The sequence below is a fragment of the Sciurus vulgaris genome (assembly GCF_902686455.1).
Source record: "Sciurus vulgaris genome assembly, contig: HiC_scaffold_308_arrow_ctg1, whole genome shotgun sequence".
Classification (NCBI taxonomy): Eukaryota; Metazoa; Chordata; class Mammalia; order Rodentia; family Sciuridae; genus Sciurus; species Sciurus vulgaris.
In genome coordinates, this window is record NW_027632742.1 from 11,388 (window position 1) to 83,476 (window position 72,089).

Below are 72,089 nucleotides of genomic sequence, written 5' to 3' on the forward strand. Positions count from 1 at the left end.
ATATTATGTGTCAGAGGATATAATGAGAAAATATCTTCAACATCAGGGGCATACTGTGGATATTTTATGACTGTAACAGGTTATGATGAGGGTATTTTGTTAGAGTCACAGGTCAAGTGAGGACATTGTAAATATCAGAGGCCACATGGAAGTTATTGTATAAATATCAGAGACCAAGTGAGAATAAAATGTGTGTCACAGGCAACAGTGAGGGTATTATATGAGTATCAGAGGAGAGGCCAAATTGAGAATAGTATTTGAGTGTCCATGGTCATATTCATATTATTAAATGAATGTAAGAGGACAAAATGGGATATTATGTCAGTGTCATAGGACACAGTGAAGATAGTAAATGAGTGTTCAGTGTCATAGTGAGTACATTATGTTAGTTTAAGTGGTCATGCTAAAATATTATGTCGTGTCAGAGTCCAGTGAGTTATTTTAGTAATGTTAGGGGCCACTGATATGCTATTATGTGAGTGTCAGAGACCAGAGTGAGGTATTTATGTGAGTGCCAGAAGTCACAGTGAGGGTTTTATTGCAGTGTCAGATGCCCCAGGTAGGATATTATATGTCAGGGGTACTGTTAGTGTATTATATCAGTGTCTGAGGTCACTCTGAGATAATTATTTGAGCATCAGAAGCCACAGTGATGATACGATATCAATTAGAGGACACATTGAGGGTATCAGGTTTGTGTCTCAGGTCACACTAAAGAAATAATATGAGTGAGACATGTCACTGTGATGGTATTATCAGTGTCAAAGGTCAGAATTAGGGTGTTATGTGAATGTCAGAGAACACAATAGGGTATTATGTGAGTTTCAGCTGACAAGTGAAGATATTATGTGAATGGCATAGGACAAAATGAGGGTATTATGTGAGTGTCAGTGGCCACAGGAGACTATGTCTGAGATCATACTGACAATTCTGTGTTCATGTCAGAGGCCACAGTGAGGATATTTTGTGGGTGACAGTGGCCATGTGACAATAATTTGTGAGTAACTGAGGACATATTGAGAATTTTTGTGTGTGTGCGATCATAGTCCACAGTAAGGGTATTATGTGAGTGACACAAGAACAGTAAAGATATTATGTCAGTATCAGAGGACAACTGAGGATATTATGCAAATGCCAGAGGCCACATGAAGGTATTATGGGAGTGTTTGAGTCACAGTGAGTAAATTATATAATGTCAGAAGTCTGGTGAAAATATTGTGAGGCTGCTAATTGAGGATATTTCATAATTGTCAGAGGGCAGAATGAAGGTATTCTGTAATGGACAATAGGCATAGTGAAGGTATTAGGTGAGTGTCAGAAACCCCAATGAGACTATTCTGAGTGTCAGAGGCCACATTTTTGGTATTATGTGTCAGAGAGCATATGCAGGTGTTATATTAGTATCTGAGGTTACACTGAGGGTATTATATGAGTGTGAGAAATCACAGTGAGTGCATTTTTGAGGATCAGAGATCACATTAGGGTATTTTATCAGTGAAAATGGTTAAATTTAGGGTATTATTTGAGTGCCTGAGTTCACACTGAGTTTATTATGAGAGTGCGATCATACTGAGATAATTATGTGTCAGAAGTCACAGAGAATAATATGTGAGGATCAGAGATCACAGTGAGAATATTATGTTAGTGTGACAGGCCAAGTTGTGAGTGGGTTCAGGAAGCAGGAGGAGAGAGGACATTTTGTGTTTTATAGGTCACATTGTTGGTTTTATATTAGAAGTTCCAGTATGGTAATATGTGAGTGTCAGAGATAACAGTGAGAAAATTGTATGAGAGTCAGAGACCACAGTGATTGTGTTATGTGAGTATAAAATTCATAATGATATGTCAGTGTCAGACACCAAGTGAGGGTTTTATATCAGTGTCATAGGTCATATTTAAGGTATTATGTAAGATTCAAAGACCTCACTGAGTATGTGTGTAGAAAGCCACAATTTTGCTATTATGTGTGTCTGAGGTCACTACACGGATATAATGTGTCAGTGGTAACAATAAAGGAATTATTTGTCAGAGATCGATTGAGGACATTCTGTGTTAGAGGTCACAGTATGGTATTATATCAGTGTTTTATGTCACACTGAGTGTATTATGTGAGGAACTCATGTGACATTGAGTGTAATATGTGAAAGACATTTTGTAAATGAGAAAATATTTTCTTAAATGTCAGAGGTCACAGTTAGGAAAAATTTTCAATCTCATGAACTACTATGAAAAAATATATGAATATATGTGAATATTGTAAGTATATTTGAGAGCATCAGATGCCATAGTGAGTATACTTTGTCAGTGGCAGGGGCCATAGTGATAATATATGACTGTCAAGATTACAGTGTTGATATTATGTGAATGTCAACATAAGAGTGAGGATATTTTGTGAGAATCAGAGGTCAAGTTAGGGTATTATGTGAATGTCAAAAGTCACAGTAGGATATTATGTGAAAGTCAGATGTCACATTGAGCATAATATGTAAGAGTGAGAGGCCCCAGTGATGGCATTAGTTGAGTGTCAGAAGTTAGTGAAAATACTATGTTTGATAGGCCATGGTTAGGGTGTTATGTGAGTGTCAGAGGTCAAGTAAAGTATTATATGAATGTCAGAGGCCAGAGTAATGTAGCATATCAGTATAAGAGGACACAGTGTGGGTATTATGTGAGTGTAAGAGATTATAATGAAGGCAATATGTGAGTAAACCAGGCCATGTCAGGATATTATGTGACTTTCATAGGCCACACTACTCCATTTTTGAAATTGGAAAAATGCTTATCTTGGAAGATTGACTAGGAAGTTTAAGGCACATACCCAGGATTTCATGGATGCCCAATATACAGCTGTCTTGCCCATGATGATGAGAAAAATGGATGTGGGTTAAGAAGAGGGAAGGGAGCCATGAGGTACAACAGAAAATGCAACATTTTGGGACCAGAAGCCCCACATTACCCCATGAAGTGAAAGCTAATGGTTGCCAGGCCTGCTCCTCAGGTATTGATATGAGGAATGGGCCACTTCCCTAACTAAGACCATTTTCTGAAAGACCATTTCCCTTGCTAAGCCAAACTTAGGCTGGAACAAATATGCCCAAAGTCCTCCCAGCCATGGCCTGCCATGTCCCTCTGGGCATCACAACTTGGCTAATTGAAGTTTAAATTTTCAGCCATTTCTTCTGGGCACATTGGGCTAGGTAGGTGCTGAGTTGAAGGCTGGTACAGACTCTTGGGCATGTCAGACCTGGCCCACAGTCTCCTAGTATTTTCTCACCAGTGCAAGTATAAGCCTTAACAAGAAGTAAAGACAGTAAGGAGACCAGGACTCTAGTTTCATCCTAGTGGTAACAAGCAGCATATCAATATATGACCTTCAACAGTGCTGATGAAGAAAATTCTTTGTGGAGTCCTGCTGAGGGGGTTCAGGCAGAGGGAGAGAGAAAAAAAGACTCAGAAAACTGCAGCAGTGGCTGGCAACATAGTCTGTCACCATTGATTTCCTTTACAATGCTAGAGGACCAGCCAGAAGCAAAAGATTCACTTGTGAATATTCTCCCTGGATGGTAAAATCCCTGAGGTCTGGGTCAGGGCTCAATTCCCAGACAACATTACACATTTAGTCCCATGGGAGTGTTCATTTCAATTCTGAAAATTTAGGGAAAAAAACCCTCAAGATGACTTGGATTCTGCAATATCCAGTGCCATTATTCTTAGCATGGCACCTTCCATGGGGCAGGACAGGTTAGACACACCTAGATGAGCTTCCAAACATTAGTTTCCAGTGGCAGCTGTGTAGGGTTTGCAGGAGATAGTTGAGTGTCTCAGGCCGCTCTGAGGCTCTAAGTGGGAACACTGAGTCATCAGGTCACATATCTCTATTTTTCTGCACACAACCCCACAAGTTTACTAGGAGCACTAAAGTTGAATGTGTTTGAGATCTTTTTCTCAGCAAGTACATCATCAGATGGCACAGCAGTAATCTCATCATATATGCAATTTTCTATTTTTTTACAATTGAGTACTTTCTGGGTTACTTAAACCACAATATTTTTAACTATAATTCTTAAGTCTGCATAAGAGTTATGGAACAATGTACCAATTGATTCAGTCATATTGCTCCTCTTGAATATTTAGATTCCTCTAGTTTTTCACTAGCATAAAAATAATCTGTAAAATTTAAAGATCTTTTCCAAATAGTAAAATCAGAGTGAGTGCAGAGGATTTTTGGTTGGGGAAGAAATTCTGTTGTTTTCCATTCCTTTCAAACAACACCAGTCTTCCTTGGAATCCTGTTCTCTTGGCACAAGCTCAGCCCTTGAATGATACAGACCTTTGATCTCTTAGACTGTTTGTGTCACTTGCCCCCATTCAGCTCTCTTCCTGGTGCAGTTGTGCTGAATCTTGGATGGTGGGAAGCAGCCTCCACTCTTAGTTATTCCCCACCAACACTGGGAGAGGACCCAGAGGTAGCCAGACAGAAGCTCAGTTGTAATATAGGGCTGAACAACAGGGAGTAGAGTGGCTGACTCTAAGAGAAAAGAGCACAGGCCACAGCCTAACTCCTGAAATACACAATTACTCCATAGTGCTTTCATTTACTTATTTATTTATTTTGCAGTACTGGGGATTGTACCCCAGGGCCTTGTGCTTGCAAGGCAAACACTCTACCAACTGAGCTATCTCCCCAGCCCTCCATAGTGCTTTCTAAGGAAGATAAAATTTAGTCCATGTGGAGCATCTGGTTTAAATGGTCACATAAAGCCTTTCCCATTCATAGGATGGATAATCTTGGAGATTTTAGGAGCAGGGTGGGGTGAGGTGGGACTTTTTAGATATTTTTAGGTAAACCAAGCCTGTGTTTTCTATTTTTATAGGATCATTAGAGTCTAGCAGATCATGTGGTTCATCTCCCAGGTAAGAGAATATCATTGTGACTGCATTGTCATATTACAGAAATTAGATTATTCTAGAGTGAAGGGTTAATCATCTGTCCTTAGAACTAGAAGCCCAATGTAATTTGTGGTGGAAATATTTTCAGTTGAATGAATGATAAACATGTGTCAGGAGTCAGGGGACATTGATTCAATGTAGCTGTGCCCCAGTAGGTTGTGCAAGATAGGGAGACAAAGGCCCTCAGGACTAGCTTGCTCCTCTGTACACTAAGGGCATTTTCCTGCATGCTCTCAAAGACCCCTTTTTCCTTTGGTGGCTCCTCTGTTCTTCCATGGAGATTTGTCTCTGGCAGACATTTGAGAAGCAAGTGGACAGTAGGACAGTGAGAAAAGATGTGACTGCTCAGCCTCGTACTGCCCAACTTCCTGGGGACACTATGCAAACCTGGTTTCTTCTTCCTAGAGCACTTAACAAGCAATAATCACAGAATAGTTAAATTGGGAGTCATGACATGACGCAATGGTCAGGAAAGAAGTTGCTGGAAAGAACCATGACCCCTGAATTAGATCACATCTAAAATGGTATTGTTGTGCCCTGCGGCTCCAGACCCCATGAAGACCACCAGAGACCATGATCAATGCAAGCAACAAAGAGTCATTTATTGACAAGCTCGAGCCTGGTCCTCTGTGCAATTGGTTACCCGGTGACGCTAAGAGGCCCCGAGGCTTTGTTCAACAGGCCTTTTATAATGAAAAGCAAACAGTTTTGCAGTGTTTTTTTTAATTGGTTAACATTTGAACAGCTAAACATTAGTCCTCCTCTGGTTGGGTCCTGCCAATCTATTTGATTCTCATTGGGTCCCACCAGAACTGAACGGTCCTAGAGGAAGAAGGGAGGAGGGAAGGGGTGAACTGTGCAAGAGATGAGTCGGAGTTAGGCCCCCCGTCCTTGATAGATAAGGTTTCTAGGCAATTGCACATTTCTCAGACAAATATTTCTTAACAATCTGGATAAGCACAGTGGCCCAGCAGTCCTGTTTGTGCTGTATTGGCTTTTGAAGGTGCAGTCGCAACTGCCTGCATACTGGTAAATAAGACAGTTAGCTGCACAGATAATCACCCTGTTCTCAACAGTATGTGGTTGGAAACTAAGGATGCAGTAACCAGAACCAGAAACCTGGTTTTGAAGTGTGTGAACTTGACTACCTTTTGGGTAGGACATCTTCCTGGCCTCCTGGCTGAGGGAAGTTCGGACTTCCCTCACCTTGCTCTCAGAGTGCAATGGAGATTGAAGAAGTGCTTGGATAATTGCATGTGGCAGAAGATCACAGGGATCATTTGGGTTCTGTTGTGACCCAGTAACTCCAATTCCCAAAGCTCAGTCTGAAGACTCTGCCTCAGATGAATGATTTGGAATGGTGCACATATGACTGGTAATCAAATTATTAGTTGCAGGGGTTTTGAAGTCAATTTTTTTTATTTGGGGAAAATGATACTCATTTTTATTGAAAATTTCCATAAACCACGGAGGATTTAAATACATTTTTGTAAGTATAACAGGTAAGGTGACTTAAGAAAATAAGTAAACAAAAAATAACAAGTGTAAAAATTACAAAGGCAATGTGGAAATAAATATGTGTGAAAACAACTAGAATATGTAAGCAGACAAGAATTCTTCCAAACTTGGCCACAAACTGAGTAGTGTGGGGTCTCTGGGAGGTGCTATCAGGGAGTCTTCATCCTTTCTGATTTCCCTCTTCCTTCTCAAGGTCTATGATAATCCTTTTGTACCCCAGGGAGACTATTACTGACCTGGTAGACCAAGAATGATTTAAAACACACCTTTGGAGACTGGACTGATCTTTATGCTCTGGTTCTACCACTTTCAAGACCAGTGGACTTGGGAAGGAAGTTTAAGACCCTCAGAGCCCTGATCTCCTCATCTCTGAAGTTGGGATGTCCTGATACCTAGGTTCTTCAACAGTGCCATGAGCTGAAATAGAGGCTTCCCACCTCTGTGGTGTAGTTAGCCATTCCCCTGCAGATCAGTGTGGAAAGCGGTGGCAGAGAATGGGATAGCAGTGACTAAGTTTGGGTTTCTGTGATGACTTCATTGTTATGGCATGCCTGGTGCCTGGAAATGTTTCTGTACAAGGGCACAGGATGCTGGACTGCTGCTTCAATGCCCTGTATGAAGAGGTCTGTGTAAGAGTCCTATCAGCTCTGATCTTGATCTCAGGTTTATAGTTTCTGGGAAGGAAGAAATTTTTATGCTAGACAACCACAATATTTCACCAGCTTCACTTCTTCTGTGTCTGCTCACTTTAGAATAACTTTTAATAATAGACTTTCTTGAGAGCTACACAAAGCTAATTAAACTTTGCAACTGTGGAAAAGCTACTTAGATGTACTATTTTCTGTGACATTCCTGAATACAAAGAATAATGTTTTCTTAATCATTAACCTGATAATGAGACATATATAAATAAGGATTGCTGGTATAACTCTACATCTACATCAGAGAGTAGAGCTCCACTTTATCCCAGTGCAATCTTCAAAATCTGTGTGAATCTTGATTTTCTAATCCCCTTTTGTCCCTCACTAGAACTGAAGGTTTGGCCACACTCGTCGCAGCAGGGGAATCTGCTCAGAATATTTTTATCTGTTTCCAGTGTGAAGAAGTTTTCTCTTCTTCAGAAGTAACTCCTGATTTTTCCTGGGATCCTTCCTCTGCATTTCACCCTATGTTGGGTGAGGTGGGAAGATGACCAAGTGTAAGAAATCAGAGCATGGAAACCCTCTGAACAAGAAAACACAGTCTGCCAAATTTGTTTGAACTGGTCCAGACAGATTCTTTTAGAGGCCCACAAATGACTAGTAGGAGGTAAGCATGAAATAATGGACATTTTTTTAAGCTGTCTGTTTTATCTCAACTCCCTAAGGTCTCCCTCCCAGTAATGGGAACAAAGCCCTTAAAGCTGTTCCAGTAAACAGCCCCAGAGAGTAAAAGAGTAAATTGAGCCTGATAGCCAGATAGTGCAAAAACAGTAGGATTACCAGAAACTATTGACCAGAATCTACACCCTGTTGTAAAACATTGTGAAACATGTTGTATGTTATCAGCAAACCCAGATCCCCTTTGAAAATTCCCGGCAGCTTTGTTCCCCATTTTTCCTTTTTTTTCTCCCTTTTCCCCCTTTCATGTGTGACCCCTCCCGATGTGTGGTTTCTGCCTTTATAAACCTACAAGATTTTCTGCTAGGGACTCGACTCCTGTACTCCTGTGTGAGTCATGAGTCGGGTCCCAGCGCGCTGGAATAAACACCTCTTGCGGTTTGCATCAAGTGACGCCTCCTGCGGTTGATTGGGGTTGCCATCGATCCATGGGACAGAGTTGGGGTTTTCTTTATGGGGGCCTTACATTTGGGGGCTTGCCCGGGATAAGACGCCCCCCCCTCATCCGCAGAGTCGACCTTGGACGTAAGAAGGGGTATCCCGAAGTTGTCTGTCTTTGTCTTGTGTTTTGTTAGTTGGTCTGGTTTATGAGTGCGCTTTTGGGAACTTTGGGGGAATTTCCCTCAACTGCTCTGTCTGTTTTAAAGGTTCCTCTCTGACAGCCATGGTTTGGGGATCCTCTCTGTTTCTAGGTCTTTTGTTTGCATTTGTTTCTGGCCCCTTAATACATGGGAAATACTGTGTTGATCCTATAGATTGTTTCATGTGAAATATCTTGGCTGAATGGACCACCTATAGATATAAACCTGTCTAAGATAAAGATGTTTTACTGTAACACTCTGGTCTTTGAATTGTTTTCTGAATTATTGTAAAATCTTACACATGGGAATTTTTGCATTTGCATTTTTTGCATTTTGCATTTGCTCACAGTGCCAGTCCTGCCCAAGAAAACCAGAGTGGGTGCCTGCTCTTTGGTCCCCAGCTAGGGGAACAAAGTTGTATCCAAGTGCTCTGTCCTTGTCCCCAGTGACAATTAAATAACAAGGATGTGATTTTGAGAAAAAGAATGAAATATTTATTTCTTTGCTAACAAAGGAGAAACACAGGAGACTCCTGTCACAAAGGATGTGATTCTCTCCATCAGGAGGAACAAGAGCATTTTAAAGAAATTCTTCAAAGGCTACATTACAGGTGCACACTGACAGGGGGTCCCAGGGCACCCTGATGGAGTGTTAACATTGACTTGTTAATTTGGAAGATATTCATTTCCCAGATTCTCTGGTAGATATGACCTTCCTGTGGAGCACAGAGAACTCAATGTAATCTTGGTCCCCACTCCCAGGTTAGGGAGGAGGAGAGGGAGAAGTGGAAAAGGAAAGCCTGCCCCTTTTAAAAATAAGCCTCAGATCTATACTCAAAAGGTGAAGTGGACCACTTTCACAGTTACACCCACCTCCTCTGCCTCAGGGCTGCTGTGATTGATCCTAAGACTGAGTGGGCAGAAAAATTGATGAAATTTTAGTTCATAGAAAAGCAACCCTCCTGCCCTGAGATGACTAAAACAAACCTGTAAGTCACTCATTGCCCTTGAAAATGAAATTGGCGCCACCCTTATCACCTGGAAGCTACGAGTGAACTTTCTATAAAATATATACCATCATAACTGTGGCTTTTCTGTCTTTGGTTCTATCTGCACTGTATTGGTACTTACTTCTGGTGCTCTCTGAACTATTCCTAGGGATTTTTATGCACAAAATAGCAGTATTGAGGAGGAATCTTTATGAAGATGTCCATGGAAGACAGGAAAGCTCAGTAGTTATGAGACATGTAAAGATGTAAAACAGTCCTCAATTTGTACCTACATGTCATCCCTTACTAGCTCTGTAACTTAAAGCAAGTATTCGATCTCATCTATCTTGGTTTTCTTCTTCTTCAAGCAGGATTGATAGGAATATTAAAGAGCCTAGTAAGAATTTAGTACTTTATAGCATTATGGTGAACACTCAGTAAATATAGCTATTATCATATTAAAATTATTTACAAATGTTATTGTTCTGGTCTAAACACAGCAAAAAGTGAGTCTAAATGTTGCAAAGACTGACTGAGTCTTGCAGAATCATGGGAGAACAAGAAAAAATGAAATTGAAGACATTATTTCAAACTTTAAAAAACTAAAACCAGCTGCAGAAATCTGGAGGAGTTTTCTCCAGGTTCTGGGATTGCCCATGATAGCATGACCATGGATGCCACTGCAACTGCTTGTGGGTCTTCTCTGGGGGGTGGGGTGCAGCTGCCACTGATGCATGGAGGTCTTTTCCCTGGGTGCCACTGCTGCAGGCATCTGTGCCACAATTGCCCCTGCTGCCCCTGCTGCAGGTGCCCAGAGGTCTTTCTCCATGACCTACTGCTGCTCTTGATGCTGTTGCAGTGTCACCTAGAGGTATGCTGGCCTTGATGGTGCCTCAGATGCTTGGCTTCCAACTACACTGCTGCTACTGCTGCTGTCACTGACTCAAAAGCTGTTGCTCCTCCTAGAAGGTCACTGAGAGTTCTCCTTTCTGGGTGCTGCTGCAGTTGCAGCCAGAACCACAGCTGCCACTCCTGCCACAGTCTCCCCATCTGCTGCCAACACCACTGATGACTGCAACTGCTACTGACCCCCTACATACTACCATTGGCTCATGCTACTACCACTTCCATCACTGCCCAGAGGTCCACTGCCAGGGTGACTACAGGTTTGGTTGCATGTGGTCACATCCATTTTAAGATGCTGACCAGATCCTGGGGTTAGTATGGGGTGCCAGTGTGTTTGGTGCCACTGCCACTTTGGAGCACAGCTTCACCTGTCTGGGGACACTGGCCAGGAACTGGAGGTTCAGTGTCAGGGTGCATATGGGTTTGGCTGCAAGTGGGGTCTTCCTCCTGGGAGTGTGGGTTGCTCCCACCTAGTTATGGCATTTCAGGATTGCTCATCCCTGGTTGTCTTTTTCCAAATTCCAGTGGCATTGTGAACCTGCGAGTGCAATGTGGCCAAACCCAGACCATCTGAGGCCCAGAGTGGAGAGACAGTGACTGGGTCTTCCAGGACTTGTCTGGGCCAGGCAGTCTTTTGGGAATTCAGAGACAGGGCTGAGACGCTTTCAGATGCTGGCAAAGAAAATTGTTCATTTTCCACTGAGATTCATTTTATTATTTTTTTCTTCTCTGATCTCTTTCTCCACCATATTTGCAGCAGAGAGTTTTTTGTGCATCAATTTGTGGGAGATGATAATATACACTTGGTGTTTTACAGTTCTGCTATTCTGTATATTCTTATTATTTTAATTTTTCTTCTCTCAATAAGTGTTCTTCCTCTGGTTTATCTGTCTTCTTAGATTCCCTTTCTACATCTTCTCCACATAACAACCAGTCTCTTTTTGATCCTCTCCCGTGCTTTGTGGACTTTTTGCTTCTGGCTTCTCTTTTTCTCCCTCATGAACACCACATCCTGCACTGTTTCTTTTCTGTCTTTGGCCAGTATTTGAGATTGCAAATCTGTATAGCAAATTTTCTGTTTTTATTGTGGACAGTGGTTGAACTCATCACTGCTTTTTTATAGCTAGAGGGAAGTGGACACCTTGCAGGAAGATATTAGATTTGAGGCTCTATATTGTTTGCACTGAGTATTGTTGATATTGGTCTCCTTCTTAAAGGTAGGATACTGAAAATATTTATGACAAAAAAGGCCCACAGGGTAGAATATGTATTGTCTCAGATCCATACAACTAGATGGAAAAACACACATGTAGCATGAGAAAACAAGGGAACAAAATGCCACAAAAAAACCAAGATGCCCCAATTAGAGAAGCCACTAACAACACAATAGAATAAATGTCCAAGAAGAAGTAAAGAAAGTACATGATTAATCTGGATCTGTGAAGTAAAGCATGTATGAAGGGTGAAATCAAAGAAGAGGAAATACAGGAAATGAAAGATAACTTCAATAAAGAGTTAGAACTCATGAAAAAAACAAGCATAAATCCTCAAAATGAAGGAATCAATAAATCAAATTATAAACTTAATCAAAAGCATCACCAACAGACTAGAGCATTTGGAAGAGACAACCTCAGACAATGAATACAAAATATTTAATATTAAAAATAATGTTGACCATGCAGAGATGGTAAGAATACATGAACAGAACTTCCAGGAACTGTGGGATAACTTGAGAAGAACAAATTTAAGAATTATTGAGATAGAAGATGGAGCAGAGATACAAAAAAAAAAAAAAATGAAAGCACAATCTTTTTGATGACATAATATCAGAAAATTTCCCAAGCCTAAATAATGAAATGGAAAATTAAATACAGGAGGCTTACAGGACCCCAAATATACAAAACTACAGCAAACCCACACTAAAACATGTTCAAGTGAAAATGATTAAACTATAGAATAAGGATAAGATCTTGAAGACTGTGAGAGAATAAAAGTAAATTATATATGAGGGAAAGCCAATTCAGATCTCAACTGATTTCTCAATCCAGACCCTCAAAACTAGGAGGTCATAGAACAACATATTTAAAGCTCTGAAATAAAATGGATGCCAACTAAGAATTTTATATTCAGCAAAAATAACTTTCGATTGAAGATGAAATAAAAATCTTTTAAGATAAACAAAAATTTAAAAAATAAGAATTAGAAAGTCTGCACTACAGGACATTGTCAGCAAAATATTCCATGAGGATGAAGTGAAAAAGAAAAGTGAAAACCAGCAAAGGGTGGAATAACACTAAGTAAATAGTCAAAATAAAAATAAATCAAATTAAAAGCCAGAAATAAACCAACATGACTGGGAATGCAAGTCATATCTTAGTAATAACTTTGAATATTAATGGTATAAACTCATCAATCAAAAAACATGGGCAGGTTGGATTAAAAAACAAGACCCAACAATATGCTGTCTCCAAGAGACTCACCTAGTAGGAAAAGTCATCCACAGACTTTAAGTGAAAGGATAAGTAAAAAGGAAAACATATCATTCATATGGATTGCTTAAACAAGCAGGGGTTTCCATACTTATATCAGATAAAGTAGATTTCAAGCCCATGTTAATCAGAAGGGATAAGGAAGTTTATTTCATTCTACTGAAGGGAATTACACAGCAGCAAGACATAATGATTGTAAGCATTTATGCTCCAAACAATGGAACATCTATGTATGAAAAAATAAATAAATAAACAAAATAAATATGAAATAAATAAAACCCTTCTCAATTTCAAGAATCAAGTAGACCACAACGCAATAATACTGGGTGACATTACCACACCTCTATCACTACTGGACAGATCTCTTAAACAATAACTAAATAAAGAAACCATAGGACTAAATAACACAATCAACAATTTAGACATAACAGTTAATAGAATATTTCACCCATCAATGAGTGAATACTGTAATGTACAAAGCTGCTCTCCCACCCTTTCCATTGCAGCCATTTCCCTGCCTCTCAACTACCATCAGTCTGTGAACATCCTAGGTAGCTATTGGTTCATCAGTCATCTTGCAAGTATCCTTCTCTCTTATTGGTCCCCTGTTAGCCCAGCAGAATTCAACTGCTTCATGGTAGGTACCCCGTCATCTATTCTCTTGCTTTACTCTCCTACACACTTGCTTACTTTCTCCTCCTTGCTTTTCACACTCTTTCTTGCATGCAGCCTTTCTCTTTTCCTCTCATTTTCTCTCTTATCCCGCAGAGAGACACTCTGTTTGCTTAATAAACTCCTTATGTGATTTCTTGTGTCTGGCATGGTTTTTGTGAGATTTCTTACAAATACACTATTTTCTCAGCAGCACATTGATACTGTTTTAAAGCAGATCATATTTTATGCCACAGAGCAACTCTTAACAAGTACAAAAAATAGAGATAATACTCTGCATTTTATCAGGTCATAATGGTCTGAAATTAGAAATCGATTATAAAATAGAATTATTTCTAACACATGGACACTAAATAATATACTATAGAATGATGAATAGATAGTAGCAGAAACCAAGGATGAAATAAAAAGATATTTGGATGTGCCTGAGAACACTGATACAACATACCAAAATTTCTGGAACACTAAGAAGGCAGTACTAAGAGGAAAATTTATTGTATTGAGATATTTATTAAAGAATGAAAAGTCATCCAATAAATGACAACATTACATCTGAAAGCTCTAGGAAAAGAACATCAAATCAATATCAAAAAGAGTAGAAAATAGGAAATAATTAAAATCAGAGCTCAAATCAATAAAATTGAAACAATAGAAATATTTGAAAAAAATTGACAATAGAGTTTATTCTTCAAAAAGACCAAATTGATAACTCACTAGCCACACTACAAAGAATAAACAGAGGAAATCCAAATTACTAAAATATTTGATGAAAAACAAAATTAATACAACTGAAATACAGAAGACAATTTGAAATTATTTTGAAAATTTATAATCCAATAAAATAGAAAATATTGAAGACATTCACAAATTTCTAGAGACATATGACCTACCTATACTGAATCAGGAGGTCATACATGATTTCAACAAAACAATTTTAAGTAATGAAATATAAAAAATACCACTAAAAGTCTACCAATTTAGAAAAGTCCAAGACCAGACAGATTCTAATCCATTTCCTACAAGATCTTTAAACACCAACACTCCTCAAATTATTCCATGAAATAGAAAAAGAGAAACCCTTCAAAGCTTGTTCTATGAGACTAATATCACTCTGATACCACAATAAGACAAAGACACATTAAAGAAAGAAAACTCCAGAAAAAATCCCTGATGAATGCAGATGCAAAAATTCTTAATAAAAGTCTGGCAACTCTAATACAAAAACGTATTATAGGGATGGTGCACCATGATGAAGTTCAGTTCATCAAAGGGATGTTGGTTTAACATGTGGAAATCAATAAACATAATTCATCATATCAATAGACTTAAAAACAAGAAGCACATAATCATCTCAATAGATGCAGAAAAAGCATTTGGCAACACAACACTCCTACATGTTCAAAACAGTATAAAAACTAGGGATAGTAGGAACATCAACATCATAAAATCCATGTTTGCTAAATCCAAAGCTAACATAATTCCAAACAGTGAAAAATTGAAAGCATTCCCTCAAAAACCTGGAACAAGATAAGGATGCCCTCTTACACCACTTTTACTCCACATTGTCCTTGAAATTCTAGCCAGAACAATTAAACAGAAGAAAGAAATTAAAGGAACACAAATAGGTAAAGTCAAAAACAATCACTGTTTGCCAATGATATGATTCTATATTTGAAAGATCTAAAAAATTCCATGAAAGAACTTCTAGAATAAATAAATTCAGCAAAGAAGCAGGATATAAAATCAATGCCCATAAATAAAACACATTGCTACACATCAATAATGAATCCACTGAAAGAGAAATAAAGAACATTACCACATTCTGAATCACTTAAAAAATACTTGGGAATCAACCTGACAAGAGGTGAAAAGCTGGGCTAGGGAGATAGCTCAGCTGGTGGAGTGCTTCCCTCACAATCACAAGGCCCTGAGTTTGATCGCCAGTACCACAAAATAATAATAATAATAATAATAATAATAATAATAATAATAAGAGGTGAAAAGCCTCTAACAATGAAAACTACAGAACACTAAAGAAAGAAAGCGAAGAAGACCTTAGAAGATGGAAAGATCTCCCATGTTCCTGGATAGATAGAATTAATATTGTCAAAATGGCCATACTACCAAAAGCATTATACAAATTTAATGCATTTCCTACTAAAATCCCAGTTATGTTCTTCATAGAACTAGAAAAAGCAATCATGAAATTCATTTGGAAAAATACGAGACCTGGAATAAGCCAAATCAATCCTTAGCAAGAAAAGTGAAGCAGGAAGCATCACAATACCAGATCTCAAACCATACTATGGAGCCATAGTAATTAAAACACGATAGTGTTGTCACTACAAAAAACATATAGACCAATGGTACAGAATAGAAAACACAGAGACAAACCCACAGAAAAACAGGTATATCATGTTATACAAAGGCACGAAAAATATTCACTGAGTAAAGATATCTCATTCAACAAATGGTGCTGGTAAAACTGGAAAGCCACATGTAACAAAATAAAATTAAGCCCTCATCTCTCACCCTGCATTAAACTGAACTCACTGTGGATCAAACATTTTGGTGCTGCAACAGAGATCCTGGGACTACTAGAAGAAAAAGTAGGTCCAAATTTTCATCTCAGTCAAGGATCTGATTTCCTTTACAAGACTCCTAAAGCATGAGAAGTTAAATCAAGAATCAATAAATGGGATGGTCTCAATCTAAATAGTTTCTTTTCAGCAAAAGTAACAATTGATAATGTGAAAAGAGTGCATACAGATTAAGAGAAAATCTTTACTACATGCACTTTGAAAAAAGCATTAATCTCTAGGCTATTTAAAAAATTCAAAAAACTTAACACCAAAATAAACAAATAACCCAAACAATTAATGGAGAAAGGAACTGAACAGACACTTCACAGAAAATATACAATCATTCAACATATATATATAAATAAATATATATATATATATATATAAATGTTCAATATCTCTAGCAATTAGAAAAATGCAAATAAAAACTACTCTAAGATTTCTTCTAACTCCAATCAGATTGGTACTTATCAATAATTCATACAACAATAAATGTTGTCAAGGATGTGGGGAAAAAGGCACACTCATCCATTGATGGTGGGAATGAAAATTGGTGCAACCATTATGAAAAGCAGTATGGAGATTCCTTAGAAAACTTGGAATGAAATGACCATTTGATCCGTCAATCCCACTTCTCTGTTTATACCCAAAGGACTTATAGTGCCACAGCCATACCAAAGTTTATAACAGCTCAATTCACAACAGCTAAAATATGAAACAATCTAGATGCCATTCAATAGATGAATGGATAAAGAAAATGTGGTATATAGAGAGCATGCCATGGAATATTTCAGCTTTAAAGAAGAATAAAATTCTGGAATTTGCTGGTGAATAGATGGAGTTAGAAAATATCATGCTAAATGAAATAAACCAACCCCCCCAAAAAAAAGAAGTCCAAATGTTTTCTCTGTTATGCGGATACTAATTCACAATAAGTGGGAGGGGGCAAGAGGGAAGAATACAATCATTTTATATTAGGTAGAGGGGAGCAAAGGTAGGGGGATTTTTATTTGGGTGGAATGAAGATCGAGTGAAACATTCGTTATTACCTCATGTCCAAACATGACTGCATGAAAGATGTGATACTACAATTTTTATAATAAGAAAAGTGGGAGACTACACTTAATTTGCATATGATATTTCAAAATGTATAGATGCATTCTGTCATGTATAACTAACAAAATAAAAAGTATCTGGTCTATTGCAAAAATGTAAATAATTTAATTAATAAAATAGAATATTAAAATTATACTTGTGGAAAAAATTTTCGTTCCTCTGTATATCTCCAGCTTCATCTCCACAACTGGTTTTATACCTTCCTTTGTGCCCCTGAAAAAGGATTTCTTGTATTTCCCCTGTGCATTGTTTTTCTCTTTGCCTGAAATGCTTGCTGCACTTCTCAGCTAACTCTTCAAGTTCTTTAAGCCTGGTATTATATAATATTATACTTTTTCTCCAGGAATCATTCAGTGGCATTCAGTCTTTCTTTGACTGGTACTCCTCATGGAGTTGGGGTGTTTGCTTTTAGTTCACTTCCAGACTGTTTACTAGAAGCACTGGCCTTGTTCTGCTTAACAGTCTTACTTCCATCCAGCACCTTACCTTCTGAAATGTCCTAGGCATGCTGTTATTTATTGTATTATAAAAATTACATTGGGGACAGATCCCAGGGGGTACTTGAATATTCATTTCATGATTATAGTGAAGCCAGTAGAAGTTTAAGAATAGAGAAGTCATATTATTTGAATTGTCATTTACAAAGAATATTTGTGTTCAAAAATCAAGTTTTGTAAAGGAAAAAAAGTTAAGCTTTGGTTTAAAATGGTTTTATTGTTTTTTCATTTTTTTGTTTTTCTTTAAATTTTTAAATAAGCAATTGAAAATGCATTTATGACTGGATTAGTAGTCTGAAAATTAGATGAGAAAATGTGCGGATGATAGGGATTTGGAGGCCACCGGTATATGATTGGTGATGTGGTAAAGTTCAACTTGTGAGAAATTGAAATGAGACAAGCAGAGGAATGAGAAAAATTCCTATAGCATGCCGACATGAAAGAAGTTGGGAGGAGCAATCAGGAGTAGGAGGAGAAGCAGATGTTCTTGTACTGGACCATACAGAAAAGACATTGCATATGGAGGCATATTTTATTTGAAAGTATTTATTCTGTGGATCAGACATGCCCCTTATGGGGGATTGGAATGTTTCACAGTCTATTTTGTTCAACGTAGCAGTCAGTGTGTCTATTGTTCCCTTCACAATGACTAGTGTGACTTTGGACACAGATTTTTAAATTAAATTGATTTATGTTAATTTAAATTTATATTTAAGCTATATTTGTGGCCAGTTGAAATGCAGAGCTTTGGAGTTACCACCATATGTGAGGCTGTGATTTAGAATTTGGAAAGTCACCATTTTAAGAGGGAAATGATTGTGAAATTGTAGTGGATACTGAAGTTGAAGATTTTAGAAAAGTGAGAATTTGCTAAAAACACTGAAAATGTTGTCTTTGAAAAAAAGTGTAAGATTATATTGTAAGAGGTAAGATGAAGGGCCAAAATAAAGAGGACTGAGAATGTATCAGGGTATTGAAACAATTGATTTGGCTTGTCCATTGGAAAACCTCACATGGCAGGAGGATTTGAGTCAACTTCTAAATGCGATTGGGGCTGTAAATTTCTTACATTAGGTTTAGTATTAGCATATTTTTACTTACTTCATGGTAGGAGAGTTTTGGAGGACCTGTAGTAGTAGCGGGAGTGCTCACATTCCTGTGGTTTAGGTGAGCTGAAGGACACTGGGCAGGTTTTACCTGTTAGTTCCTAAGATCTTCATCTGGAAACAGAAATTGGGAGTGAGAATCAGTAGTCTATGATTTGCTTTCCTCACTTATAAGTGGGAATTAAAATAATATTTATTACTTAACATAGTTTTGGTTATAAACCTTTAATATGCTTTCTGTTCTTTAAAAATCAAGTATGAAATTGACTGTATGCTTATGTGGGGGATATGGAGATATACAGCACCTCTGATCTTTTTCAGTTTTGCAATGATCCTAAAACCTCTCTAAAAGTAGCCTATTAGAAAAACTGGAAAGTGATATATCAACTTTAATTATAGGGAGGTGGACTCAGACTTGGAGGGGTAGAAATTTGACTTTTTTAGTTTCATATCTAGGTGCAGACTACTAACTACCTTTTTATTTTATGGGAAAAATAAGATCCTTTCTAAACTAAATACAAACAAAAGTGCTTTTAGTACTGTTGGTTTCTATATTGTTGTTTTCCTAGTTGAGGTTGGACTGTGCTTAAAGATTGAGGCTACATTTTTTAAGTAGTTGTATCTTCTTATAATGATTGTTTTAATAAAAGAGCTAAATCCTTATTCTTGATTATGAGACCATATCCTATTTAAATTCAATTTTCTTAGGAGAGGTTTACAATCCTGATGATGGCAGAATGGGGCTATATGAATACAAGGTGGGAACTTGTGATGAGTGGCTATATAGATTAGAAAACTCATTGGATTCCCCAAATTTTATTTTCTGATTCCTCTCAGAAGGTATAGCACTAGGGACTTTGAAAGATTAACTTATCATTAATATCTCAAAGGTTACTAGGAGATATGTTGTTAGAAGAAAAGAGCAAGTAACTGATGTATTTACAGAAAAGAGTTGTTTATTAATAAAATATGTTGAAAAGGAATTTTTTAAAATCATCTTGATAAACTTCAGGTAAGATTCAATATAAGGTTGTAAAGGTGGGGTCAGGGAAGAATTTAATATAATGCTTTGTTCTCTTACTTTCACACAAATTCGCAATGACATTTAGGGACTTTAAAGAAAAAGGCCATGGTGATAGATAGCTATGAGTCAGTTTGCTTTGCTGAGAGAAGGCCATAGACTGCACCTCTGACTTTGTCTGCTCCCTTGTAAATTAATGATTTTGCTGAGAACTTGAGAGAACTGGAGAAAGGCTATATGTGACTAGTCACAAAATCTACCACTACTTTTACCAAAACAATTCAGAAATGTATGTTCTATTGGCAGATCATATATATTTTTATATGAGGGATAGTGCTTTTCATTTCTAAATTTCTCTTTTTCTTTTTAGTTTGAAAAAAGTTTCCCAAACACTAAGAAACTCAGGCACAACTGCAGAAAAAAAGGCAAAGATTAATGAGCTTCAAGTATAGTTACAAACTTTTAAATCTCAGGTATAATGCCATCCTGGGTGGTTTTGTTATGGAAACCATACCAGGAGGACAAAAGTTATGTTGTATCTTCATAGCATCAAAATATTTGAATTTGAATTTTAGTTATATGTTTTCATAGTATTGTTTTTATGCATTTCTGTTCTTTTTTCCATTTATTTTACTTTTTAATTTTATTCCTACTCATAATTTTAGGAATATGTAACCTTTAGGAATCACCCTGCTTCCTTGTGCATTATTTGGTTTTGTTTCTAATATCACATACTTCCTAAGTAATGTTTCGTAGTTAAGTATAAAGGTTAAGAAATTATTGTGCTCTTAGATTTGTCATTCATCACTGATCTTCATCCTATCACAATAAATAATTGCTCAAGCTATTTATTTCTCAAAAATTTCAGCCTATGGTAATCTTTCAGTTAAAGATAATCTCTATCACAATGAGACATTTCAACTTCCAAAGGTAAATAAGTTTAAAACATGACAAAAAAGAGAGCAAATCTAGATTATGAAGCAGAGAGTTCACATACACCCTTTACATTCAAAACATGAGATAGAAAGAAATACATCATTTGCATGCTTTGTATGAATGAATAAAAAGGGACGGAATATTCAAAGTTAAATGTCTTCATGTTGGTTTACATATAGGATGATGTTGGAGGCTGCCCTGTAGGGCCCGCAGTGGTGGCTGGCCTCGCCCTATGGCGCCCAGAAGCCCAGCTGCAAGTGCTTTCTATTGGCTGACTGATCTCTGCCGTGTCCGTGCTTAGCTCGTGATCAGTACATGTCCTCATTACCCACCATTAAGTCTCCAGGAGCCAAATGCCTGACCTGTTAAGGTGATTGACTGTTATATCCCATAAAGCTGCGTACTTTGGGTGGGGGGGGGAGAGCAAGCAAGGCAAGGATGGCAGGCAGCAGCTGTGGGACGAAAAAAGAGGAGAGGCGGCCACAGCACGACGAGAGAGGAAGAAGAGAGAAGCGATAGCTGCATGAGAGAAAAGAAGGAGAGAGAAAGCTGCACGACAAGAGAAGAAGGAGAGAGAGAGCTGCGCGGCAAGAGAAGAAAAAGAAGACGGCAGCGGTGGAGGAGGAGGAAGAACCAGGCACTCGGCTCAGAAGCTCTCCCATAAAAATAAAGACCTTAAAACTTCATTTGAGAGCCAAGTCTTCATTGTACTCGCTGGACGAGACAGGATGATGAGCAAATAAGTGTACTTTAGCTATTTTTCTTTAATCCTGATTTATGGTTATGTTGAAAGAGTCTCAGTATACTACTTTCTATATTATTGGACTTTTTTTTCTTTTAAATACTTATTGAATAGTTTTATTACAAGGGCTGTGTGAAGATAACTTAGGAGATAGAAATCTAATGGATTTTAAGTTTTTAAAATAAAATTGAATACTATTTACAGAAGAATTATTCTAATTGATTCTCTTTATTTCTACAAGGAGAAAGTATCACATTCCTGAACTTTTTCTTGTTATGGAACCTTATCTTTTGCATTTTTTTAAAAAATATTTCTTTTGCTTGTAGGCAATGACTGAAATATATATGCCATTTTCCCTGGCCTTGACTAATATAAATTTAAGAATTTTTTTCTCATTTTCCCAGTTGATGAATTACTTGCAAACCTAGCCTGGAAAGTTTCATTTTAGAAAACATGTATGCATTATCTTTGGATAAATTATTTTTGCATGATACTTGGTATAAAATGGGAATAAATTCATGTTTTGAAAAAAAATCAAGGAATTTTCTGAGTTATATGTAATAATGATCTGTGTTTATGGCTATTGAGGAAGCCTGAAGTTAAACAGACACCATCTTCATTTTTTGAAAAACAACTAACAGATTTTTCTTTGAATATTTGTTTGTAGTTCTCATTCATTTGCCTTAAGACTCTTTGATCACTCTCTCTCTCTCTGCACTTAGATTGAACCAAGTGTTAATTTACCATTGAGATACATTCCCAGTTTCTCTTTTTTTCACTTTTTATTTTGAGACAACTTGTCACTAAGCTGCTGTGATTGCCTTTAAAATTGTGATCCTCCAGACTTAGCCTATTGGGTTGCTGGGATTATGGGAATGTGCTACTGTATCCAGTCTAAGATATTTGTCTTTAAATAAAGTATGCTCTTTTTTCTGTGATTTCCTTCCTTTGTTCCTTTAGTCACTTAACAAACTACTAAACACTGTTAGTCATTGGGAATATAGCTCTGAGTCAGATAGTCAATGTGTTAGTGTCTGGCCTCCTGAATCATATATTCAAATGAATTGTACTGTCATGAACTGTTCTAGAGCACAGAATCAGATGTATCTTTAAAACACTAGGGAGCTAACTACAAATGCACATGAGTGTGTGTACATGTTGTAGGAAAGGAATTCATGGCATTCACTGGGCAGACAGTCTGGTACTTTTTTTTTAAATTTCTGTGGCTTTATTCAAAATTGCTAAAACTTGATAAATTGGTACATTAAGACAATGGAATATTATTCAGTGATAGAAATGAGCTGTTAAACCATAAAAAGACATGGAAGAAACAAATGCATATTACTAAGTGAAATAAGCCAATGTGAAGAGGCTAAATACTGTAGGATTCCAACTACATAACATTTTATTTTACTAGTTTATTTATCTGTGGTCTTGGGAATTAATGCCAGGTCTTCCACATGCTGGGCAAATACTTTACTATTGAGCTATACTCCAGTTTCATATGACAGTTTAGGAAGAACTATGGAGAAAGCAGAAACATCAGTGGTTGCCAAAGTTGTGGGGGTGGGATCAACAGGTGGAACACAAGGAATATTTAGGGCAGTAAAATTAGTACGTAGGATGCTTTAATTGTGGGTACATGTCATTGTATATTTGCCCAAATTACAGAACAAAGAGTGAGTCCTAATATAATCTATGGGATTTGAGGGATAATGATGTGTCCATGCAGGTTCATCATTGGTAACACTGCACATGATGAGAGAAGTTCTTCTTGTGTAGTGGAAGGGAATAAGTATATGGGAGACCTTTGTATATTTTCCTTCTTTTCAAACTCTTCCTTGCAATTTTGCTATCAACCAAACTGCTCTAAAATGTAAAATCTACACCATTGGTGGAAATGTAAATTAGTACAACCATTATGGAGAATAATATGGAGGATCCTCAACAAACTGCAAATATATCTATGAAATCAGCATATTAAGGAGAGCACTGCATACACAGTGGCCCTTTTGCAATAGTTAAAATATTGTGAGTCTAGGTGTCCATCAACAGATGAATGAGAAAATATGGTATATATACACAATGTAACACCATTCAGCCACCAGTAAGAATGAAATTGTCATTTGCAGGGAAATGATTGGAATCAGAAGACGTTAACAGATATAAACCAGACACAGAAACACAAGTACTTCATATTCTTTCTTCTACATGGAAACCAAAAAGAAAAAAGAAAAAAATCAACCTGAATATAGAATAGTTATTTCTAGAGGGGGGCTGATTCACACTTTATACACAAGCATTAAAATACCACACAGAACCTGATAACCATGCACAACTGATTCATGTTAATCACAATTTTAAAAATTAGGTTTATTAAATGTAACACAATTAATGACTTGCATTTTGTTTGTCAATGGTGTATGTCACCATGCTCCAGGTCTATCTCACTTCAAAATATGCTTTAAAAATTGTTTGGATAAAGGTTCAGAAAATTGAATAAAAAGAAAAAAGATAAAGATTCAAAGGCCTAACCCTGGAATGTGGCTGGTCACACAGTGTAACTCTACCACTGTTCACTACAGAAAAGACTCTTGGAAATGGAAAAATTCCTGACATTGGAACTAAAATGTAGAGAGGAAATGTATAAAGGAAACCTCTCCATGGCACATAAGAAATATGCAAAACTTCTGTTTATGATGAATGATGTTTACAAAGAAGTGCTAGGAAGTGAATAAAATGCAATAACTTTAAGAAAACTCATTTGGATAATGCTGCATCTGTTACTGAATGTGTATAGCATGTCTCAGGCTGGAAACCGGATCTCTGGACAATATGTAGGGATAACAGATGTGGCTCCAGGGCAAGAAGAGACATGCTGGAAAGGGCATAGAGGTGAGACCTCCAAAGAAGTCGGCTTATATATAGCATGAGCTTCTAGAAGCAACACCCACTCCAAGTGCTTCTTATGACTTGGAAGCATTTGGAGTCCCTTCATCTCAAGTTCTTGTTAATTCTTATCTTCTGTTATTCCTTTCTTAGTTCACATTCTTTCCCTTAAGGGTCTGTGTATTTATTTGAATATTTTTCCATGACCTTATTTAATTTAAAACTTGCTTGGGGCATCAATATAATCTTTTCTCTCTTTGCAAATCCTGTCTCAGTGGTCCTAGAATCTCAATGCTGCCAGGGATCATTAAAGTCATCTACACCAATCTTCTACTCAGTGAGGGATTCCTGGCTTATTTGACCCTTAAATGACAGTCTGGTTCTTAATCACAGCAATCCAGGCAGCATTGAGTTGATTCTTCTTTAGACTTCATGTATTTAATAATACATTCTGCTTGACTTGTAGTCTTTTATAATACTATTTTTGTTTGTGCTGGTGTCATGTCACTGATTTCACATTTTTATGTGTGATATATTTTCCAAAATTGTATCATAAATCTTATAATTAATATTTCTTAAAAGTGCACAATTTGCAAGGTAATTCTCATATATATTATGAGGACTTAGAATTGTAGTTAACAATTTCAATAAATCAGCCACATTACAAAAACTTACTTGAGGCTTCCCCAGCCTGAATCCTGCATCCCTCCATCACTCCCCACCCTCCCCAAATACCTCTCACCTCTGGCTCCCAGTCCCATTGTTCTTCCTTCCTTCTTCCCTTCCTCCCACCATGGCCTGCTCCATCCCTACTCCATCCCTGCTCCTGGCCCATTGTGCTGGGTGTCTCTTGATCACTTTTGTTGGACCCTCCAGTCAGCCTTCTGCCCACTCCACCATGATGTTGGTGCTCTAGCTCAAGCCTGCATCAAGCTTGGCTCTCAGTCCTGCTGGAATATGCAGAGGCAACCAGAGTCCAGGTAAACTCCCAGGCCTCTGGCTAGGAACTTGTGGCATCCTGGAGATCATGAAGCATGCAGCCTTTTACTCTCTGGTCACCACTTGAACAGAGCATGCACAATTTTGCTGGACTCCACAGTATGACCCCAAAAATTCACATAGGGAGCCTTCCCTTTCACTCCTTCCTGATAGGCCTATTGTGCTCTAGGCAGGCATCTGAATCTTCTCTGTCATCAAAGTTCTCTGAATTTTCTGATGCAGTTCTTTCCATGGATTCCCCTAGCCCTATGGACTCCATAATGGCAAAATAGACAATTGAGAAGGCCACCCAGGAATCCAGGTGTGTTATTTAAAATGAGTAGCCATGAGGCTTTTCCAGACCTTAACAGTTTTGTTACTATGGATCATAGGTACCATACATCACCAACTCCCTGTGCTACAGAACATCTCCAACTCCCAGGCACTGGAGAGTTGTGGGACCAATAAGGCTGGTGGCTCCCTGAGTGGAAGATGGTAATAGAGGAACAGAGATTCTTAGCTAAAGTGATTCTTCATGGCCCCTGCTGAGATGGATACTGAGGAAAATAGAGGATTTGTGGACATCCTGGGAAGTGACTTAAAGATGACTGTGTTTTTTCCCCAGGAAAGGAAAGCCTCATTTCCACTTCATTGGTCAAGATCTTGGGTAAGGAAGAGGAAGAGTACCTCCTAATGTTCAGTAAGTGCCAGCAGCCCTTCTGCTCTTCATCCATTCCCTAAAGTGTGACCAGATCCATTCTCAAAAGGCTCTAGCAGACCCAGGACAGGGACATTTGTGTCCAAAATAAGCACAGGAAGAGCATGACATCGACTGAGGATAAAGGTACACTTGGGAGCAATAGAAGTCATCCTAAAGGTCAGCTGGGAAACCTAGATGTGATGGCTAAAGAGAGCTGCTCTTGGGACTATGTTTTCTCACTGCTTTGCTTTGGGAAGATATCATTTTCCTTAAAGAAATTAAGTGAGTAAGTTTGTGCTGAATAAATATCCTAATATCTTTTGATGTCACACAGGAGTCACAGTGACTATTTAAAAACTAGCTTTACTGTTTCATTGTAGATCCAGTCACAATCTAATGAAACATTTTTATAGTTTTTCTGCTGAGTTTTAGTATTTTTTTATTATTAAAATTAATTGTACATGAAACTAGAATAAATTTTGATGGATATTCTACAACCATGCTGTGTAGAATTGGGTTTAGGAGGTGGTGTTCTCATCTTTTCCATGGTTTTATGTAAATTTTTTATTGGTTTTTCAAGGTATGCATCACTTAAGAACACCGATTTGAAAAGTTCACATTTAAAGAAGGCAATCAGGGATATTAGGCATGCAGAGTCTTTGTTGTGCATATAACAAATCAAAAGAAAATATTTTGTATTTTATAATTATTTAGGGTCTGTTATTCCTGGACAATAACTCTCCTAATATCTTTATTTTTTCTTTAAAATCTTCTGTTTCTTAAATTCAGGTTTCAACCATATCAGGTCTGTGATTTTGCATTTTAGCAGAGATTTATGTTTCAAACTCTGATGATGAGGGGTAGTATTTATTTTGAGAGCCATCACTCAGGACTGGCTTTCTAATTCTGTGTGTAAATTGTGGTCCTTTGCTGCTGCTGGTGTCGTGCAAAGAAAGTCTTTCCTCATTGTTCATGTGTATGACAAGCAAAATCAGCATGCATGTTATCTGCTGTTCATTTCAAGCAATAGGAGAGAGCCATGAATTTGCAAAGGCATTCATGTCTTTCTTGCTGTTTTGGTATATTATTTTGAAGTTCAAGGGTCAATAGGTATTTATTTGCAGATCATAAGCAATGAAAATATTTTTTTAGTGTCTGTTTAATGAATTTTTCTTTTTATTTCAAACAACTTTCCACAGTTTGTGCCCTGCACAAAAGTTCATAGCACTTCCATTTTCCAATACTCAGCTTTGAAACTTTGTACAATTCTTGTCTTGCAACATGAAGTACATGTCAAGAGGTTATTATGCATTGGAAAACTGTGCTCCTTACATCACTATCAGGCACTTGTGTTTCTTTTTCTGTTATTTATTGTAAACAAATGGGATACATGTTGTTTCTCTATTTGTACATGGAGTCAAAGCATACCATATGTGTAATCATAAAATTACATATGGTAATGTTGTTTGATTCATTCTGTTTTTTTCCCTTCCCCCCACCCTTCCCATCCCTCTTTTCCCTCTACACAGTCCTTCCTTCATCCATTTTTACCACAATCCTTAACCGTAACCCTAAACCTAACCCTAACGCTAATGCTAAACCCTCCCACGCCCCGTTATATGTCCTCATCTGCTTATCAGGGAGATCATTCATCCTTTAGTTTTTTGAGATTAGCTTATCTCACTTAGCATGATATTCTAAAATTTCAACCATTTGCCTGCAAATGCCATAATTTTATCATTCTTCATGGTGGACTAATATTCCATTGTGTATATATATATATATGCCCCAGTTTTTTATCCATTCATCAATATAGGTTGGTTTCTTTGCAAAGACATCTAGGTTGGTTTCACAATCTGGCTATGGTGAATTGAGCAGCAATGAACATTGATGTGGCTGTATCTCTGTAGTATTCTTTGGGTATAGGCCAAGGAGTGGGATAGATGGATCAAAGGGTAGTGGTTCCATTCCAAGCTTTCTGAGGAATCTCCATACCACTTTCCAGCGTGGCTGCTTTAATTTGCAACCCCACTAGCAATGTATGAGTGTACCTTTCTCCCCACATTATAGCCAACACCAATTGTTGCTTGTGTTCTTGATAATCACCATTTTAATTGGGATGAGGTGAAATCTTAGGGTATTTTGATTTGCATTTTTCTTATTACTAGAGATGTTGAACATTTTTTTATGTATCTGTTAATTGCTTGTACATCTTCTTCTGTGAAGTGTCTGTTCATTTCCTTAGCCCATTTGTTGATTGGATTATTTGTATTCTTGGTGTAGAGTTTTTTGAGTACTTTATATATTCAGGAAATTAGTGCTCTATCTGAAATATGAGTGGCAAATGTATTCTCCCACTCTCTAGGCTCTCTCTTCACATTACTGATAGTTTCCATTGCTGAGAGAAAGCTTTTTAGTTTGAATCTATCGCAGTTGTTGATTCTTCCTTTTATTTCTTGTGCTATGGGTGTCCTGTAAGGAAGTCTGATCCTAAGACAACAAGTTGAAGATTTGGACCTAGTTTTTCTTCCATAAGATGCAGGGTCTCTGGTCTGATTCTGAGGTCCTTGATCCATTGTGAGTTGAGTTTTGTGCAGGGTGAGAGATAGGGGTTTAATTTCATTCTGTTGCATATGGTTTCCAGTTTTCCCAGCACCATTTGTTGAAGAGGCTATCTTTTCTCCATTGCATATTTTGGCACCTTTGTCTAGTATGAGAAAATTATATTTATTTGGGTTTGTGTCCAGGTCCCCTATTATGTACCATTGTTCCACCTGTCTATTTTGGTATCAATACCATGCCATTTTTGTTACTATTGCTTTGTAGTAGAGTTGAAGATCTGGTATTGTGATACCCCCTGCTTCATGCTTTCTACTGAGGATTGCTTTAGCTATTCTGGGTTTCTTATTCTTCCAGATGAATTTCATAATTGCTTGGTGTATTTTTGTAAGGTACATCATTAGGATTTTAATTGGAATTGCATTGAATCTGTATAGCACTTTTGGTAGTATGGCCATTTTGATGATATTAATGCTACCTATCCAAGAACATGGGAGATCTTTCCATCTTCTAAGGTTTTCTTTAATTTCTTTCTTTAGTGTTCTGTAGTTCTCATTGTAGAGGTGTTTCACATCTTTTGTGAGATTGATTCCCAAGTATTATATGTTTTTCGATGCTATTGTGAATGAGGTAGTTTTCCTAATTTCTCTTTCTGAAGATTCATTAATTATGTATAAAAATACATTGGATTTATGAGCATTGATCTTGTACCCTGCTACATTACTGAATTCACTTATGAGTTCTAAAAGTTTTCTGGTGGAATTTCCAGGTTCCTCAAAATATATAATCATGTCATCAGTGAACAGGGATAGTTTGAGTTCTTCTTTTCCAATTCATATCCCTTTAATTTCCTTGGTTTGTCTAATTGCTCTGGCTAGAGTTACAAGGATGATGTTGAATAGAAGTGGTGAAAGAGGACATCCCTGCCTTGTTCCAGTTTATAGGGGGAATGCTTTCAGTTTTTCACCATTTAGAATAATATTGGCCATGGGCTTCGTGTAGATGGCCTTTACAATGTTAAGGAATATTCCCACTACCCCAATTTTTTTTTCTAGTGTTTTGAACATGAAGGGATGCTGTATTTTATCGAATGATTTTTCTGCATCTATTGAAATAATCATGTGATTCTTAACTTTAAGTGTGTTGATATGGTGAATGACATTTATTGATTTCCTGATGTTCAACCAACCTTGCATCCCTGGGATAAAACCCACTTGATCGTGGTGCACTATCTTTTTAATATATTTTGTATGAGATTTGGTAAAATTTTGTTGAGAATTTCTGCATTGATGTTTATTAATGGTGTTGGTCTGAAATTTTCTTTCCTCAATATGTCTCTGTCTGGTTTAGGTATCAGGGTGATATTGGCTTCATACAATGAGATTGGGAGGGTTCCTCCTCTTCTATTTCATGGAATTCATTGAGGAGTATTGGAATGAGCTCTTCTTTAAGGGTTTTGTAGAACTCCCCTGAGAACCCATCTGGTCCCGGACTTTTCATTGTTGGTAGGCTTTTGATGACCTCTTCCATTTCATTATTTGAAATTGATTTATTTAAGTTGTGTATGTTCTCCTCATTCAGTTTAGGTAATTCATATGTCTCTAGAAACTTGTTGATGTCTTTGAGGCTTTCTTTTTTGTTGGAGTATTGGTTTTCAAAATAGCTTCTAATTATGTTTTGTATTTCACTCGTGTCTGTTGTGATGTTTCCTTGTTCATTTCGAATTTTAGTAATTTGACTTTTCTCCCTCTTTCTCTTTGTTAGAGTGGCTAAGGGTTAATCAATTTTGTTTATTTTTTCAAAGAACCGACTATTTTTTTGGTTTATTTTTCTGATTGTTTCTTTTGTTTCAATTTGTTGATTTCAGCTCTGATTTTAACAATTTCCTGTCTTGTACTACTTTTGGTGTTGGTCTGTTCTTCTTTTTCCAGGGCTTTGAGCTGTAGTGTTAAGTCATTTATTTGTTGATTTCTACTTCTTTTGTTGAATGCACCCCATGAAATAGATATTCCTCTAATTACTGCTTTCACAGTGTCCCAGAGATTTTGATATGATGTGTCTTTGTTCTCGTCTACTTCTAAGAATTTTTAAATTTCCCTCCTGATGTCTTCTATTATCCATTTATCATATAATAGTGTGTTATTTAATCTCCAGGTATTGGAGAAGTTTCTGTTTTTTATTCTGTCATTTATTTCTAATTTCAATCCATTATGATCTGATAGAGTACAAGGTAGTATCTCTATCTTCTTGTATTAGCTAATGGTAGCTTTGTTGCATAAAACATGGTCTATTTTAGAGAAGGATCCATGTGCTGCTGAGAAGAAAGTGTATTCATTCTTTGTTGGATGATATATTCTATATATGGCATTTAAGTCTAAATTGTTGATTGTGTTATTGAGATCTATGCTTTCTTTATTCAATTTTTATTTGGAAGATCTATCCAATGGTGAGAGAGGTGTTTTAAAATCACCTAGTATTATTGTCTTGTGGTCTATTTGATTTTTGAAATTGAGAAAAATTTGTTTGATGTACATGGATGAGCCAATGTTCAGGGCATAGATATTTATGATTGTTATGTCTTGCTGATTTATGCGTCCCTTAAGCAGTATGTAATGTCCTTCTTTATCCCTGCTGACTACTTTTGGCTTGAAGTCCACATTATCTGAAATGAGGATGGATACTCCAGCCTTTTTGCTGTGTCCATCTGCATGTTGTGGTTTTTCCCATCCTTTCACCTTTAGTCTATGGGTATCTCTTTCTATGAGATGAGTCTCTTGCAGGCAGCATATTGTTGGATTTTTCTTTTTAATCCAAACTGCCAGTCTATGTCTTTTGATTGATGAGTTCTGGCCATTAATATTCAGGGTTATATGATATGTGATATGGTTTGTATTTCCAGTCATTTGACTCATTTTTGTTTTTTGACATGATTTGGTTTCTCCTTTATTTGGCTATTCCTTTAGGCTAGTTCCTCCCATTGCTGATTTTCATCTTTTCATTGTTTTTCATCTCTTCCTCATCCAATATTTTGCTGAGAATGTTCTGTAATGCCTTTTTTCTTTTTGTAAATTTCTTTAGCTTTTGTTTATCATGAAAGGATCTTATTTCATCGTGAAATCTGAAAGTAAGTTTTGCTGGGTATAAGATTCTTGGTTGGCATCCTTTTTTTTTTTTTTTTTTTTTTTCTTTCAGGGCTTCATAAATGTTGTTCCAGGCCCTTCAATCCAGGCCCTTTTCTGGATTGAAAAAATCTGCTGATATTCTTATTGTTTTCCCCCGAATGTAATTTAATCTTTTCTCTCGCAGCCTTTAAAATTCTGTCTTTATTTTGTATGTTAGGTATTTTCATTATAATGTGCCTTGGTGTGCGTCTGTTGTAATTTTGTACATTTGGAGTCTTATAAGCCTCTTGTACTTGGTTTTCCATTTCATTCTTCAGATTTGGGAAGTTTTCTGATATTATTTCATTGAATAGATTGTTCATTTTTTTGGTTTGTTTCTCTAAGCCTTCCTCAATCCCAACAATTCTTAAATTTGGTCTTTTCATGATATCCCATAATTTTTGTAGATTCTGTTCATGATTTCTTACCATCTTCTCTGTTTGGTCAATTTTGTTTTCAAGATTAAATATTTTTTCTTCAATATCTGAGGTTCTGTCTTCCAGGTTTTCTCTCATATTGATTATGCTTTCTATGGAGTTTTTAACTTGTTTTATTGTTTCCTTCATTTCAAGGATTTCTGTTTGTTTGTTTTTTTTTTCAGTATCTCTAACTCTTTATTGAAATGATCTCTTGCTTCCCGTATTTGCTCTTTTAACTGTTGACTCGTGTGATCATTTAATGCCTGCATTTGCTCTTTCATCTCCTCCTTCAATGCCTGCATTTGCTTTTTCATCTCCTCGTTTGCTTCCCTGATTGATTTTATTATGTACATTCTGAACCCCTTTCTGACATTTCTTCTGCTGTGCTGTCATTGGGTTTTATTGATATTGTATCTAGGTTTGTTTGGGACATTTTCTTCCCTTGTTTTCTCATATTGGGCAGATATCAGTGGGACTCTGAGATATTGCAGATTTCCTCTATTGGCTTATAGGGTCCCTGTAGATTTCCAATGTATCACCTGCCAGCCATCAGTAGCCTGATGTCTTGGAGGAACTTAATAATGCAGTGCTTCCGAAGAATGCTGCCCCTAGCCCGCTAGTGGTTCCAGGGCTTGGAGCTGGCTCTGTATGGAAAGGTTCTCACTGTGCGGTCTGCTCCGAGAAGCTGGCCGTGAAAGGAGCCTGCCGCTGGTGGGAGCACAGCTGTTTGGTGAAGTCCTTCTCTGCCCTGTCCTTGTCCCTGAAGCTACCTGTGTGGCTGCCCTGTCCTGGTCCCTGAAGCTGCCTGCGAGAACTGGACTTGGAACTGGTTCTGTGCAGGAAGGCTCTCACTGCATGGCCTGTTCTGAGAAGCTGGCCGTGTGGGAGGAGCCTACCACCAGAGGGAGCAGGGCTACCTGGGGAAGACTCTAGCTGCCCTGCCCTGCCCTAACAAGCTACCCCTATCCAGGCCTGCTGCCCAGGCCAAGCTTCACCTGGTGGGGGCGACTCACCCCATGACTCTATTTTAGTCTGAGTCTCTCAATGCCTCCCTTTCTTGAATCCTGGGTTCTGGAGTGACAGGAGATGCAGTCACCCTGTAGTCTGCCATCTTGGATCACCCCAGGCACTTGTTTTATCCATCACATTCACTTTCTTGGAGCATCTTTGTGGCAGGGTGTGATACTCAACTGCAGTCTGCATCTCCCAGGACCTGCTATAAAGACCATGGGCATTGTCACAGAGAGCCTTGTGTCTGAGAGGCACGAGTCACTTCAAGAGGATGAACCTTTGTTTCAAGGCAGATTTTCCAGATATTTGTAAATTTAAAGGTAAATTGAAGGGTACCTTGAACACTCTGGCCAAGAAAATTTCTGGGGGTGGTCTAATTGTAGGGTAACAGAAAATATAGTGGGGCCTTGGATGTGGAGTGTAAACAGAACAGCTCTGCTTGCTGGCTAGCTGCCTCCTGACCTCCATCACATATGCTAAATGACTGAGTCATTCACTTCTTTCCTCACTAGGGAGCACAGAAGTCACCCACCTCCACCTAGAATAGAAGTCCAACATCACAGATTTCAGTTTTCACCTGTTTGGGCACTGTTGGAAAGGAGGAGCACCCCACAAGAATTTGTGTGTTGTTTCTCACTCAATCATCACCTAACCCAGCCAGTTGCACTGGAGGCACCCCAGTCCTACATCTGAAGCTGTCAATAGCCATCACTCTGAGTGACTGTGAGGGCCCTAGGCCAGGTTCCTGAGTGAGCATTATAGTGGGTGAGCCCAGGCTTGGAGGAGCTGTGTGCAAGGTCAAAGCCGCTTTGTCCAGTATCTTACTGGTTGCTCCTTGACTGAGCAATTAGACATGCTCCTGTGGCTTCCCTGGCCACTAGACCTGGTGAGGACCAACAGCCTGCCTCCGAACCAGCTTCACCAGGCTGCCAGTTTGCCTGGTGCTAAGGAACAATGAAAGTGCCACCTAGCAGGCCTGGAGGCTAGTGCGGGCTGTCAGTTTTCAGGGGGGTCCCCTGATCAGGAAGGAACTGGACCTCTCATAGGCCAGATGGGCCATGCGCCCAACACACCCTCACTCCCCTTTCAGTGGGTGAATAAGTCAAGATCGCATTTCTTGAAAACACCAGGCCCCTGGGGTTGTCCACCATGGTCTTCCCTCCTAACATCACAGCTGAGCTGGCACTTGCCAAGTGTTTGTCAGAGAAGGCCAGGACCAAAAGCATCTGTGATTGCCAAGGGCACCGTGACACCATACTGCTGTCAGTCTGCCTCTCTGTGACATCACCAAGGATTTGCACACACTTATCGGGACCAATGACTTCAAAGACCTAGAAAGAGCCCTGGCGAGAAAAACCAAGTGCACTGTTCTGAAGTAGCCTGGAATCTCCACGCCCTTCAATCTCAACTGGCTGGATGCCAACCTGTTCTACTTTGAATATATAGTTGTCTCTTGATTTGCTGTCATTTCCCAGGAGCATTGTTTACAAGCTTAGGTATTTCTTTGAGAAGGAGCAAATCCAGTGTAGCAAGATTTTGGATGGAAGTTAATGATGGAATGCTCAATGGAAGTGACTTTCTGGAAGCTAATCTTAGTGCAAGGATTGCTGAGAGGAGTGCAGTAAACAGGACCTTGGGAAGTTTCTAAATTAGATGAGGGTTTTTGTTTTTTTTTTTAATCTACCAGCATATGTTTGGCCTAGGGTCACATATCCACTGAGCCACCACCTCTTCCCTTTGTGTATTTGTATTTACAGACAGGGTCTCACTAAGTTGCTTATCCCCTCTGAAATTTAGGGATTCTGGCTTTGTACTGGAGAACCTCCTGACTCAGCCTCCCCCATCCCTGAGATGACAGGTGAGATTCAGTACCTCCTCTGGCTCCTTGATTTTGGGCATTTACATGCTCATTAGTATTTTTAAAAGAGAATGTCAAGGAGGAGGACGTCCAATGGGAACAAAATGAATTGATTGTGGTTGGAATGGCTTGGCATTCAGGTTTGAATTACCCCAATAGTCTTTTATATAATAACAATTTTAGCATGTAATATGTCCCAGATGTCCTTGCCTATCCTCCCACTTCAGGCCACCATGGATCACTGAGGAGAATTGTCTGGTCAGAGTTCATCCACAAACCTTTTCTTGATTCCAAATGCAGGGACAAATCTTTCTCTGGTGATACTCCCAAGGACTGTGGGACTTGATATACAGCTACACATTCTGGAAATTCTGTTTGCAAATATAAAATGAAAAATTTGTTGGAAAGTGCTTGGTTTTGTCTTCACATGAACTTCTTTTTCTGTATCTATTTTCATGATGTTTATTTACCCTTAATTCTATCAATATGATTTCTTTGTCATCTTGGGTTGCAAAAACAAATGCCTTAGATCACGTGTCGAAGGCAACATAAATTTATTTTTATAGTTCTGGAGAATAAAAGGTCAAAGGTCAAAGTACCATCAGGTTTATTATCTGGTGAGGACTTCCTTGTTGAGTTTTATACTCACACTCTTTCATTATGTCTCAGGTGATCCTTCCTCAGCATAAACATTCAAATATAAAGAAGAATTCTAGAAAACTTCTTAAGAAATTGCCAATCTTTTAAATTATATCCATACTTAAAACCTCTCTTATATAAATTATGTCCTAGAAACCCTATATTCTGATATAATCTAAATTATGCCCTATAATTTTTATATCCACTTACATTTAGAATTATTGGGGGAAACAATTCAATCTGTAGAATAAGTTACTGTATTGATTGTTCAATGTGAAAATAATCTTTCTTTCCTATGATAAATTCCATTTTATCTTCAATTCTAAGCATTTTGTTGCATATTGTGTTTAGTATATTTTTAGACATTTTGTCAAATTTTTAAGAACATTTACCTGTATTTTTAGTTTTCTTGGGATGTCTTTGATTTTGGCATTAAGGTAGTTACTACCTTATACTGATTTGGGACACATTCCACTTCGTTAATTTTTTTGTAACAGGTAGGTGAGGAGAAGTGCAAATATTCTTTCAGGAAGGTGAAAAGGAATGATAGAATGTCCTCAGAAAGACAACATAAAATATTAGAGTCACTGGCAAACATTACTGGAAAATCAGGAAATGCATATTAGGCTGGGCACTAATGGAGATAATGTTAAAAAAAATAGTCAAGGTCCAAATCATATTATTTCATTTTCTCTATCTTAGAGATATCAGTAGAAATATTTTAGCAAAAGAAAATCATTAAATTTTTGAAGTAGTGTGCTTATCTGGTGGGGGACATTTGTATTTCCATTGCATAATGTTATTTTGCTGTAGTCTGGAAAGCAAGTTCAATGACACAAGATTGCACTTAGCAAACTTAGCAAAATGACTAAGAAAACAGCTCTTACTTGGTGCAAGAAAAGACGTAGAAGAGGAAATGATTTCCAATTTATTAGGACTTGAAATAGGCAGAAAACACACACCTTATAGGCTATATTTTTTTTTAAATGTGACATTGAATAAAAATTCTATAATCCAAGAAATCTCTCAGAGAGAATTATTTTTAAAACGATTCATTGGATATAAAAAATGCTAGACAAAAGGACTGATTCTGAGACATACTCCCTAAACCACCAAAATTATGGATAAGAAGCACTTGGGAAATTGTCTTCCAGCTCTAAAAGGCCAGAGTATTTTATAATGGAAGTTAATGGAGGAGAACATATATTGCTCACATTGAACCTATGTTGGCTCCGGATGAGAATAGAAGGACAATGCAAAGTTAGGAAATTTGGAGGACAAGCATGGAAGTGTAAGGATAGCTGCTGCTCCTTAACTGGTAGGGAATGTAAAGCACCTTGGTGCTCATGCTCCTGGAACTTTGAATGGAGGGTTGAAATGCACACTTAGTAGTTAGGAGCAATTCTTTTTAAACTGTTTTCTCTGTTCTTTTGGAACTGTTATTTGAACAGCTTTCTTAATATCTCCTCCCTTCCATTTTCTGGCTTATAACAAAATTAGAACATCTCATTTTCTTATTAGTGGAAATTGTAACTTTGTGTTTTTAACTTAGAAACTAGATATAAGAAATTATGAATCAATAAAATAGGGCAAACCTTTCACTTTCCAAATTTACCTTGAGGCAGGAGTTTCAGTGTGAATTATGGATGAGTTGAAGTTGAGATGCTCTTTACAAGTGTAGGCAGAGTACAGAAGAAAATGTGGCATTCAATATATATTTTAATATGTTTCCTTAAAGTGAATATATAAATGACTAAATCAAGAAGGCATTTAACAAGCTTATTTGTTACCAAAATAAGCAGACCATACACACTGGCAAATAGTAGAAATTACACAGGTAACTAAGTTACTTGCCATAGGTCATCTGGAAACATCAAAGAAAGATATAAAATAAAATAACTATATATCACCAATAAAAATGTGAAAAAAAACTAAAATAAATTGGAAAGAAAGTGCAAGATTTTATGAAATTATATTGAGGCCAAAATGTATTTTTTTTAAATTGCACCACTTTCTTTGAATGTCTGATACACTACATTAATTGGAAATTTTATTCATACACATGATTATGTCAACTTCATAAGCTTATAAGAGCATGTTTTATATATGTCTCTTTATTATTAATAGTAAAAATTTAAACTTTTTTTTTAGGGCTGAGGACTGAACTCAGGGCCTTGCAAGGGCAATATGTAAAATATTTTACATATTTGTATTGCAGACATTGAAAAAATACATTTTATCATGGCTTTTTATCTTATTACCTCATAATAATGTTTCCATTTTTTCACTGAAGAGTGTTTAGCACTATTTGTCAGACATCAGAGTAGCACTGTTTATCACCATTACTTAGAGAATGACAGTATATATACTAGTACTTTGTGTAAAACAGAGAAACATGGTTCAAATAATTTTCCCCTAATCATAAACCAGTTAATTTTCTGAAAATTTTGGACCAATTATAAGTTTTGTACTGGTATATCATTTTCTTTCTAATTTGCTTTTCTCTAGTGTCTAACAATATTGAATATCTTTTAAAATTTTATTTGCATTTTTACCTCCACCTTGAATTTTCTGTTCCAAAATTTTGTGAATTTAAAAAATTGTACACTTATTGAGCTTTGAAGGTTCTACACCTGTCATGCGTAAATGTATTGTTTGTACATATTTTGCCCTTGTGTGTGGTTCATTTAGAATGTCTTTAAATCTCAGAAATTTTTATTTTTAAGTAGTCTCTTTTTATAGTTTATCTTTCATTTTACATAAAAATGTTTTGCCTACTCACATCATTTTTTGCAGTTTTTCTCTATTTCAGGTTAAAGTTTCTTTCTGTGATGTCTAGTCAGCTATTAATGACACACACTACACACACTGTATTTTTGTCTTGAGGTTTGTTTTTATATTTGATTTTTAACATAAGAAGGTGATCACATCTTCTATCTTGAACATATGAAATGTGTATTTTTAATAATTGTTTAGAGTATTTATTAGTTTACTTAGCTATTTATGGGTCACTTTTTGTGGATTTATTTTATTGTTCTTTATACATCATATTTTCCTGATATTTTGGTATTCCTGATAATTTCCATTGGATACTGGAACTGTTAATTTTATAATGTTTTATATTGATACAAATTATCTTGTTGCAATTATTATTTTGTTAGTTTTACTATTTTATGGTTATTATTCTTTGCAGAAATAGGGATTGAACTCACACTACCATGAAGCTACTTACCCAGCCCTTCATGTATTTGTTTTGGGATGGGATCTCACCATGTTGACGATGCTGGACTAGAACGTGGGATCCTCCTGCCTCCACCATCCACATAGCAGAGACTGCACATGTTTGCCATTGCAAAGATAGAAAACTAAATTGATTTTACATTGAACACTTTTTTTTTTAAACTAGGGATTGCACTCCATGCCTCTGGTTGGATCATTTCAATAAAAGTCTCTACTCTTACTGACTTGCTGTCCTCAGGAAAACAGGTGGAAGTGTCCATTCCAGGCCACAGGGAAAGGTGATGCATGTACAGCAAGCCACCATGCCCCCAGCCCTCCCATCAGCTCAGTGCATCCAAAGCACAGTCCAGGATGAGAAAGAGCCACACCTGGCCCACAGCCTCAGCAGGATGTTGCTCCTTGCCTTGGACATGGCCCCGCATGTGCTGGTGAGTGGACACTGCTGTCCACTGTTCCTGCTGCCCTGAGCCTGATGGTGTGTGGGAAGGGGGCATGAGTGGGAAAAGGGGGCTCAGGCCCAGTGGAACGTGGAGGGCAGAGGTGCAACACTGGGGCACCCCATGCTGGTTAGCCAATGGGTGGGGTGATGATCTTGTGTTGCTCAGGCATTTTAATGGGTTGGGTAGAGTGTGCGTGCATGTTTGTTCCACTCCTCCTGGAAATGGTCTCTGGCCACCACCTCCTGTGCTTGCTGTGGCTTTGGTCTCCAGGGGAGACCTAAATTAATTTTGGGATTTGGAGAAACAATATTAATAAATTAGGGTTAGTGTAGTTATGGCATAGAAGAAGTCAAAAGTAAATACTTACTTATTTTTAGTACCAGGGATTGAACTCAGGAGCATTTAACCCTGATCCACATTCCCTGGCCATTTTTATATTTTTAGAGAAGGGGTATTGTAAGTTGCCAAGACTGGATTTGAACTCACATTCTTCCTGCCTCAGGTTCCACAACCATGGGGAATGTATGTGTGCACCACTGTGCTTCACTCAGAAGGAAATTTTGATACAGTAGAAAATAATCATCCAACAAAGATTTTGAATATTGGAGCTATTGAATGGTAGTGATAGTTTTAGACACATAGTTTTAGTTTTGGGCAGTAATTTGGCATTATTGAGACTTGTTAATTGCACATGATCTATACTAAGTTGTTAGGTGAAAATAGGAAAGGGATGTAGCCTTCAAGGATTATTTTCTTTTAGATAGATTGAAATAAAACATTCTATTTTCTATTATATGTGCAGACAATAAAAAGACACACCAGAAGGACAAGTGTGTTTTTATGGCCTTAGGACCAATCCAATGTAACAAGGCATATACATGTAAGATAGCAATAAACCATGCAGACAAGTACCTCAGTTCAGCAAGTATGAACTGAATACTTATCATGTATATGCTGTTGTGCTTAGAACTGGTATAAAGACATGTATGAACAGTCCCTGGTAGGCACCCATAACTTAGCTCAAGTAGCTTAATATAGTCTATCAGATGCAACATAAAGGCATACTAAGGCACACAAAGAACACTAAGAAGGCAGCATAAATTTTGCTAAAGGGAGTTCACATAAGGAAGGACTTTGTGGAGGGGGTGTGATTACACTGGGCTAGGCATCAAAGAATCAGGAGGAATTTTTTGGTAGACAGAGTGAGGAGAGTGTGTGGGCAAGGATCACCTAGAAACAAGACACGGATGTAAACAAGCTTTGTGCATTGGGGAGGTGGAAAAGCTCAGTAAGATGGGAGGATAAATCAAAAGGGAAAGAGAGTGACAGAAGATAAGAAAGTGGCCAGTGTCCAAGGGGCACAAGTCTTCACTGTTTTTGAAATCACTCTGAAGGCATGGATTGGGAAGGAAGAAGCTGGATCCAGTTAGGGTGCTATCATAATATTCCAGGTGAAAGGCAGTGAGGATGTGGGACAGGGTCAGAGGAGATGGATCTGAGGGACTTAGGGAATGCCATCAGTGGAAAATGGGGACTAACTTGGGGTTGGGAGAAAGCCAGAAGTTGAGTATGAAGAAGGTAAGGGACAGAGTAAGCTCATGGGTAAAAAGTTAAGAGTTCATTTGGGACCATGTTCAGTTGGGGAGATTGTAGGACATTTGGGTGAAAGAATTCAGTTGTAGCTCGAGAGGAGTGTTTGGGGCTGAAGAGGAGTTAGGAAATCATCAACATGTGAGGTGCAGTTAGAACCATGGAAGTGGATATGGTCACTCTTGGAGAGGGTCTGGAGCCCAGAGAACTAGGGGCTGGGTGGTCAGGGAAGTTGTGGGATGAGTGTTGAAAGACAGGTAGTTTGGAATTTTGTGGCTTTCTGTGTGTTAGATGAGCTCAAGATAATCAAAGTGATGCTCACAAATGGAAGTTAGGGAGTATCCAAAACCAGATTAAGGGAGAACCTAGATCTCAAGCTAAGGATGCTGTCTTTTTTCCTAGATGAAACTGTGACTTTTGAATGAATATGCTCTCTTACAGTGACAGTTTGGTCACTTTGCATAGGACTGGTTTAGGTAGCTGTGTAGGATACCTTCTGTAAAGTGATAGGAGCTGAATGCATAAGAAATGGAAATGAGGGAATACCCAGGAGCATAAATTCCAGGAAGGTTCAGAGACCATGACATTATGCATCATGACAACTGGGATGTGGGGTGGTGGACAGAGCCATGAGCACAGTGATCCCACCTTGTTTTAACCTTGTTTGTGGCACCTGAAACATACTTGTACCCTCAGTGTTCATGGAGGTGACAAATGATACAGTTGTCAAAAAATAAAGTTTTAAGAAATGCTGAATGTAGAAAGATGATGATGAGTTCTAATTTGAACATGGGCATTGGAAGTAGAGATGTCAGTGAAGAGTGAGGGGATGGGACAGGACACACCCAGAGTTCTGCATGGCTTCAGCTGGTCAAGTATCTAGAGCCTGAGTACCACAGGAGGAATAAAGATGAGCTGATGCCTTTTAAAGAGTACAGAAAGGTAGCAGAAAGATATGCAAAATACCATAATATGAGGCAGAACATGCTTAATGTTAAGGAAAAAAAGTTATTATACTGTGTCCTAAAGATAAAATAGGGAGAGAAAGCAAAACTGATTTGGGGAAGGTGAGGAAAGTATCCTTTGAGGAGGTGTTTTTTGATGGGCAAAGGAAACAAAGAATAGATAAAAAGGCATTGGAGAGCATGATCCTGAAAAAGGGCTGTGGGTAAGGGCCTAGGTGGGCACATATGATAAAGGCCAACTCACCTTGTTTGGCCAACATGTGGGCTTTTTTACTTTATTCAGTAACTACTTTGAAAATTGAGTGGAGATGAAAAGTGAGATCCTGATAGGAGGGTCCTTCCCCTTCCAAGTGAATGCCCAGGTTCTTCCTTCCCTGGCAGCCTGCAGGTTCAGGAGCTTCCTATGGCCACTTGTTAAAACAAGCATTTTGGGTAGAGGAAGTGATTCCATAGATTTTGCTTGTGGCTTCTTTCTTTAGCACTTTGCCCTGGTCAACCTTGCCTACTTGACTCCACAGCACACTGTTCCAGAGATAACTCAAGGCAGGATTTATAGGAATTTTCTTTTAAAAGGAACCAAACAGTTCTTTAAAACCACAGGGTACTTAGGGAGAACAGAGATGCATGAGAGGAGTAGGTGATATCATTTCACAATGTTTATTTGCATACATTATAGAAGGCATTTCAAACATCTTGCACAAGGCAGTGGATTCGGAGATATTTATCTCTTGGACAGCAATTTTCATCATCTTATGTCCACACAGTTGTGGGTACTGATTTTAGACAATGAAAATCTTAATTCTAACTCTTAATTATCACTTAGAAGATTAAAAAGCAATAAGTGTATGTTTTAGATCTTGTTTGTGAGAAAATTAGCTGTTCTGTGCTTTTGAAAATTGTCTCATTTTTGTTACTGACATTGAGCCCAGGGCAATTTATCACTGAGAGCAACATCCCTTCTTCACTATTATTATTGTTATTATTATTATTATTATTATTATTATTCATAGTAGTAGTGGTAGTGGTAGTATTGAGACAGGGTCTCATTTAATTGCTCAGGACCCTGCTAAATTTCAGAGATTGGCCTCAATCTTGTAATCCTTCTGCCTCAGTCTCCCAGGTTGCTGAGGTTACAGGCATGTACACCACCCTGCCATGCTGAATACTATCTTTTTAGACTTTGACAATCATTCATTGCACCCTGGACTGGGAAGTGTGTCTCTGCTGATTATAAGAGCCCTGCAGATTTTCCAGCCAGGGAAACCTGTTTCTTCTCCTCTTTCTGGCTTGTGGCCAGGACTCCTGCTACCTGTGCGAAAGGGAATGCCAGTGTGGCACTCTCCTGAGAGACTCAGAAGTGTTGGCTCTACATCCAACCTGACAAGAATTGCCCCATACACCTCTCACCATTGCCAGGGTACTGAATTTTCACCAATCCCACACCCAGAGTGAAAACTGGAAAACCCAGCTCAGAGCTTTCTAAGAAGTTGTGACAGGGTATTTTAACAGCAGACTCTAAGCTATTAAAGGTCTGGTCAATAACAGAAGGAGTGAAGAATTAATTTTAAATACTAATTAATTTATTGATTTTAAATTAATTTTAAATATTAATTTTAAATAAATTTATAATCTATAAATACGCAAAGTATTTTTCTATAGTGTACACTATAGAAAAACAATTAAGAAAAAAGAAAGAAAGCCCCTTCCTGGGTTCCCATTTGGCCTGTACACTAATTTTTTTTTTTAATTTGGTATGGGAGGCAAGTTGAAGAAACCTTTTGAACAGAAGTTTCAAAAAACTTCAAAAAAACTTCAGCAACAAACTTGAGTTTTCCACCAGAATATCAATAAATCTTTCCTTTGTATGTTGCTAAAATTTTTGGCAAAGAAAAAAAAAATGTTCACAGCCTTGAAGAAATAACATTTCCCAGCTTTCCTAAGATGGTGCGGTCTGCTTCTTCATCCATGGGAGAGAACCTAACCACTATGTTGCTCTGTCGATCACACTAGAGTGAGGTGAACCTCTATCAAGAAATATCTACGTGCTTTAGTTCCCAAACACCAAATGGATTGCTTCTGATCCTGAGTCCACTGATCTCCAGCGTACTCTTCTGGAATAGCCTTAGTCCCATTGGTCCACTGAGTCCTACAGGTCTGCAAAAGCCAAACATGCTGCTCCAGATGAGTGTTTGGAAATTAATTTGTAAACATGGAACTTCTAAGGATGTTCTTTCTCTCAGTCGTGTAGAGGCTTAAGATGGTGGATTCTGCCACTTATTTGGTAAACATGTTCATTTACAAAGGGTGTTCATAGGGATTGGGCTGCACACCATTTTAGAGGTAGACATTTCTATTTGGCACAAATGCTGTACTTATGTCAACTGCCTATAAGTGCAACAATTAGTTCTTGAAGTGTTTAGTATATTTTAATTTGACTATGAAAATTTGACATTTTTAAGGGAAGTAAAAAACTTAAGGAAAAACATAATAATCCAGTTATTCAATGGACTGGTTTACTTGAAATAAATTCAGAAGTAAAAATAGCAACAGTTTCCCTCTACTGGGATAGAAAATTTACCTGCATACTTCTAAATCATAATCAAGTTCTTCTTCTGTGACTTAAAAAAAAAAAAAAGAAAGAAAAAAAAAAAGAGTATCCAGGGCATTTGGTTTAAAACAATGAACTGCACATTGTTTGAACAGGGTGCTGATAATATTGATCTCCCCCTGAAAGGATAGGTATTGTAGGTATTGTAAACATGCAGGTTAATGATAAACCTACAGAGGGAAGCTGAAATACTTTAGATCTTCACTGCTAGAGGGAAAGATACAGGAACAACATGACAAAACAGGGAAGAAAATGTCCCTAACAAACCAAGATGCTATTTTGATAGAATTAAATGAAAGCATGGCAGTAGAAATGATAGAAAATGAGTTTAGAATCTGCATAATCAAAGTGATCCATGAAGGAAAAAATAAGAGAGCAAATGCAGGCAGTAACAACAATGACATGGTATTGGCATCAAAATAGACAGGGAGACCAAAGGTATAGAAGACACAGAAAGAAACCCACAAAAATACAGCTACCTAATACTATACAGAGAGGCCAAAAACATACAATGGAAAAAAAAATACCTTGTTCAACAAATTGTGCTGAGAAAACTGGAAACCCATATGCAGTAAAATGAAATTAAACCTCTATTTCTCACCCTGCATGAAACTCAACTGAGATTTTCTCAGAAAAGGGTACAATCAATAATGTTAAAAGAGAGCCTACAGAGGGGATAAAATCTTTTCCACACACACTTCAGATAGAGCGCTAGTCTCCAAAATTTATAAAGAACTTACAAAACTTTACATCAAAAATACAAAGAACCCAATTAATAAATAGGCCAAGGAGCTGGACAGATACTTTACAGAAGAAGATATTCAGGTGATCAATAAATAGATGAAAAGTGTTCAACAACTCTAGTAATTAGAGAAATGCAAATTAAAACAACTGTAAGATTTCATCTTATTCCAAGTAGAATGACTATTATCAAGATCACAAACAATAATAGATGTTGGTGTGGATGTGGGGGAAAAGGCACACTCATACATTACTGCTGGAGTTACAAATTCGTGCAGTCACTCTGGAAAGTAATATGGAGATTGCTTCCTCAGAATACTTGGAATAGACCCACCTTTTGACCCAGGTATCCTACACCTCAGTTTATACCCAAAGGACTTCAAATTAGCATACTACAGTGACACAGTCACATCAATGTTTATAGAAGCTCAATACACAATAGCTAGATTGTGGAACCAAACTACATGCCCCTCAAAAGCTGAATGAATAAAGAAACTGTGATATAAATACACAATGAAATAATATTTAGCCATAAAGAATAATATTATGGCCTTTGCAGATAAATGGATGGAATTAGAGTATATCATGCTAAGCGAAATATGCCCATCCCAAAAAACCAAAGGCCGAATGTTTTCTCTTATAATTGGATGATGATACATAATAGGGGTGAGGGGGATGAGATAAGACTGGAGGAACACTAGATTACATAGAGGGAAATGTGAGGGTGGAGGGGGCAGGGGTATGAAAGTTTTTGAAATGAGACAGACATTATTATGTTTTGTACATGTATGATTACAGGAACAGTATGAATCTACAGAGTGCACAGCCATAGAAATAAAAAGTCGTATCCCATTTCTCTATAATGAATTAAAATGCAGTCTACAAAAATAATAAAAAAATGAAGATTCAGTTACTTTATCTGACAGAACTCTCTGTAAGAAGAAGAAGAGAGCATTATTTATTATTCACTTACATGCTAGAATATTGCAATAGTATCACTTTCTAACATGTGGATATTGGTGATTTTTTTCTTTGATACCAAAATATTGTTACCCACTCACATTTTATCATTTGGATATGTGAGTATAGGCAGGACAGATCCTAGGGACAGGAATGAAGCAGGGGTAGACACAGTGCAAACTCCCCCTAACTCAGACTTGTTTCATCCACTTTACATCCTGGGTCCCCAGTGTGGTTTATTTCAAGCTAGTTGCAGTTCATTGTCTCCCACACCATTTAGCACTTAGCATTTTGCCTGTTTATCTGGCAAACTTTAATAGACTGTGGGCCCTCAAGTCTGGAATTGTATCCTGTTCCCAATGGTGTCTGTCAGCATCTAGCTAGTTGACTGGTAAAAAAATGATGTCAGTAATTATCAGAGACTTTCTAAATGATAACATGCCAAAGAATTCATAAAGAGATGCCAAAAGAAGGTAAGTGTTAAAAAAAAAATCAAGTCTCTTTACCCTTTGAGTTGGTCATTTTGCTTGTCAAAATTACATATGATAAGTACCATCTCTGTGCCAGATGTATTTGGAAGAATGGTGAGCTAAAGAGATTGTAATAGCTATTTCACTTCTCTGACTTACTACTGGATTTGGGATAGGCTTCCACAATATGACTATTTCCTGTGAGCAGTTGGGTTTCTTTTTTTTTTCCCTGGCACTTATTCCTATCACATGAAATCAAGCTTTGATCACACACTGCAACACATTGATTTTTAACCATTTTAATTTAGGAAAAGAAGCAAAACCTAGTAGTTTTAAGTAAAATTAGCAATGAATAAATCTAATACTTTAAAAAAGCTTTAGCCTGGGAATCCTAATCTTTGGTGAGGAGATTAAAAGGCCTCATTGTCTGAAAGGCTCAAGGTTTGAATGGGAGAACTCTGGGAATGAGTAGAGCAGAAAGGACTTATGTGGCTACAGTTGAAAGAATGGACATTTTTTTTAAGCTGTCTGTTTTATCTCAACTCCCTAAGGTTTCCCTCCCAGTAATGGGAACAAAGCTCTTAAAGCTGTTCCAGGAAACAGCCCCAAACAGAGAGTAAAAGAGTAAATTGAGCCTGATAGCCAGATAGTGCTCAAACAGTAGGATTACCAGAAACTATTGACCAGAATCTACACCCTGTTGTAAAACATTGTGAAACATGTTGTCAGCAAACTCAGACCCCCCTTTGGAATTTCCCGGCAGCTTTGTTCCCCCATGTTTTCTTTCTTTTATCTTTTCCCTTTCGTGTGCAACCCCTCCTGATGTGTGGTTTCTGCCTTTATAAACCTACAAGATTTTATGCTAGGGACTGGACTCCTGGAGTTGGGTCCCAGCGCACTGGAATAAACACCTCTTGCAGTTTGCATCAAGTGACGCCTCCTGCGGTTCATTGGGGTTGCCATGGATCCATGGGACAGAGTTGGGGTTTCCTCTTTGGGGGCCTTACACAGTGAGCTCCTGGGGGCAGGACCCAGAGCTTCGGTGGAATTCAGCAAGTATTTGTAAACAATGAAAGGCCTCTCTTTTCCCTCCTTATTGGGGATTCTGCCACATGATTGACATATGGCTTAGTGACATCTGAGAAAATCCTTGGGGAATGACTGGAACTATGCTAATTTTCTTGTCCAATATTCCCAACAATAAATATTGTCCATGTCCACGTTTTTCTCTACATTACCTGAATTTCTGGGAGTTGGGATGTATATACCCAGGGGATCTGAAAATTAACATTCAGTAACCTGGATGGTGTATTAAAATAAAGATTGCTGAGTCCTTAGGTCGTAGACAGGATCTGACATAAACATTTCATTCATGTGCTTATAATCCTCTTGGTTCAGGGGTGATACTTTGAGAACCACTGAAGGGCAGTGGTTCCTAGTATACATTTAGAAAACTGCAGAATAAATTGCATTGTGTGTGGTGAGGGGTGGTACTGGTGATTGGCCCAGGTGTGCTCTACGACTGAGCCACATCCTCAACCCTTTTTGAGACAGTGTCTTGTTAAGTTGCTGAGACTGGCCTTAAACTTGTGGTCCTCTTGTCCCAGCCCTGAGTTACTAGAATTACAGCCAAGTTCCACTCTACCTGGCTTTATTACTGCATTTAAAACTAATTGATAGCCTCTTCAACAAATGGTGCTGGGAAAACTGGAAAACCATATGCAACAGAATGAAATTAAACCCCTATCTCTCATCCTGCACAAAACTCAAATCAAAATGGATCAAGGACCTCGGAATCAGACCAGTGACCCTGCATCTTATAGAAGAAAAAAGAGGCCCAAACCTTCAACTTGTTGGCTTAGGATCAGACTTCCTTAACAGGACTCCCATAGCCCAAGAAATAAAAGCAAGAATCAACAACTGGGATAGATTCAATCTAAAAAGCTTTCTCTCAGCAAAGGAAACTATCAGTAATGTGAAGAGAGAGCCTACAGAGTGGGAGAATATCTTTGCCAATCATACTTCAGATACAGCGCCAATATCCCAAATCTATAAAGAACTCAAAAAAATCTACACCAAGAATATAAATAATCCAATCAACAAATGGGCTAAGGAAATGAACAGACACTTCACAGAAGAAGATGTACAAGCAATCAACAGATATATGAAAAAATGTTCAACATCTCTAGTAATAAGAGAAATGCAAATCAAAACTACCCTAAGATTTCATCTCACCCCAATTAGAATGGTGATTATCAAGAACATCAGCGACAATAGGTGTTGGCAAGGATGTGGGGAAAAAGGTACACTCATACATTGCTGGTGGGGTTGCAAACTAGTGCAGCCACTTTGGAAAGCAGTATGGAGATTCCTCAGAAAGCTTGGAATGGAACCACCATTTGACCCAGCTATCACACTCCTTGGCCTATACCCAAAGGACTTAAAATCAGCATACTACAGAGATACAGCCACATCAATGTTCATAGCTGCTCAATTCACTATAGCCAGATTGTGGAACCAACCCAGATGCCCTTCAGTTGATGAATGGATAAAGAAACTGTGGCATATATATATACAATGGAATATTACTCCACCATGAGGAATGACAAAGTTATGGCATTTGCAGGCAAATGGATGAAATTGGAGGATATCAAGCTAAGTGAGATAAGCCAATCTCAAAAAACTAAAGGACGAATGATCTCTCTGATAAGCGGATGAGGACATATGGGGGATAGGAGGGGTTAGTGTTAGGGTTAGGGTTAGGTTTAGGGTTAGGGATAAGGAGGGTGGTAAGAATGAGGAAGAAAGGAATGTATAGAGGGAAAAGAGGGGTGGGAGGGGAGGGGGAAGGGAAAAAATAACAAAATGAACCAAACAACATTGCCCTATGTAAATTTATGATTTTTAATTAAAATTTAAAAAAATAAAAAAATAAAAAATAAATAAAAGCTAATTGAGAGTTTCAATTGTAATTTCACCAAATTAGACATGGTTTTCTCTTGGTGTCCTTCAAAAGGCAGCGCCCACCAAAAAAAATTAATATAACACAGTCTGGATGGCTGATGGGTTATATGGCCTTGGAACCTCTTTTTTGGGTGGATCATGAAACTAAGGAAAAACAATTTTGCAACTTTTAAATATTATTACTCTTCCAATGAAAAGGATAGTTGAACATAGCAATTTTTTAAATGATCAACCAAATAACATGAGGAAGATTTTCTGAAATGAGATATTGTAATTGATGGATTTTCACTTTTCAGATTATGATTATGTTCCCTCTAAACTTATAAAAGTAATCTCCTTTAAAAGTAGCAAACCTCTTTACATATGCTATTAATGTACTCACAAAGGAAAAAAAATAGACACAGTCTACAACAAACTTTAAGTGATGTTGGTATGTTTCCTTTTGTGATCTTTGCAAAGGTAGGCTGGAAACCTGAGTGTGACAGCTGACAGAGCTGAGGAGATTCTGCACATGACCATTCACGTACAATAATTGTTCATTCATGTATAATCATTATAGCAGTCTATAGCAGATATTAAATAATTCCAAATGAGGATAAAAGGCACTAGCTGTTCTGCCAGAGGTAGGCTTTCAAGCTGAGACATATTTTAGTAAAGAGATAGATGCCAAAGACACTGTGCTAAGTGTTGAATGTCAAGGATTCATATTTAAAAATAAAGTAAAATATCTTTTAAAATTGGATAATTTGGCATTTTGAGCTTAAATGTCTGTTCCACTCCAACATTTTAAATAGATTTTTATCAAATTTGAAATGCATCCAGTATGTACAGATACATGTTGAAATCCAGTGGAGCTAGGTAAATTTACATTTGAGACTGTGTGCTGAAAATTTTAATTTGATGAATCTAAGCCAGCGTATATCTACAATGCTCTGAAGGAAGGACTGTAAGAGATATACAACATGTGAACTAACAGAAGAGTAAACAAAGTGCAGAGGGACTTAGGGATTCTTTGCATCCAGGGACTGGACAGATTCTGAGGAAGAAGTGCTGCCTGAGATGAGCTGGGAGAAGGGACAGGATTCTGAGAGAGCAAAGCATAGTTTAGAATTTAATAGATCTGCATAGTTTGGATAGGGAAAGCATACTCAGGAAGAGACCTTATAATAGATAAATTCTGAAAAGTAGGTGTGGGCCTTGAATAGTTTCACCTTAATGTATTGTAACAACTTCAAGAGTGATATCCATGTGAAGGAAGAACTCAATAGAAAGTAGAAGGAACAGTAAGATAGAAGAAAATTATTATAATACTTCAAATACTGAAGGGACAGTGGAGATAGGAATCAATTTGGAAGATTTTCAGAAAGAAGATTGAGAAGAACTTGAGTTTGGTTTGAGGAGTAAGTAAGCAGTAAAAATGAGGAAGAGGCAACTTGAGTGATGAGAAGACTGGCAATATTTTATTAACAATAGCTAAGATGAATTGATGGCTTCCCATGTGCCAGTCTGGGCCATTCATCATGATTTTTCATTTAATGCTATCAGTAGTTCTATTTTAAAGTTGAGGAAACTAAGGCACAGAGATATTGCCAAGTTTACCCAAGATCACACACTAGTAAGTGGCATAACCTGGTTCAAATTTACTTTGTATTCTTAACAACTACTCTCACTGACTTAGAGCACCAGGGAAGAACAGCTTTCTTGGAAAAGAAGTATTGGCTGGGGACATCTAAAAAATGGTTGTCAGGTACAGATATGGCTAGGGAGAAAAGTAGGCTGAGGACAGAAGTCTGGCCTATGCTGCAGCATAAAAAGAACTGTGATCCCCCTCCTCTGCCTCCCATCCCTCACTTCTTCCCCACACACAACACACTGCCTTCAGACAGGAACTGATATGCCTTTCTATCCAGTGCATTTTCCTTTTGGTTTCTTAAAGTTGCCCAGGTTTTCTCAGGCTGGCTATCTCAAACATCCTTCTGATGTTACAGGATTCATCTATCCATCCGTACTCTATAGATTAGATGATGAAGGATAGGAAATGGGAAGAAATAAAGTCCATGGACAAATGGGGTCTGACCTGGAGCACTGGACTCCAGCTTTGCTGGTGGCTTCTGCCATACATGTGTCCCAACATTAGGTACATTCTGGACCACCTGTTGGATGTCTTTCATTTAACATAATTTGTACTTTTAGTACCCCATTTCCATGAAATACTCATTATGTAAAGAAAAAGTGGGGGACTGTAGTAACGAGCCAATAATAAGGACTAAGAAACATGTCAAAGTCATGCTAATCAAGAACTGTGACAATTGAATGTACAGAAATAAAGATTAGGGGCAGAAGTCAGCAATCTCTTTTAAACAACAGATAAGACATAAAACCAAACGGGATTCTTTCGAAAATATCAACAAGGTAGACAAAAGCCCCAAACAAAAGATTAAAATACCCATAACAATGAAAATTCAAGACATGCTCTCCTCCATTGTTCCCTCCAATTCAATGAGAATTGTGGTTATGAGCATAAATAAAAGAGTGAAAGGTATATGTGAAGAATTCAAAAACCAGTTGAAGTGGGTAACTATTTAGAAAAAAAAAATTTTAAGGCACCTGGAAAGAAGGAGAACCTTAAATATACCAATAATCTTTGAATAAACTGAACCAGTAATTAAGACACCACTTTACCTCTACTAAAGTTAGAAGATGGGAAATTTAGTACAGATAAATTTCAGTCAGAGCTTAAAATTAGGTGTTTCTATTTATTAGCTGTGACCTTTATGTAATTCAAACTTTAACTGTATTTTCATTTGTAAAATGGAGATAATTAATCTTATTTTGTAGCCCCTAGATATAAAATAAAAGGAGCTGGTTCAGGGCAGTGACAATTACTGAAAGTGAAATGTTTGTGAGCTAGAAGAGCTGAAAGGGGCCTTTGAGAATGTTTCCTTCCACATGTTTTTAGATCAGGACAGGTTTACAGAAAAAAGTTGAGAGTTGCCTAGTGCCACTGAACTCATTGAAGGTAGAACAGTGATGGGTGATTAAATTTCATTTCCCCAAGTCCTACTACTGGTCCAAAACTAAAAATTGTAGGATAAGTGCTGGAGTTATAATAGCTCAGTGGTAGAGTACTTGCTTAGCATGTGTGAGATACTGGGTTCAGCACCACCTAAAACCAAATAAGATAGAGGTCCATTAACAACTAAATTAAAAAAGAAACTGTAGGACAAAAGAACACATTAAAAATGCAAGATTCTTATAGAGAAATTAAACTAAGTCAATGGGCAAGAATTTCAACTAAAAAAATTTAAAATACTTTTAAAACTAAATGCTGATTGGAAATATTCAAATGACCAGATACCATATTCTTGGTATTTTTTCTCCTCAAAATACTTTAACTTCACTCTAGTTCCACTTACTAGAAATGGAAGAATAAAATTTTTTATTGATCAAAATGTTTTATGCAGGGTCAACTGTAGAAATGGAGAATAATGCTAAGAGCACTGACTCATGCTATGTGTGTTCCTAAAATAAGTACTTTAGTCAAAATAGGTTCCAACGGGCAGCAACCCCCCACATTCTTTTAATGTTTGCTTCATCAGTGTTAAAGTGCTATGGCTGAAGTTTTGTAGAACTATAAACCTGAACATTGATCTTTGTGCATGTCTTTTCTGTGATTGCAAATATTCATTAACTTTCATATATGTACCATTTGTACTGTGATATTATTTTTGTGAAATAAATACTTTGTGATGAAAGGTGTTTAGAGAAGGGTATGTTGCTTTTCTTCCATTTACCTGGAATAACCCAAACTTCACTTTTTCCATATAGAAACAAGTTTGGAAATGTATCTTGGTACATACCCTTAAGTATGGCACTCAAAAAAAAAAAAACTTTAAATACAGCTATGTAAAGAAGTACATATAATTATTGAGATTGAATTTTGGAGCATGGAATGGGTTTGAAAAATGGTCCCTTGATCTTTTCAATCTTAAATTATATCAATTGCTCTGTACTGAGAAGGGAGAAGTGTCGGAGATGGAAAGAACCCGAACCACTATTCTTCCTTCGGGCTACATTTCTGGTAAAAGAGAATGTGAACTGCCAACTTTGGTGAGAAAGTTTACTATTCTACCCAATGTCACTTCCAGGCTGACCTAGCTCTGGCTTTCATGGGTAAGTTCAAAGCCAAATCCATTTGTGTCTGATACAGGAAGACTGGTGTGTATGTAGGGGAGGAGAGGCAGAAGAAAATAATGGAAAAACGGAGACACAGACTGACAGTTTCAGTACCTTGACTGTGCCAGAAAGGGTCACAGAGATCTGCTAGCCATACATTTTATAACAAACATTTGAAAATTAATTGTTACAGGTGCTAGGCAAATACTCTACCACAGAGCCAAAATGCCCACCCTGTTTGTTGCCTTTTACATTGATAATTTTACTCATCAATTTATAAACCAAAGGCTTGGTTCCACACAAAAATTCATGACCAACACGTGAAATGGTTTATGACAAACACACCTGTCCTGGGTAAGAATTTCAAAAACCTAGGTCCTTTTACAACTGAATTTCTTTCAAACTGAATACTGACATGCCCAAAATGCACAGACAAAAGTCATTAGGTGAAGGTTAACATTATTACAAACATATACAATCCAACTATAGAAGAGCATTTAAAAAGTATATAGTGATCCAACATAAACATTTATACTGCATTTATAAATCTATATAGCCCTGCTCAAAGATTTTGCCTCTTTTTGTCCATTTTCAGGAGGAAATGAAAGGAAGTAATCACTTTTCAGAACCCTTCCCTAAACTCTGCTTTAAAGCACTGTGCAAACAGGTGTTTCTCTGAGGAAAAAAACACATGCTATTTGTTTCAGAACTTACTGATTTGGAGACCTCATCAAATGCATTACCAAGTTCTTATTCTCTCTGTCCTTTATCACTATCTCATGATGGCATAAAGGTATCAGGTCCTCAAACTACCTTCAGATTTTTAGTGAAGAAGATGAAACAGGGTAGCTACTACTACCTTAAACTGAAATTTGGTATTAATAATGAAATATAAACTTTTTAAAAAGCACCTATAATTCAATTCTCATTTCCAATCTCTCAGAAGGTAGACATATTAAAAAATATCCTGTTAAGTGCTAAGTAAAAAGTCTAAAGGATTTCTTACTCAATTTGCTTGTTGCTGATTGCTATATAAATCTCAATGAATCACTATTGTCTAGTAAATGAGAATGGGAAATAAATGAAAGCTTTTCATAGCTTAGTTCTCAAATATTTTCCTAATCCCTCACTAACCTTACTCCATTTTAAAGTAAAATACTGGGCTAATTTTTAAAAAATGAATGTCAGAAGAAAATTGAAAAGTTACTTACCACATGGGAAATGTATTATTTTAATGGCTATGATAATAGACTGTCCCTTTTCATAGGAATGGTAAAGTCAGAGTGACCCCCAGAAAGGAAAATCATCTTTATATATTAAGGTAAGTTTCTTCCACAAGGAAACTATCTTATGTTTCAACTGTGTCTCATTAATCTTTATAGAAATCCACTTATATCAACTGAAATGAAGTTATATTAGGCCAACAGATGCCATCACAGAAGGTATATTTCAAATTAAATAGAGTAAGAGTGATGACCCATACTTAAGTATTATGGATTTCTTACAGTTTCTTAGAGTGGTGGAAAAAGTATATATTAAAACATTTATACAGAAGGGAAAATTATGATTGATTTGAAAAACTGTGCAGTGGGGCTCCTTCCTTTAAGAAATTTTGATCTACCTTCAAAAATGACCAATGTTTCAGATTTATAATCAGCAACCATCTCTTTCTAAACCTCTAATCCATCTCATTCCCCAACATTAGACAAATTAATATGAAAGGGGAAAAAGTTCTGATTTTCTTACTTTCTGGTAAAGCATGTTTTCTTGAGCCCCAGATTTTTAAAGTATGCATGCTTCATGGCCTCTTCTGCTGAAACCCTTTTATTAGATTCAAACTGTAAAAAAGCAAAGAACTGCTTCATTAACCTTTATTCTCAATTACTATAAAAGTTGGAAAATGACAAATCAGTATTTAGAGAGCTTTTTTTTTTTTAAATCTTGGTTGTTTAATATGATAACTATTTTCAAGTACTAATTTGGAGTACTCCAGGTACACTTGAATTTGAATTGCTGTTGAGATTATATAGTATTAATTATATATCAGTTCCACATTTTCAAGATAAGTCTGGATCTTAAGTAAAACTTTAGGTTCCTCTATTTTCTGAATGGATGAAAATTAAAATATTCAACTTCTTCTTTTACTTTTCTTCATGAATCATGAAAATGTGGGGACAATATACTCAGTGTCCTTATAGCAGATGTTCTTAGTAACCTATCAATATCCCCTGTCCCTTTTTCTTGTTAATTGACAGATCATGAATCAGGACTGTTTCTAACTTTAGGCTAATTACAACAATTCTGCTTCTAATTCCTAGTCTCTCTTACAATTAATGTGCTGGCCAATGAGACTTGGGTAGAAGCTTTTCAGTGCTTTCTACTAACAGCCTTGCTATCAAGATATAAGGGTAAATGTGGTTGTTACTACCCTTATCCTCCCACTTGTTCCTCCTTGGAGGAAATGTGAGTGGTATCTGGGGCAGCAGCAACCTGAAAGGCATTAACTATAAGGAAAAAAGAACATAAGAGATCAAAAATTTAGAGAACATGGCTTTGAAATAGTTGATCAATGCCAGCAGGTGTTCTTGGTCAAATTGAGGGATCCAGAGCATTAAGAGAAACTATGTATTAAACATAACATATATTGTATTATGTCTTATATATTACATATATACAATAAACATATATATATATATATATAATATGTTTAACTTAATCATGTTCCTGAAACATTGTGGATACTATGATAAATAATCATTATCATTCTACATTTGAGGAAACTGAGGCTTAATGACATTTAAGAATTACAAAATAAGATGTGATTTACCTGTTGAAATTCTGTTAACAACTCAGTTCCTTCAGAGTCTAACCTAGATATAACAATAAAAAATGTGGCAATTTTGATCTTAGTTGATAGAAACATTTCAGCTAAAACTGTTTTCTAAGTGTTTTTGTTTCCTAAACTTAAGTGCCCTAAAACAGATACTCTTGTTGAGTTCAAATAAACTCAAAACTATTTTAGTCTAAAGAGGCCTATCTTTCATTGCCTTAGGAAGAGACCATAAATAACATCAATTCACATTTTCAATGTTCATGAAAAATATCAGAGCTGTTGAATTTGAGTCATCATTCTGTCTCAAAACCAAGTGTCCTCTATAATAAGAGAGCTTAATGACTACATCAATTTTCACAGTACTGAAATGAAGGCAAGTGCATAAAAGCATTATTTTTCTCTCATATAGGTAAAAACACAGAAAAGTGACCCCAAAATATATCAGTGTGGTTCAAGACAAACAGAGACAAGCCATTCAATAAATGTTTACAGCAATGGGTGCTAGAAGGTACCAAGCTCGATTTAAATGTGACATAACTTCATACAACTTTATTAATCAATACCACCAAGCCAATAGTTAATAAAGAAATGTAATTATAGTTATAAAATTAAAATAGCTAGGAGTAGCGGAGGTAGGGATTATTTTAATGGGATTATCTCTGGTTGAAAAAGCACAGGATCTATCTTTCACTGCTTTTCACTGACACAAGTACCACTACAAGTAGATAAATATTCTCCCCTGAGTACTATAAGTAGTTTCTGGGTATCCTGCAAGCCTAGACATTCTCCAGACTCTTTCAGTCCTCAGCACTTTGCCATTCTGCTACATATCCAGAGGATCCTAAACACTGAAAAGCTTGGAGCTAAGTTTATGTACTATCTGCTTCACAGGACTTCAGCCTTCTACACTGAGCATTACCATAGGCAATGGCATATATATATACACGTGTGTGTGTGTGTGTGTGTGTGTGTGTGTGTGTATAACAAAACGGTAATTATACTACTACTTTGGAGAGACATAAAAATGTCCAGCATACATGGCTATTCTTTTTAAGAATGTCTAGCTGAGAATATCAGCTGTTACACTAATAATATCAGCACATACAAATATTTAAAAATATTTCTGGTATCAGAAATGTGTTGCTATTACTTCCCTAGTTTGAGAAGAAATGGAAGTACAAGAACTTTGTTATGTTGTAAGCAATGTGAATTTTTTTAATTAAAGTACACAATGCCCTTAATTTGGTATTTTGGTGACTTAAAATTTTAATGGACAATAAAGACAAGGGGTTATTCTATGTTACTGCAAATATATGTTACTGCATTCCACAAGTCAAAATATTCAGACCAATTTTACTGGGAGTTCTGGACTGCTCTAGATGTAGCTATGAGAAGAAACTTCAACTGAACTGCTGACATTCAGGACATTACATTTTGCTGTGAAGTCACAGTTTATAGTCTTCAAGTACAAATTATGTCAGTAACTCTGAACAAAATACTTATGGGTCATCTGATGTATGCATCAGAGTCAATATTTTACTTATAATACTTAAGAGTTTTGTGAGTAAATAGAGAATGATTCTATAGAAAGCAAAACAAAAATTGTACCATGATCTTTATAGTACGAAATAAGGCATTAATCAATGCTTTCTTTCTGGGAAAAGGAGCTACCAAGATAAATTCTAGAATTTTAATACATAAGTTCTACACTCATTTTATTTAGAATTCAATGCTACTTCATACTTTACTAATTTTTCCTTATTGAATTATAAAACTAATATGACAAAGGATGGGAGGAATTTAATTATATTAGGTCCCAAAATATTTAAGAATTGTGTGTATTATTTGTATGAAATTTTTATTGTGGCAAATACTTTGAGAAATTAAAAAGAATCATATAGTTTCTCCCCTTCTCACTTAAAAAATAACCTGGGTGCATGGTTAAGGCTGTGGTTTATATTTTGGAAAGTTGTAGTTCTTGAATTCATCATCTGAGGAAATATCTGGCCAAGTTTTCTGAGATGGAGTTCCTGAATTAAAAAAAAATATATATATATATATAAACTTATACATATTCATGTAAATTATACTTATGAACATATATGTAGGCATTATGAAGAAAGTGCCTTAGAGAACATATTACATTTATTTGATAATTTATTTCATCTGAAATTAAAATGATGAAAATTATAAGTACTTATGGGCTTATTTTTGGACTGTGTAATGATGCTATGAATACGATGGTGTCTGGCCCTTTTTCTACCCAGATGACACCACCTAAGCTTGAAATATTCCTTAATAATACACTGAAGGTCAATTTTAATAATATTTCTCCTCTCTTCTTTCATAAAATCTTTATTGCAAACATGAAACTCTGTAAATATAAAAAGGTTACCAAGATTTCTTCACAATAATTAAGCCAACTGTAATCCTTAAACATAACAGCTATTTACATTTGTCTCAGTAATAAATTTTTAAAAATACTTTTTAGAGATACAGCTTAATCCAGCTGGTCAATTACAGGTGTAAATCACTGGAAAAAGACTCCTCCTGTTACATAGTAGTCAGAAAACTAAGTGCAGTTCATCTTCTTCAGTTTTTCCTGGGAACAGAGGTCTTCCAGAAGCCACTTCAAAGAAAATGCAGTTGACACCCCTTCAAAAGACATCACAGAGTAAAAAATGAAAAATCCATTCTATACTATGAAGCACAAGAATTTCTCCTTAAAGAGTATGTCTCTGGAGGATTTTGTATTAGCCTGCTTATAAATCTCCTACAGAGATTTTTTTTTTTTTTAAGATCCAGGTAATTTATTAACTTTTACCTTACTCACCTCAAATTCCATATGGCTCATAAGGTTAAATCATTTTTATACTTAAAATATCTAGCTCCCCTGTGCTAGGAAGGAATGATATAATAGCTAATAGTGAATGGATGCTTATGTGTTTGAAACTTTCAGAGTTGAACTCTTTTCTCACTGAATCCTTGTGTGACCATGCACTGAAAGGGGCAAAACAGGAAGGAGGACCAACAAATGAGATTGTTGTGGTAATTTGGGAGATGATGCTGGTGTGAGGTAAAGCATAAGGTAACAGGGATAAAGGGAAGCAAATAATTCAACACTTTCTAAAGCATGAAGCAGAGACAATATGCAGATGCAGGGTGATGTGTTTGTGCATGTATATGTGTGTGAGTGTAAGGGAAGAAAATGAAGGTGTTTCAATGTATTGACACTACCACATATGAGCTGTGTGAATACACAGGAGCTTAAGACAGTTCTTCCATTAAAATCTCACAATCTCGCAAATATTTAAAAATTCTGTAAAATCTAATTTTAAATATTACTATATTATACAGAAAATAAAATGATATGATTGAAATGGAAAACTGTATAGTGGTTCCTCAAAAAGTTAAAAACAGAATTACACTGGGCAGTGATTCCACTCCCAGATCTAAACCCAGAAGAAGTGAAAGCACAATCTTGAACAGATATTTATATGCCCACATTCATAGTAGGATTGCTTACAGAAGTTAAAATATAGAAGCAACTGCAGAGCCTTTTGATAGAAGAATCAATAAACAAACTGTGGAACATATGTAAATGCCTGAAAAGAGAGTCCTCATGATGCAATCTACAACATGAACAAATCCTGAAGACATTAAACTAAGGGAAATAATTGAAATAAGTCAGTTACAAAAAATACTGTGTAAATCCATTCCTATGAGGTAGTCAGTAAATTTCAGAGACAAAAGAATGGTAATTTTCAGGGGCTGGAGAAAGGGGTGGAATAGGAAGTTGTCAAATGGGTACAGAGTTTCAGTTTTGCAGACAGATAAAAGTTCTGAAGACAGAGATAGGAGGACAATGATGTGAACACAATGATGTGTGTATTTAATGTCTGAAAACTGTACACTTGAAACTGATTAAAATGAAAAATTTCATGTTATACATATATTACTGGAATTTTATAAAGAGAAAAATATGTTACACAATACAAGATTTTGTAAAATTGCTCAAGACAATGATAGAATTATATAACTTAGTAAATAAATACAGAAAATAAATTCGACCTCCAGTCAGAGGAAGGAATTGTACCCAGAAGCTAGGTTGTATTCAGGAGAGGATTTATGAAAAACTTTGTTTTGAAGGTTACAAGGCACAGGCCCCAGTTAGAGCAACAGAATAGGCAATCGGGATTGGTGAACTGATACGAACTCAAAGAGCAAAGATGGGAAAACACAGGTTATTCTGAAGTACAGTGAGTAGGCCATCTAGCTAAAAGGGGATATTTTCATTGAGAAATAGTTTGAAATATTTGGAAAAAGAAGTTTACAGACATTTTGTAGAAATCTCTAAGTACTGGATCAACAAATGCACTTTATAGCTTTATGAGTGCACTGGCCACAAAGGTATTTGAATAAGGGAATATCAAGGTCAAGGTGATGTATGAGAAGGATGGTTATGGAATTTTTTGTTTGTTTGTTTGTTTGTTTTGGTGTTGCTGGTGATCGAACCCAGGGCTTTGTGCTTGCGAGGCTAGCACTCTACCAATTGAGCTATATCACCAACCTGTTTAGGGTATTTTGATGATTGTTTTTAGAACAACTTAAAACTGGTAGATTTTGATGAATATTAAATAATGATAAAATAATTTTGCTTTCAATTATACTGTCAATCAATACTTTTCTAATTTTTTAATGTGTTAATTAATTTAACCTTAACATTATGTACAAAACATTAAAGTAGTTATTGTTAAGTATTCTTATTTACTTAAGTGTGACATCTAAGGCACAGGGAGTAATTTAGATAATGGAGTTGGTATTTAAACATAGATAATCTTGATACAATTCCAGAACTCTTTTTCACTACTTATGCTGCGGCTTTTTAAAATAACTTGTAAGATCACTATTATTATGCCCTGTGTTATCAGCAACAAGATTTCAAAATTATAAGTGCAGTAATTTTTTATCTGTATATATGTACCCCTTGTCAATCTGCATTGAGTACTCTGCGGAAACAAGAAGCATATCAGGTGACTGATACCATAGTGTGACATCACTTGAGCAGGTCCTGTGGGAACTAACAGGGATCTGGCTAGTCCTTCATAGGGAGAAGGAAACAAAGAATTAAACGTACTGAAATCCATTAAGAATTTAGAGAATTTCTTACTTCCTATCATCACCATGACTCCATTCACAAGGATCCTTTTTTTTTTTTTGGTGGTTCTGGGGATTGAACCCAGGGCCTTGTGCTTGCAAGGCAAGCACTCTACCAACTGAGCTATCTCCTCAGCCCCCACAAGGATTCTGAGATGGCTACTCCATGGCTTCTTGAAGCTTCAACAAAGTTGGTTTTGTTAATTCTGCTGAGTCCATGTGGTCTTGGGCCAGCATATCATTATATAATTTACCTGAGTACAATAATTCTACGACCACAGATTTTTACTTACTCTTATGTGCTGAATGTATCTGGCATACTGTGTAGAAGTTTAGTTTATCTTAATCTAAGTTAAAGATATTTTCCTTTTGTCCATAAGTCATGGTGCCAAAATTAAAATTGAAATTAAATTAATCCAAAATATGTCCATGACACTGAAATACACAATTTTCCTTGCCACAATGATGAGCTTTTATCACCTTTAACATAATTCTAATATTCACTTACTATACATTTTTTTATTAAAAATCCTGGTCATTGGTTTAAAATCCAGTTGAGTTTTACTGACAATTTCCTTGCGGAAGTTCATTAAGAAAAGGCATCCATAGAATATACCATCCAAAAAGAGCAAATACACTTTCTTCTCAGCAGCATATGGATCCTTCTCGAAAATAGACCATATATTATGCTACAAAGCTAATGTTAGCAAATACAAGAAGATAGAGACACTACCTTGTATTCTATCAGATCATAATGGATTGAAGTTAGAAATAAATGAAAGAGTAAAAAACAGAAACTACTCCAACACCTAGAGATTAAACAATATGATATTATATGATGAATGGATAACAGAAGACATTAGGAAGGAAATTTAAAAAATTCTTAGAGGTAAATGAGAACAAAGAAACATCATATCACAATCTCTGGGACACTATGAAAGCAGTACTTAGAGGAAATTTTATTTCATGGAGCGCATTCAATAAAAGAAGTAAAACCCAACAAATAAATGATCTAACACTACAGCTCAAAGTCCTAGATAAAGAAAAACAGACCAGCACCAAAAGTAGTAGAAGACAGGAAATAGTTAAACTCAGAGCTGAAATCAACGGAATTGAAACAAAAGAAACAATACAAAAAATTGACAAAATAAATACTTGGTTCTAAGAAAAAATAAACAAAATTGATAAAGTGTTAGCCACACTAACAAAGAGAAGATGAGAGAAAACCCAAATCAATAAAATTTGGAATGAACAAGGATATATCACAACAGACACGAGTGAAACACAAAACATAATTAGAAGCTATTTTAAAAATCTATATTCCAACAAAATAGAAAATTTCGAAGACATCAACAGGTTCCTAGAGACATATGAATTGCCTAAACTGAAAGAGGAGGACATACACAATTTAAATACTCCAAATTCAAGTACTGAAATAGAAGAAGTCATCAAAAGCCTACCAACAAAGAAAAGTCCAGGACCAGATGGGTTCTCACCCAAGTTCTATAAAACCTTTGAAGAAGAGTTCATTCCAATACTTCTCAAAGTATTTCATGAAATAGAAGATGAGGGAACCCTCCCAGACTCATTCTATGAAGCCAGTATCAACCTGATACCTAAACCAGACAGAGACACATCAAGGAAAGAAAATTTCAGACCAATATCCTTAATGAACATCGATGCAAAATTTCTCTACAAAATTTTCGCAAATTGCATGCAAAAAAAAAAAAAAAAAAGATAGTGTACCATGATAAAGTGGGTTTCATCCCAGGGATGCAAGGTTGGTTCAACATCAGGAAATCAATAAATGTAATTCACCATATCAATAGACTTAAAGTGAAGAATCACATGATTATTTCAATAGATGCAAAAAAAAAAAAACATCTGATAAAATACATCACCACTTCATGCTCAAAACACTAGAAAAAATAGGGATAGTGGGAATATTCCTTAACATTGTAAAGGCCACCTATGCTAAGCGCATGGCTAATATCATTCTAAATGGTGAAAAACTGAAAGCATTCCCCCTTAAAGTTGGAACAAGGCAGTGATGCCCTCTTTCACCACTTCTATTCAATATCATCCTTGAAACTCTAGCCAGAGCAATTAGATAGACCAATGAAATAAAGGAATATGAATAAGAAAACAAGGACTCAAATTATCCCTATTGACTGATGATATGATTATATACTTAGAGGAACCAGGAAATTCGACCAGAAAACGTTTAGAATTCATAAGTGAATTTAGTAAAGTAGTGGGATATAAGATCAATGCACATAAATCTAATGCATTTTTATACATAAGTGATGAATCTTTGGAAAGAACAATTAGGAAAACTACTTCATTCACAATACCCTCGAAATAAATAATATACATGGGAATCAATCTGACAAAAGAGGTGAAAGACCTCTACAATGAGAACTACAGAACACTAAAGAAAGAAATTAAAGAAAACCTTAGAAGATGGAAAGATCTCTCATGCTCTTGGATAGGAAGATTAATATTGTCAAAATGGCCATACTACCAAAAGTGCTATACAGATTCAATGCAATTCCAATTAAAATCCCAATGATGTACCTTACAGAAGTAGAGCAAGCAATTATGAAATTATTCTGGAAGAATAAGAAACCCAGAATAGCTAAAACAATTATTAGCTGGAAGAGTGAAGCAGGAGGTATCGCAATACCAGAACTTCAACTCTACTACAAAGCAATAGTAACAAAAACGGCATGGTATTGGTACCAAAATAGAAAGGTAGATCAATGGTACAGAATAGAGGACATGGACACAAACCCAAATAAATACAATTTTCTATACTAGACAAAGGGGCCAAAAATATGCAATGGACAAATTATAGTCTCTTCAACAAATGGTGCTGGGAGAATTGGAAATCCATATGCAACAGAATGAAACTAAACCCACATCTCTCACCATTCACAAAACTAAACTCAAAATGGATTTAAGACCTCGGAATCACACCAGAGAACCTGCAGATTATAGAAGTAATATTAGGTCCAGATCTTCAACATGTCAGTTTAGGACCACACTTCCTCAACAGGACTCCCATAGCAGAAGAAATAAAAGCAAGAATCAATAACTGGGATAGATTCAATCTAAAAAGCTTTCTCTCAGCAAAGGAAACTATCAGCAATGCAAACAAAGAGCCTACAGAGTGGGAGAAAACTTTTGCCAATCATACTTCAGATAGAGCACTAATCTCCAGAATCTATAAAGAACTCAAAAAACTCTACACCAAGAATGCAAATAATCCAATGGACAAATGGGCTAAGGAAATGAATAGACACTTCACAGAAGAAGATCTACAAGCAATCAACAAACATATGGAAAAGTGTTCATCATCTCTACTAATAAGAGAAATGCAAATCAAAACCACCCTAAGATTCCATCTCACCCCAATTAGAATGGTGATTATCAATAATACAACTACAGGTGTTGGCCAGGATATGGGGAGAAAGGCACACTCATACATTTCTGGTGGGGCTGCAAATTAGTGCAGCCACTCTGGAAAGCAATGTGGAGATTCCTTAGAAAACTTGGAATGGAACCACCATTTGACCCAGCTATCCCACTCCTTGGCCTGCTGGGGTCCAGCCCTAGCAGGAGTCCATGGGTTCCACACTGGTAAACGGGGCGGGGGAGACAGCGTCGGCGATGGATGGAGAAAAAAAGACACAGAATCTAGTTCTGGTGCAATCAATCCCACTTTATTCTGGGGAAGGCTGCGCTTATTTACATTTTTCTTCAGGCTTTGATAGCAGGCTTGTGATTAATAAAATCAAAGAAATTTCCAAAGCATAGGCAGAAATTGTTTTTACTGAAAGATTATGAGAAAATAGTAATCTTACAGATCATCCTTACCTTGAAACAATTGTTTCAAGCATATCTAACTATGTCAGTGAGCTAATACAATGTTTATTTCTTTAATATCCAAACTCTATATGACCTAAAACTATTATTATTCTTGCGGTAAAAGCGATAGACAAATAATCTCATGTGACCATTTCTACTAGGTCCATCTGATTAATATTTAAATTGCTGAGTGAAGGTCTACAGGAGGGCAGCGGTCGCAGTGGTTCTTGTGGCCAAGTTTTTTTACTGAATAGATTACATTGTCTTATGTAGCTCTTTTTCCCAGAACAGGGCATTGTGTACCAATGTTTATTATAGTGGTGACCTATTCTTTGTAGGAATGAAAGAATGTTGTGAAGCCTTATTTTTTTACCTTACCACCACACATAAACAAAACCATCATCTGGATTAAAGCACCCTGTAGGAGACAGGGGGAGATTTATATCTACCTTCTCTAAGGGCTTGCCTTTAGGGGTGTACCAGGGCTTGCCATTGATAAAATAAGCTAGTCTATATCTAGTAGCTACTGTGGGAGGTGCTTTGTGCTTAGAACTTGGGAAAACGTTGTTATATATAAATTTCTGTGCCCCAACAGATTCTGGCTGTGCCAGTAAATGCAGTGTTTGATTTTTAACATAATAAAAACATTCTCCTGTAGTGAGGTTAACATCACAGGGTTTCAACATGTGCTTTGTCTCCGTGATGTTTTTCTGGAAATTTGTAGAATTATTCCCACCACCTCTAGCAAGATCCTCAGACTGAAGTGAGTAATATATTATTAGGAAAACTCCACAGAATAATATCCAAGCTAAGGAGGCATACATCTGGCTACAATCCTTTTAGGATGAGTCTCTGCAATCATCCTTCAGTGGAACTCTGTCAAGCACTGCAAGGAGAGCCAGGCGCCCCCACATTGGCCTATACCCAAAGGACTTAAAATCAGCATACTACAGAGATACACCCACATCAATGTTCATAGCTGCTCAAATCACAATAGCCAGATTGTGGAACCAACCTAGACGTCCTTCAATTGATGAATGGATAAAGAAACTGTGGTGTGTATATATATATATATATATATATATATATATATATATATATATATATATATACATACAATGGAATATTACTCAGCCACAAAGAATGATAAAATAATGGCATTTGCAGGCAAATGGATGAAATTGGAGAATATTATGCTAAGTGACATCAGCCAATCTCAAAAAAACCAAAGGACCAATGATATCGCTAATAAGTGGATGATAACACATAATGGGGGGTGGGAGGTGTGAGTGTTAGGGTTAGAGTTAGGGTTAGGGAGGGGAGCAAGAATGGAGGAAAGAAGGACTGCTTAGAGGGAAAAGAGGGGTGGGAGGTGTGGGGGGAAGGGAAAAATAACAGAATGTATCAAACAACATTACCCTATGTAAATTTATGATTACAAAAATGGTATGCCTTTATGCCATGTACAAGCAGAGAAACACCATGTATTCCATTTGTTTACAATAAAAAATACTTTAAAAGATAAAAATAAACAAATAAATGCAGCAAAAAAATGAAAAGGTATCCATGGAATATAAATTACAATGCATTCCATATTCTTCTTGTTACATGGATAAGTTTAGACTAAGAGAGACCTCACTGCTTTTCAGTATTACTAATTGCTGAAAATGATGCAAAACATTTGCCATCCCTTTGCCAATTTAATATGGAATACACTAATTATCCAAAAATGAAAACTAGAGTTATTATCACTCTAAGCTTCTAAATCCTGATAACTTGAAGAAGGAGCAATTTTTACCCTATATTTTATTTCAAACAAGAGAGAATTAATTTTAGGCTGAGATTTACTACTACATGTAACTTTATATTACACATAACTTTATGTATCTGAAGGACGTCTAGGTTGGTTCCACAATCTGGCGATTGTGATTTGAGCAGCTATGAACATTGATGTGGGTGTAACTCTGTAGTATGCTGATTTTAAGTCCTTTGGGTATAGGCCAATGTGGGGGCGCCTGGCTCTCCTTGCAGTGCTTGACAGAGTTCCACTGAAGGATGATTGCAGAGACTCATCCTAAAAGGATTGTCACCAGATGTATGCCTCCCTAGCTTGGATGTTATTCTGTGGAGTTTTCCTAATAATATATTACTCGCTTCAGTCTGAGGATCTTGCTAGAGGTGGTGGGAATAATTCTACAAATTTCCAGAAAAACATCACGGAGACAAAGCACATGTTGAAACCCTGTGATGTTAACCTCACTACAGGAGAATGTTTTTATTATGTTAAAAATCAAACACTGCATTTACTGGCACAGCCAGAATCTGTTGGGGCACAGAAATTTATATATAACAACGTTTTCCCAAGTTCTAAGCACAAAAGCACCTCCCACAGTAGCTACTAGATATGGACTAGCTTATTTTATCAATGGCAAGCCCTGGTACCCCCCTAAAAAATAACAAAAAGGTTAAATTAATACTTATTACATTGGATAAAAATTGCATAAGCAATACCACAAAGTTATATCTTGGCTAACAGGGTAAATAAAACAATGCTGACACCAAATTATTTATTATCAATTTTACTATTAATCTCCCAACTTTGAGAAATAAGGATAACAAATTATTTTCTATAATTTTTGGTAATTAATAAGATGGAGGGCAGCTTTCTAATTAATCGTTCAGGTGCTTAGACTGAGTTATAAGGAGGTAACAGACAGAGCTATAAATCTGCTTATCCTATAGCTTTGCAAGTTGTCAAGTTGTAGTTCACCCAATACTTTACTCTCTTGCTCATGAGAAGATCATGAACTAGCATGCTTGTCCAAATAGGTTCCTGTTGTACAATCAGAATTTTGGTATTGGTATGAAACAAAATAAACAATCTCTCAAACTCAACTAACTAAATATCACAAGATTATACACAAGCAACTTCTTATCATTAATGTAAATGCCTATAATGTAATTCCTAATCTTCTGATTTTCACTGGTCATGAAAAAAAAGGTAGAATTTTCATAAGGATCAATAACAACTTACAGTGTAAAGACTCAAATTTAATTGGCACTTCACTTACTTGAAGCCCCAAGTGTATTTAGTACGTAATAAAATATATAAATAATGAAAGCAACAAAGATGATTGTATTATCTCATGAGCTAATCAAAATTTCTTTTCTCTCTTTTTTGTTTCTTTCTTTTCTTCTCCCTTTTTTTAGTACTGGAGATTTAACCCAGGGCCACTTTACAATTGAGTTATTATTTTGAGTTAGGATCTTGCTAAACTGTTTAAGGGCTTTGATAACTTGCTGAGGCTGGTCTTGAACTTTCAATCATCCTGTCTCAGTCTCCGAAACCACTGGGATTGCAGGCATGCATCAACACACCTGGAAGTAATCAGAATTTCTTAACAGCCTGTGAGAAGATAAAATTTGCTTTGCTTGCTTTGAAGAGTTAGAGCCAAAATTTAAAGCACTCAGAGTATTCCCAGATAAAAGTGGATTTTGATGGTCCTTGACATTCTTTTTGCATTTTGAATACTCATACATGGTTTGTCTGTCACACCCATTGATTTTGCAGTTATGTCAAAGAGCAGTAAAGGCAGTTTGACAAAGAGAGAAGGGAAATAATAACATAAACTATGTTCAAGAAGAGACTGTATAATCTGTGCAAACATATGTAAATAAGCTTATAATTTCTGTTTAAACATAGGTGGCCCACTCATTTTCTTTTGAAGAAATGGAAATATAAATAGGAATTTATGCTTCAAATAAATAGCAAAATACTAAGTGAGAAGAAGTATACAAATTGCCAAAGACCTATTCACCATTTAAAAAGTAAATTTTTAATCCATTACTGGGTACTAACCTGAAAAACTCATACTCATAAAATTTAGTGATATTTTCCAAATGTGAATCTATTGTAACGATTTGTGAAAAATTAAAAATGCAATTTTGGAAAACTGCATGGGTTTTTAAAGTACTAAGTTCTATGAAAGCATTCTGAGAGTAACAGAAAATTTCAAAGCTACTCTACAAAGTTCTTTCTTATTGTAGTAGAAACAATGTACTCAAAACAAAAAGGACATCTAATTTTGTCTTACTTTCAAGTCCCTTAAAATCAGATTACCTAAAATGATATAAGTAAAGAATTACCAATGAAATTATCAAGCACATAATAAATGCAGTCATGGTTGCAAGCATATAAGGGACCCCTTTTCAGAGGTGATTTTTAAATTCTTGAGTCTTGGGACTTATTTTAAGTTCTCAAAATTGATTAAAAACCCCAATATTTTTTCTTATATCTATTAGTGCTGGTGTTTGCCATAAAATGAAAAAAAAAAATTAAAGCATTTAGTTATGCATTAAAAACACCTCTCATGTTAGAACAAATAACATTTTTATGAAAAATTTTTTCCAAAAAATTAGTTAAGAATGGACTTATTAACATGTTAGTAAATGTGTCTGGAGTTTATTTTGATAGAAGATAGCGAGTATTCTATATTTGCTTTTGCTTTCTATTTGTTGTGATATATTGCTTTACTCCATATCACAATATATCATAACATACATAGCTGTAAGAAGAAAATAAAATCGCACAGATATGATGTTTGAAAAGAGGATAAACTTTTAAAAAGTATTTTCTAATTGTGGATAGTGTTCTTTGATATATTAGAATTAGATTAAGTGTTTTCTCAAAGGTTACTATTGTAACTAAAACTCTATCAATAAACTATTAATACTTACATTAAAATTCAGTAGTCTATCTTGCACTTTAAATGAAATGCTTTACCAAAATAATTCTGTAATATGAGGTGGTGATAACTGAGAAAATATTTGTTCTTGAGTTATAGATTAAAATTTTTATATAATTTCATCAAAATAAGAAAAGGAAAACCTCTATTTGTTAATATCACCACTGATTCATCAGAAAAGTATCTAAGTAGTGGGAAGACTATTAAGCTTAAAAGTAGCAGATCTAAATTTTCAGAATCTAATTTGTATTTGAAAAACCTTAATTTTATTATTGACATGGAATACCTGCAGTTGATATTCCTTGAAGTGATAAGCTTACTTCATACACTTTCAAGAAAAATCTGCCAAATATCTAATTCTGAATAGCCACTCGTTTGTCTGTTGGTCATTTATTCTAGTAAAAATGATATTCCTTGAAAAGTAAAAAAAAAAAAAAAAAAAAAAAAAAAGAAGGAGGGGGAGGATTAGTTCAGCTTGGAGGCAATCACCCAAAAATTTTTCCTTGAGATAACTATAGTATTTCTGTGTGCAGTCCATGTGTTTTTTATATAATTCACATTTCATTATACATACACAACACAAAATACTAGTCATTTACTCAAGAAGGAAATTTAATAAAATTAATGCATTTTACTGCTTTGCAAAATATTTTAAGTGTAACTGAGACTTTTTTCTCAGTGGTGAAGAATACCATGATATACTTTGGTGGCACTGCTTGAAGTGTATACCAGGAAACAGAAGTTTTATCCTTATTGCTTCTGGATCAACAGTGCAAATATTAATAAAGGGAAAAAAAGCAAATAACATTTAGTGCACTTCTGCTAATATATTTTATACCTCTGTACAACCCCTTAAAGGGTATCAGAAACCAGGGTTCCATGGGCCACATCCTGGGAACTCACAACTCTTAAGTATTTATTGCTAACAATGAACATAAACCACCCACAGAAATTCTGTCAACTATTGTTCAGTGGGCTCAGAGATAATTTCCAAACTCACATGAAAGTGATAACACATTGTGACAATGTTTTATTTATACCTAATCACCTGGAAGTATTGATAAATATTTAATCATTCCATACCAAGATCTGCTAGCTTTAATTCCACTTTTCATTAATTAGAAGGTTCTGCGGTTCAAGTCTCAATGCAACACCATTCTTCTGTAGTAATAAGTTAACCCACAATAGAATTTGGTAGAGAAACAGCTACAAAAGCAAACAAGTAAAAATTAGTCTTACAGATATGAAGATATAATTTGCTATTAGCATAAGCTATGCTAAGTAGAAAAGCAACTGTTCTAGAATAGTAAAAAAATTATATCATTTTAAGGTACAATGCCTTTCCATTTTGAGTTGTTTTCTCAATTTGAGTTAACTGTTCAATCTGAGGCATCTATCATTTTTGTCAACAGTATCTATGAAAATAAATATTATAAATAAAACAAAATTTTGTTTTCATAGTGATAGCTCAGTTATTAGAGAAAGCCAGCCTAAACAGATGTATTCTCTATACTATTAAAGCTTATAGTTTGATTATAAAATTACAGTATGTCAATCAAACACAGTCACTTTCTTTTTAAAAATATAAAACTTCTGATCTGGGTCAGTACCTTTAAATATGGCATTGAACTTG